The sequence below is a fragment of the Onychomys torridus genome, chromosome 4 (assembly GCF_903995425.1).
Source record: "Onychomys torridus chromosome 4, mOncTor1.1, whole genome shotgun sequence".
NCBI classification, from domain to species: domain Eukaryota; kingdom Metazoa; phylum Chordata; class Mammalia; order Rodentia; family Cricetidae; genus Onychomys; species Onychomys torridus.
In genome coordinates, this window is record NC_050446.1 from 114843442 (window position 1) to 114914159 (window position 70718).

Consider the following 70718-nt stretch of genomic DNA (forward strand, 5'->3'; position numbering starts at 1 on the left):
TCTATGGGAAGAGAGGGTAGAACAATTCTAAGAGCCCGAGGGTGACTCCAGGGAAACTCCAGCAGGCCCAGGCACAACAGGACTGACACACATCGGAGTTTGCAGAGACTGGATGGCATGCACAAGACCTGCACAGGTTCACATCAGACAAAGCAGACACAGCCCTATCCCTAACCAGGAAGATATTTGCAATTGACACCCACTAGGAGAGGGAAAATCAGTTTTCTGTAATGGAATGACACTGGCTAGATCAACTGCGTGCTAGTGCAGGCCCCATGCTCAGAAGTAGTAGGCCAGTACAAAACAGATGCCAGGGTTTGTTTTTCATTTTGTGCATGGTTTCTTTTGTTTTTGGGGGGTCATATGTATTTTCTTTTTAGTTTGTTTTCGTTTTTCTTTTTTCTTTCTTTCTTTTTTTAAATAACGTTTTTTTCTTTTCTTTTTCTGAGAACATGAAGCTGAATGGGTAAGGAGGTGGGGAAGATTTGGGAGGAGGGAAAGAATATAATCAAAATATATAAGAAAATTTGAAATAAAAAATGGAAAAAGTATAAAACATTAATTCCGAGGTGAATTAAATACCATCTCCTTACCAATACAGTTCTGGAAAACTCTTACTTAATACCTAAAGTTTGTTTTTCTACAGTTTCATTGTAAATTCTTCAAGTCAGTAACATAAATTAGAAATCTGGGTTTTAATGTAAAACACACAAACTTATCAAATTCATTAAACATTGCCAGTGGAGGAAAGTTTGGAAGTGATACAGTGATGTTCCTGTTTTTGTAACCTATGGTCATCAAAACTGTGATAAAAGCATGGAGCTGTAAAACAGTGTTAACACCTTGTTCTTAAATCTCTACCAAAAAAAAAGTGATTTTCAAAAGAAAAAAAAGGTTGGTTAAGCAAATATTTAAAACTTATTTTTCTCTCTAAGTGAATAGAAACGGCTGTAGGCATTCTTCCCATCATCATCCTATCACACTTTTATACCTTTCACTCAAACAGCTGAAGCTCATTTGTTTGCTGTTTGTGCTTTGTGCCACAATACTAATGTTGGATGGAATTTTGTCATGTATCCCGTAATTCAATGGATAAAACATGAGGAACACATTAACAAAATGGCAATATATTTCATTCTATTAAGAGCTTACTTCTGAAAACATAATTAGAAGCAAGCTCCTTCCAGGTTGAAATTTTAGTGGTAAGTCTCTGATGGCTCACTTTAAATTGATTTTTTTCCAGTACTAAAATTGTACTTTATGAAGCTCTAAAATGTAGGACAACTCATGTAGGTCTGTTTTCCTAATTCAAGGTCAATATTTTGTGAACGCCTTAATAGTACATAAGATTTTTAAAAATAAATTCAAACAGTGAGCTACTCTTATAAACAATTATCAGGAACGTTTAGTATTCAAATATACTAGTCTGAGGCACTAAATTACAGATTAAGGTGTGTTTGTAATCAATTAAAATGCTGAAGAAAAAGGAGTGATTTAGGGTTCCTTGTCCCATGTGACTTCATTTTAACCAGTCACATCTGTGGAGATCCTGTTTACAAATAAGGTCATTTTCTGGTGTCTGGGTTGGTGTGGCATTTGGGGCATCATCATTTACCCCACCATAAGGCTACTGCAACAGTCCAGGCAGAGGCACTGGTGTTGGGCAGGTGTCTGTAGAGAATGAAGACCCAGTTGACAATTTTCCTGAGAGCTGGTCTTGGGGTGTCAGTGAAGCAGAGCACCCCAGGATTGTAGTGGACAGCTGTTCTGTTTATGTCCTTGAAGCACCTCTGCACCTGGAGATGCAGCAGGTAACTGCTCTACCTGCCTATGACCTTGAAGTACATGCCCTTGGGGCGTGGGCTCTCAATGACCCTTAAGACTCTGACGGAGGCAACTCCAAGGGGGGCGATGTTTATTTCAGCTCACAGTTCCAGGGTCCAGTCTATCATTGGGGGAAGTCAAGGCTGGAACTTGAAGCAGCTGGTCACATGACATCTCCAGTCAAGAGCAGAGAGGGAACAAATGCATGCAGGCTTAGCACCCAACTCACTTTCTCCACTCTTGTACAGTCTAGGACACAAGCCAGGGAATGGTGCTGCTGGGCTGGGTCTCTCCACATCAGTTAGTATAGTTGAGATAGTTCCCCACAGACATACTCACAGGCCAGTCTGATCTACGCAGTCATTGAGATTGTCTTCCCAGGGGATCCTAGGCTGTGCCAAGCTGACAATTAAAAGTAAGCATCCTAGGACCCCAACATTTGGCTGACTGGAGTAGCTTTGTCCTCAGATGGTGAGGGCTGGACTGGGAGCAGGTGAGCAGGAATGCCCTTTTAGATGAGAGGCAAGGCATGTCCGGGAGCCTGGAGCCTGGAGTGCAGGGAAGGGGCCAGGCTGGAGGAGGGAACTGGAGTCTCTTCAGTCAAGGCTGCTATGTAAAGCCATGGATCTAAGCGTGATCTACACCCAGGAAGTGAGTGTGGCTAGTGCAGAGGGCTAGGATGGCCATGGGATGATGCTCATCTGAGGGTCCTGTGCTTATGTGGGTTTTGAGGAATTCTGTCCCCAGGCCCCTGAGAGGCAGGGGAGTTGTGAACACAGCCCGGACATTTGCTTGCTTTTCTTTCAAATGAAAGTAAAAAGAGAGCTGGGATGTAGCTCAGTTAGAGTTCTTGCCCAGCACGCATTAAGCCCCGAATTCTATGCCTAGCACATGTAAACGGGGCATAGTGTTGCATGCTTGTAATCCCAGGACTCAGGATATGGAGGCAGGAAGATTAGACATTCAAGGTCATCTTTTCCTACACAGCCTGGGGTACGTGAGATCCTGTCTCAGAAAAGGAAAAGACAGAGTCTGGATTTGGGAACTTTGGGCAAAGTGGTGGCTGCATTCATCCTGTTTAAGTCTGAAGGGCTTTTGGCCATTCCCTGCCAGGCTCCTGGGCTTCTGGAGACCTCTCTCATCCTCAGCTCTCTGTTCCCCTTTGCCTGGAGCTGACATGACCCAGGCAGCTTGTGGTGAGGACTGGTTAGAGGACAAAGGCCCGAGTGTGTGCAGTGTGGGGTCTGACATCAGCCGGCTGCCATAGCCAGGACCCCTTGTCTGTGCCAGGGACAGATGCAGAGGCTGAGGCCATGTAGGCAGCCATAGCCAGAACCCAGGGTGCAGAATTGCACTTCTTAAAGAAGGGAGCCTGTGATGATGCCCAGAGGGCAGTTGGGCATCCCTGGTACTCAGGGCAACTCTGGGTGCCATGGCTTGCCATGGGACATGGAGACAGCCAGCATACTTGTTCCTGAGGCTGCCTGTGTATTTCTAGAACATGCTGGGATCACAGGGGCCCATAGGTGGGAGTCCTGGTTCCCAAGAGTCCGGTTCATTTCTGTCTGCAGAGGGGGAAGGCTGAGGTGTCAGGGATGCCATTCTTCCTTAGTCTGCTGCCGCAGCTACGTGTTACACACTATACAGTGTGAGCCTTAGGTACTGAGACTGCCCACTGCAGACATGACATTCATGCTTCCAGCATCTACAGAGTGAGCTCTCTTGCCAAAGCCCCTCAAAAGGGGAGGACATCGCCTGTGACATGGAATAAATGGCATACTGACTAGGAAGATAGTAAAGTAAGTCAGGACCTGCATTTGACCCCGGCACCTGTGAGAAGCCAGGTGTGGTGGCACATTTGTGACCCCAGCACTGGGGGGGGGGCAGGGACAGGAGGATCCCTGGGGCTCAGTCTAGCCAAATTAGTGAGTTCCAGGTTTAGTGAGAGACCCTGTCTCAAAAAACGCCATGTGTGACCTTTAATCCCAGCACTTGGGAGGCAGGGGCAGCATCAGGTAGATCTCTGTGAGTTCAAGGCCAGCCTGGTCTACAGAGTGTGTTCCAGATGAGTCAGGGCTACATAGTGAGACCCTGCCTCATAAACAAACAAACAAACAAACAAACAAACAAACAAATAAATAAAAGATGGCAACTTGACGTTGACCTCTAGCCTCAATAGCCACATTCAGTGACGTGCACACCTGTAAACCCCCAATCTGTGGCTTACTAGTTCTGTATCTAAGGGCTGGATACCCCAAACTCCAGTGTCTGAGCCAGGACTTGAGATAGTAACAGTTTCCAATTCTTGGCTGGTTGGAAGTCGGGCTCAGGGCTCTTGTCACATACACAGATGGTGATTTTTTTTTCCTTTTTAAAGTCATTGCTGGGTTAGGAGAAGCCTTTGTGGGCTGGGCCCAGAATGAACAGAGGCAAGGGTGCAACTTGGAAGCAGGGCTGCTGATAGTGGTGATGGCATGGAGTTGCTGAGTCTGGACTAAACTGGGTATATGTGGGAGTTCTGGTAACCATTGTAGACCTGGTTCTGGACTCTGTTCAGAGGCATTCACAGACCACCCCCATAACTCCCTTCACAGGTAAGATTCTCTGCTCCCAGCCTGCTGGAATCTGGGGTGTCTCCATGAATAGCCGTTTTGAGACTAGAGACCTGGTCCAAAGGTTAAGAGTTCAAATGGGTCTCCCAGAGGACCAGAGTTTGGGTCTCACAACCACTTGTAGGTCCAGGGGATCTGAGGCTCTCCGCTGGCCTCCACAGGCACTGCACCCACATGGCATAGACTCACACAGACACACCATACAAGTGAAGATTAAAACAACAAAAGGCAAACAGCATTTGGGTTTCTTTTCCAGGCCTCTAAATGACTTGTAAGTGAACATGACTGTCTCTTTTTCTTTCTGGCTTCAGTAGGTTTTGGGGTTTATATGTGCTGCTATGCACAGCCCCAGTTCTCCCGTGTTCCCTCATGTTTGGGGTGCTGTTGTGTGAATCTGCTACAAATCAATTTAAACAAAAAAGCAAAAAAAAAAAAAAAAAAAAAAAAAAAAAGGTTTTTTTTTTTTTTTTCCTTCTCCAGCAGAGGGCTATTTAGGTGCTTCTCAGGTTTGGCCAATATAAGTAAGGCAGTTTGACTGTCTGTCTTCCTGTGTGTGTGTGTGTGTGTGTGTGTGCGCGCGCACGCATATGTATGTATGTGTTAAATTTCTCTAGGCTAGAATGGCAAATTTTTTGACAGGAGGCTCCAGAGTCAGTGCTTTTATATTTGCAATTCTATGGTCTGTCTTAACTGCTGAGATACTGTGTGTGGTGTGGCCTTAGGAAGCAACACCTGAATGCAGCCTGGGTGAGATCAGGCCCCAGACCACACTGTGTGACCCCAATAAAGACTCCTGCAGAGAAGCCTGGTGTAGTGGTGCACACCTTTAATCCCAGCATTCAGAGGCAGAGGCAGGCAGATCTCTATGAGTTCGAGGCCAGCCTGGTCTCCAAAGTGAGTTCCAGGACAGGCAGGGCTACGCAGAGAAACCCTGTCTCAAAAAAAAAAAAAAAAAAAAAAAAAAAAAAAGACTGTAGTGGATAGCCATCCCAGCATTGGCCTGGAAGTTACAACCCCCATTGAGGCTTCGGTAATGGTCACGCCCACAAGGCAGGGCGGAGGAGGACTCGGAAGACGGAGGATCGAGAGGAGGTCTCTCTCTTGGTTCCGGGACCCTGGACGCTGGAGGTAGACCAAGCAGAGTTCTCCAGAGAACACCACCGGACTGCGCTATACCTTTGCCAGACCCTGCAACCTACCCCTTCATTTGTAAGTTACCCCACAAAATAAACCTCCCTTTTAACTATGTGGAGTGGCCTTAATAATTTCACCAATGAAAGACCCCTGCAGGGTTCTAGAATTGGCTTCTCTACTATGTTTATAGAGTCCCACATTGCCATGTTGTCCGTGGACCATATTAATGACTACCTCATGTCCCTTTGTAGAGCTGCATGCTTCTTGGAGGCCGGAAGACCACAGACATCCCTCTGGAGGGTTACCTGTTGTCCCCCATCCAGAGGATCTGCAAATACCCACTCCTGTTCAAGGTGAGACTCCTTGGTCCTGTCCCCAGGCAAAAGTGGCAGGCCCTGCTGGGCCCACCAACAAGAGAAGCTGTTAATTTTAAGGAGCTGTGGCATCTAGTGGCAGAGCTGGCCCTGCGCCAGGTTGGACCCACACCAGCCCCTGCCTCTTTCTCTGCTGTTCTCTGGGCTTCCACGACTCACATCACCTCTATTGAGGCAGCAGATGGCTGTGGGCATCTGGACTCACACCCTGTCAAGTTTAAAGTCAGTAGGAGGCAGTGAGCTTCTCTCTTGGAGTTCTGATGGACAGCCCGAGAGTCATTCCGGCTGTGGCCAGCCATCTGGGGCTAAGGGAATAGTATATTCCAAATGGTTTGGATTTGAGTTATGTGGTTTGACATTAACCAATCACAGGAAACTTTGGATTGGACCGCTGATCATCTTTCAACCTGCTTAGACCATTGCTTTTCTTTTGAGCCTGTCCCTAGCCACTGGGTAGTGCTATGCCCTGATTGGCCAAGATGGGCCCTGTCTTAGGGTTTCAATTGCTGTGATGAAACACCATGACCAAAAAACAAGTTGGGGAGAAAAGAGTTTATTTGAGTTACAGTTCCACATTGCTGTTCATCACCAAAGGAAGCCAGGACAGGAACTCAAACAAGGCAGGAGTTAATGCAGGGGCCAAGCTGCTTACTGGCTTGCTCTCCATGGCTTGCTAAGCCTGCTTTTGTATAGAACCCAGGACCACCAGCCCAGGGATGGCACCACCCACAATGGGCTGGGCCCTCCCCTATTGATCACTAATTGAGAAAATGCCTTACAGCTGGATCTCATGGGGGCATTTCCTCAGCTGAGGTTCTGTAGCTTGTGATGACTGTAGCTTGTGTCAAGTTGAGAAATAAAAACAGCCTGTACAAGCACCCACATTCTGCTCTGCTCCAATGACAGTGTGCAGGGCTGGACTGTGTTCTGATTGGCTGAGATTTGGGTCAGGTGCTCTGCTCCTGAGCCAATTACTCTTTACTCAGACTTGAACCTTAAGCCAGTTACTGGAACCCGTATGCCACGCTCCCAGTAGGGGCAGACAGACTGGCACCCAAACCTGGCCTCTTTCTGGAGGGCATGGAATGACTTGGCACAACCGTCCATGCACCTGCTGTCACTTTCCCTGCTAGCCGCCTTGGTCTGGCCTTGGCTGAGCAGTCCAGTGTAGACCTGACCCTAGACAGCTCCATCCTTGGCTTCAAAACCGACAGCTGGGCAGGTCTCAAGCTTTGTGGATGGCTCTGTCCCCATCTGCTGCTCAGTCCTGCTTTCCCAGCCCTTACAAATGATGGCTGTTGGCAGGTGCCGACCCTGGCTCTGTCCTGAGGCCTGTCTAATGGCTGGTTCTTAAGCTCCCTGCTGCAGGCTAATCTCACTGCTGGTGCCTCATTCATGAACCCGCTCACAGGGAACACCTATCTCCTTGTTCCATGAACTGGAGGGAGGGTAAGGAAGGTGCTCGGGAAATCTTGACCTTTACTTTGTGCTAGAGAAGGTGGGTGACCTTGAGCATCTGAGCCAACAAGACCCTGGAGCTGACAGCAGCGCTGGGGTTATGATTCTTGTGTGTGTGTTGGGGTATGATGTGAGTGTACAACAGAGGTCAACGTTGGGTATTTTCTTCAGGAGTTGCTTACCTGTTTTTGAGATAGAGTGTCTTTCTGGGACCTGGGGTGCTCTGTTGGGCTAGACTAGCTCGCTATTGCACCCCAGGCACCTGCCTGCCTGTCTCTGCTTCCTCAGTGCTGTGTGATTACAATCATGTGTCACCATGCCTAGCTTTTATGTGAGTGCTGAGGCTTGAACTCAGGTCCTTGTGCTTGCACAGTAGGTCTGAGCTGTCTCCCCAGCCCAGGACACCATGTTCTAACACAAGAAGCTGTGGCAGTGGGGCTCAGCTCTCCCTGTGCTTCCTCCAGCCCTTGGCTGCTTGTACCTGTGAGGGAGTCCTGAAGAAGCACAGCTGTGTCCTCCTGGGCAGTGGACAGTCTGGGCTTAGGAGCTGCTAGTGGAGCTGGACACCACGAGAAGACACCCTCTGTTTTTGCATTCATACTAGTTGCTAGTGCTCAGGCAGACATACACTGTGGGGTTTAGAGAGAGGATTGGTTTGTCCAGGGCTCGCTGGCCAGATCCAGCAAGAAAAATCTGCTCGTACAACTCGTGAACTAAGAATGGGGCATGCGTTTTCGCGAAGCTTTCAAACCAAGCAAAACCACCACCCAAACCCCAGACAAACCAGAGCCTGGCTGTGTGCTCTCTGACCCTGTCAGGAGTCTTGCTGGTCCTGCTTTAGAGCTGGGCTTCGCAGCCGTGGCTGCCTGTGTCTGACTTTGCAGCTGTGGCTGCCTGTGTCTGACTTTGCAGCCGTGGCCGCCTGTGTCTGACTGTGGCCGCCTGTGTCTGACTCTCAGCCACGGCCGCCTGTGTCTGACTTACAGCTGTGCAGTTTCTTAGCCCTGGCTTTGGAGTCAGTCATGCGGCTTCTTATGCCTCAGTTTCTCCTTTGTGATACAGAACTAGAGACGGTAGTGATTCTGGATTTGTTAGGAAGTGAGCGCACCCCCTCTGCAGCTTCATCGGGAGGGCAGGTGAGGCCATCAGGACAGAGGAAGGAAATATGGCTGCCCCAGACTACTAGCCGCTCATTTTAGAGTCTTAACCCTGGCTCCCAAAGTGGCGTATCTGTTAAAGAAGCATGTTTGGGAGCTAAGTCACCACGGGGCTTGAGGCTGATGTCTGCAGTTCTTGTCAGTTCCCTAAATGGGGCCTGAGAACATTGGTGCCTTCCTGGTTGGTGCTCAGTGGCTAGTCTACTGTTCTGGGTTCTAAGCCTCGAACATCTGTCTCTTGAAGGAAAACTCCACCTGCAGCCCCAGAGCTGAGTTGAACTGTTAACCCCTTGGTTTCTGGGTCTTGACCAAGTCTGGGGTCATAGGAGCTTATAGAGAAGCGGATTCTGTGATCCGTGCCAGTAACTCGGGAGGAAAGACCCATGTGGCCTCGAAGCCTGGCAGACCTCAGGCCTGTTCCCTTTTTCTCTAGGGCCTGGGGTTTAGTCCCACAGGGCTCCTGCCCCAGGAAGATAGAGGCAGCTGGGTAAACTGCTGGCTGCCTCTGCAGGAAGCACCCACAGGAAGTGGGGAGGTCTGGCCTTGCCCTCTTGACAGCTGTTCACACTGCTTCTCTCTCCTCCCTCTCCAGCTGTGTGTATCAGGAGCCTGGGGGCTGCTGGGGACAGCCAGCAGGGCCTGAGATTCCTGTGTGACATGCATGGTCCCTGACAGACAACTGCTCAGTGTCCCTGCCTTGGCATCTGCCCCCCAACCCCGACACCACCTGCCACTGGAACATTTGTGTCAGCAAGCGGGGGAGGGGGGCGCTGAGAGACTTTTACATGCTGGGGGGGGGGGTGTTCTGTTCCCAGCTGACTGCCTGAGGTCAGCAATGAGGATGGGAACAGAAACCAAGCATAAAGGCCAGGCTGGTAACTGGCCAAAGCTGCAGGGGGAAGTGCAGACTTTGGGGTGTCTCAGGTCACAGGGGAGTGTTGGCCCATAAGTCTCCTCCATGTCTCACATACCACACCTGGTGAGTGGCTGGAATCTTTTGTTTGAGACCAGCCGGAGGTCAGGTGGTAGAGTGCTGGCCTAACATTCAGGAAGCCCTTAGCACTGTATAAACTGAGCATGGTGGCACCTGCCTTTAATCCCAGCTCTCCAGATACAGAGGCAGGAGGATCCGGAGTTTAAGGTTCCTCAACTACATAGTGATCTTGAGGCTAGCTTGAGCAACATGAGGCCATGTTTCTAGAAAACACAGTCTGGCCTTGATAATGTCCCTGCCCATGTCTGAGTGGGGTGAGCTGATGGCAGCTGGGTCCTGGGTCGAGAACTGGCTGGATGCTTTTGATCCTCTGTCCTGTGCCTTCTGAAGGAGAGGCCTGTTCGTTTATTTATCTTTCAGTCCTGGGGATCGAACCCAGGGTGAGCTTTGAGCACGTTTGGAAAATGGTTACCACTGAGCCGCACTTATGCCCCAAGAGGTGCCCCCCCCCGCCCCATTTCACTGAGAGAGCTGGGGTAGCACTTGTGTCTGTGGCCACCTCTGTCACCTGCCCATCTCCTTGTCATGTCCAGTGTCTTTCCTACCGTACTCTCTTTGTGCCTGCTCTTCTGTCTGTCTATCTGCCACGCTGTTCCCTCAGCGTGTCCCTTGACCTCCCAGTTCCAAGTTCATCTCCCAATGCCCAGCTTCTCACAGTTCTCACTGCTGGCCATTGTAACAGAGACTCGAGTCCCTTCACTCTTTGGTCTCTATTGTCTGTGTTAGGCTGGGGTACCCAGTGGACTAGATGTTTTTAATTTTTTTTCTGTTTTCTTGTATATTCAGATTCTGACTTCAAGGACACCCAGATGATACCCAGAAATGAATAAATGAATGAGTGAGTGAGTGAAGAAATGAACATCTTAGTTATCTTTTTTTGTCAATGGAATGAAATATCTGACAGAATCGGCTTAAGGGAGGAAGGGGTTGTTATGGCTCATGGCTTTAGGGTGAAGTCCATCAGGACAGTGGGGTAGCTAGTCTGTGTGTGTGTGTGTTTTAGGGTACAGTCCATCAGGACAGTGGGGTAGCTGGTCTCTGTGTGTGTGTTTTAGGGTACAGTCCATCAGCACAGTGGGATAGCTGGTCTTTGTGTGTGTGTGTAGTCAGGAAGCAGATAAAAGCGAAGCTGGTGTTCAGCTACCGTTCTCCTTTCTGTTCTGTGGGATGACACCACCTGTATTCTAGGCTGGCCCTCCCTGTTAAACCTCTCTGGAAACACCTTCATAGACACCAGAGATGTATCTTCTAGGTGACCCCAAGTCCAGTAATGTCTCTATGAAGACTGACACTCTCATGACTGTGCCAGCACCGGTGAGCCTTGCTTGCCAGCCTCTCAGCATGCTGGTTGACATGGACCTGGACTGACTTCCCTCTTTCCTGCTCTTTCCCATGCTAGGAGCTGGCCAAGAGGACCCCTGGCAAGCACCCTGACCACCCTGTGGTGCAGAGTGCCCTGCAGGCCATGAAGACAGTTTGCTCCAACATCAATGAGACCAAGAGGCAAATGGAGAAGCTGGAGGCGCTGGAGCGGCTGCAGTCTCACATAGAGGGCTGGGAGGTATGTGGTTAGGCGGGAGGGCCCTGGGCTGAGGGGGCTGGCCCCCACTTGCAGTGCAGATCACAGCCTGGTGCTTTTGTTTGGCCTGCCCTGTGTTTGCTTAGTGGTTTAGTTGATTTTCAATGAAACGTAAAAGCTCAGATTTCAAATTTCTGTAGGCAGATTGGTGTCTCACAGCAGCCGCCACTGAGACTCCCATTTCCTTAGCCCCGCCCCTGTGGGTCACACCCCCTTAGCAAGTGTGCTGTGCTTCTCCTACCTGCTGCCTGCAGGCCTTTGAGCTTCTGCTGCCAGCATCACATATCTGAATCCATCTCTTTTCCCGTTGCTATGACAATACCTGCCGAGAACCACTGAAGGGAGAAAGGTTTATTGTGCTCACAGTTGGAGGGTGCGGTCCACTGTGGTAGAGAAGTCATGGGCAGGAGCATCCCATGGCTGGTCACACCCACGGGAAGCAAGGAGAGATGCTACAGCTCCTTCTTCTCTGTCCTCAGCCTGGGACACCAGCTCAGGAGGTGATGCCACCCACATGTAGGGCGGATCCTCACACCTTAGTAAACATAATCTGGAAACTCTCTCACAGACTTGCTGGAAGTCTAGAAGGGGATTCTGGACCCTATCAGGTTGACACTGTCCGCCTTCCACACCACCCCAGGTCAGGACTTCTGGCCTGTCACGTCCTTGCTAGGGGAGTGACTCTGGGCCCTGTTTTTAACTTCTCTGACCCTGGTGTCCCGTTCTTCACCCGCATCAGTAACAGGTGGTGTCTCCCTGCCTCAGGATTGTTAGTGGGAAGGATAACCCCAGAGTGCATGTAACCGACTTTCTGATCACACTCATTTGTGTGTGTGCCCAGTGTGCCACAGCATATGTATAGAAGTCAGAGGACAACTTGTGGGAGTCGACTCATTTCCTTCCACTGTGTGGGACCTGGGTATTGAACTCAGATCATCAGGCTTGGCAGTAAAGCCCCTTTACCACTGAGTCATCCCTTCAGCCAGTAACCGAATGACTTTCTTAACCCTCGCCTCTTACTTCCCTTATTGAAAGTTTCCTGTGTCTATAGGAAGACAATGGAAAAATACAACTGACCAGGAAGGGCCAGCTCAGCTGGAGTGAGAGATAAAGGGCTGAGACGAAAGGTCCTGGACAGACGTTGTCTGGACCACCCTCCCCTCCCCCGCCAGGCCCTGGGTGGCCCTGGATGTCTGGGATTTAGTATTCTTTTTTTTTTTTTTTTTTGAGCTGGGGATCGAACCCAGGGCCTTGCGCTTGCTAGGCGAGCGCTCTACCACTGAGCTAAATCCCCAACCCGATTTAGTATTCTTTTCTTGTACTCTCACCCTGGGTTGAGGGCCCAGCTGCAGAGAAGACTGGGCCTTTGTTCAGAGAATGCGGGTGACATGTCCCCTGCACTTTTCCTTTACTGGCCATCTTTTCCGTGAGAGCCTACCTCCCAGACTCGCTTGAAGATGGAACTTTGGAATGGGCTTTAAGATTTGGCCGTGATCAAGTTGGAAGGTGGGAGAGAAAAGGTTCCCACTTGTGTGGGAGAGGGGCCGCCACAGGTGGGTCTGGTTTTCTGTAGCAGCAGCAGAGTGTGCCCCCTCCCCCCAGCTTCCTGGGCAGGGAGGTTTGGTCGCTGGTCTGAGTGAGTAGGTTGGTGTGGCATCTGGCTCCTTTGGCTGTGGGGGCTGCACATGGCTTTGCCTGAAGCACAGACTACATGACAGCCTTGCCACTGTGTCACAGGCTACTGTCCTGAGCTCTCTGGAGCATCTAGACACACCCTGGCATATACTGGCTGCCATGGGGCCGTGGGGTGGGGGCAGCACCAAGCGGCTTACATTGCAGCTCATGGGCAGTGCATGGGTGGATGTGTGGCTGGTAGCCATCTCAGCTGGGTAGGTGGCTGTGATCCAACGGGGCTGTTTCCTTCCTGTGCCTTGGGCATGTCTGCCACCAGTGTCCTTTCCTAGCCCTGATGGCTGTCCTTTACCTGTGGAAAGAGTTGAAGAAGAGAGGAGAGAGGCTGGAAGGTGGTGACGCAGCCCCTGCTGCTCGGCATGCTTGACCATGCTTGGCGCTGGAGAAGCTGGGAAATGTAGTTCATTGGTCAGGCAGCCAGTGCCTGCAAAGCTCCCTCCCCAACATGCGCTGAGGGGAGCAAGGACTTGGGCTGCCTCAGCGGGTGTTCTGTACTTGCCATGGTTCTGTCCAGCTCTCTCTCCTCAGCTCTTTGGATCTGTGTGTCCAGGCCCAGCCCTCGCAGGACTCCACACAGACCCACTAGGTGCCAGCTCTGAGGACTCCTGATAGCGGGCATTTCCTAGTTCCTGTGTTTGCCCTTCCCAAACACCGTTCCTTAATTCTCTGCCCCAAATCTGACACTGCTCAGTCAGCCTCATGCACACCCTCTGTGTTGGCTGCACCAACATGGGCACTCATCCCACAGCCCTGTTGATGCCAGAGGCTATCCCTCTCTGTGCCTGCAGCCTATGGACCTAGCACTCCCATCGCCCTGCCCTGACGGTGCCCACATGGCATCTGTTGATCGCCTGCTGCACTCTGGGGAAGGTTGCTAGGTGCTGGAAACCTCACCGCACGTGCTTGATAGAAATGGCCTTGTCCTTTCGGAAGTGCTGCTCTTGTAGGGAAGACTTGGCAAGCCAGACTGCAAATAGATGACAGGCAAAGGACACTCAGACAAAACCAACCCCGTGGAACCAGATGCTGACCCCCTGGGCCTGCCATTAGCCATGGGAATTGGTGTGTTGGCTCCCTGCACCCCTAAGTGTCTCCTTAGTCAAAGGACATGCAGTCCACTGATGGCGCTGGCCCACACAGCCATCCATCAGATTGTGTTGACGTTCTGTCTGCTGAGAGATTTGCTGTGGGGGCCGAGAGGGATTTCGGGGTGTGGAGGAAGGGGTGCTCGATGGCTGGTGTTGTCAGTTTGACAGGGTCTGGAGTCACCTAGGAGACAGGCCTCCAGGTTTATCTGTGAGGGAGTGCTTAGCCTCTGGGCATGCCTTTGAGGGTCATCTTGGTTAGATTAATGCATGTGGGAAGGTCTATCTGAGCTGTGGCAGGGCCATTCTCTGACTGGGGTCCTGGACTATACAGATGGGGAAAGAGAGCTAAACAGCAGCATGTATTCATGGCTCCCTGTGTAGTTGGTTGTGTGTGTGGTTTTGTTTTTTTTTTTTTTACTCTTTAGGGGCTTGCCACCCAGCTCCCAAACAAACACATGGAGATCTATCTTTCTTATGAATGCCCGGCTTTAGCTTGGCTTTCTTTTTTGCTAGCTTTTCTTAAATTATCCTGTCTACCATTTGCCTCTGGACTTTTACCTTTCTATATTTCTGTATATCTTTTCTTTCCTTCTTATTCCATGGCTGGTTGGGTGGTTGTGTGGTTGGGTGGTTGGCTGGTTGTGTGGTTGGGTGGTCGCCCCCCATCTTCCTCTCCTCCTTTTCTTGCTCCTGCCTCTTCTCTTTTCTCCTTCTATTTATTCTCTCTGCCTGCCAGCCCCGTCTGTCCCTTCCTGCCAAGCTATTGGCTGTTCGGCTTTTCATTAGACCACCAGGTGTTTTAGACAGGCACAGTAACACAGCTTCACAGAGTCAAACAAATGCAACATGAAAGAATGCAACACGTCTTTGCAGCATTAAGCAGTGTTTCACAGCATAAACAAATTAACACATCTTCAGCTGATATTCCACAACATCTCTGCTTCCTGGTTGTGGATGTGATGCAACCAGCTGCTTCAGGCTCCTGCTGTCATGACCACCTTGCCATGATGGACTGTGGCCTTGAACTATGAAGCAGAAATCGGCCCTTTCTCCCTGGAGTCGCTTTTGTCCTGTGCAAAGGCGCGAAAACAGGTGTGTTCTTGCTGCTCATTCCTGCCCTCCTTCCCCAGGGCTCTAACCTCACAGACATCTGCACCCAGCTCCTCCTTCAGGGCACTCTGCTGAAGATCTCTGCAGGCAACATCCAGGAGAGAGCCTTCTTCCTCTTTGACAACCTGCTTGTCTACTGTAAGTGGAAATCCAGGTGAGCTGCTGGGCTTGGGCGGGGCTGCCCAGGTGATCTGCTGGGGCAGGCCTGTGCTAAATGCCCCTTTCTCCAGGTGACACCTAGGGCCTGTCACATCTCTCTCTGGGCTTTGCTTTTTCTTCTGAGTATTTAGGGAGTTATTCTAAACCAATGTATACTATAAGCTGAATATACTAATTTAAATGTTCTAGTAACTACATTAAAGAAAAATAAAAAGAAACAGGTGAACTGGAGTTTAGTAGTGAATTCAACCTAAGATGCTCACATGTTATATTTAATTATAATTATATGTAACTATAAACAAGTTTTGAAAAGTAAGAAGGAAGTGTTTTGCCATATGTTTTAATAGTCAGTCTTTGAAGTGGTTTGTGTATTAGTTTTATGCCCCAGTGGGTCCCAGGCTTGTTTCCCCTGTGATCTGGGAACACTGCATCAAACAGCTCTGGACGATTGTGGGAGCTCACCAGCATCCTGAGAGTCTGAGGTCCTGGGGCGCAGAGAGGGAAGGGAGAAAGCTCTTACTGCTGGGCTGGGGGGGGGGGGGAAGAACAGCTCATCAGCATCTTCACATCCCTCACCGAGTCCCTTGTCCTCTACGGGGCCCAGGAGTGAGTGGACAGGTGACATACTTGTACGTGGTTGGAGTGTCAAATGGGGTGTGTGGAGCAGCAGGAAGAAGGATGGAGAGTCAGCTGGAGGCTTGGCTGGTGGGTGGATAGTGAGGAAGGAGGGGAGGGAAGGAATGTGGCCGGTGTGAACGGCTGAGGGTGGAGAGGATGAGGGAGGAAGATGGTGGTGAGGATGTGTTGGGCCCGGAGATGAAGGAGGAGGAGGGGATGTTGAATAAAGGAGGGGGTGGGTGAGGAACCTCTTGAGCCTGGGGATGAGGGAGGGGCTAGAAGAGGGAGGTTGGAGGGGATGAAGAAATGGATGAGGAATTTGTTGAGCCTGGAGATGAGGGTGTAGACAAGGCTGGAGGTGAAAAGGGAAGTGAGCAGAGAAAAGGAGTGCAGGAATGGTGGCTGAATGGTTAGAGCTTAGGAGGTGGCTGGCTGGAGTGTGCACTGGGAAGTTGGCAGGTATGGGTGTTGAGCTGGTGGTGGCTGTGGAGGCAGGTGCAGGTTTGTGGGAATAGATGATGCAGTGGGGTCTGAGCCTCAGGTTTGCTGGTGGCTGGATGGTTCACTAGTAGGGTAGATATGGGGAGGCCAAGGCTTGGTGGGTGATGGTTAACTGGGCCGCATGTGTGTTGAAGGTGTGGTTGCATTGATGGTTGCCAAGGTCATTGACTGTGGTGTTGAGGGGGCATGGCTGTCTCACCAAATGCACCCTGGATGAGTGATGGGGAGAAGGTGATGGACAGAGGATGCCTGCCTGTGGTATTGTTGCTCAGTAGGCCTTAGGTAATCTTAGCAGTCAGTGTCCCCTGCTTCAATTCTGTTTCCTGTTAAGTTGTCCCAAGAGTGAAACAGTAGCCTTCCAGAGGCTTCTCCATGCCTTTATCTGGCCAAGGCCGGCATGGACTCACAGCGTTGTGGCTTTGTTGTCCTAGAGTGTCAGTTTCCAGCCTTGATCCGAGAGCGGGAACAGCGAGAGAGTGGGTGCCTGGCGGGTCCTGGGCTGCTGAGGAGGGTGATGGGTTCTTCCTGGGCGAGGACTGTGCCTAGGGCAGGGATCTTGGTCCCTTGCTGAAGAGTTGGAGCTACACATGCAGGTGTTTTGATGGGTGGGGACCTCTGTGACTGTGTTGGGACCTGGTGGGGGCAGTCAGTTGCACCACATTCCCCATGTGGTTTACTGGTCACCCAGAGCATCTGGAAACAGCTTGTTCTTTCCCCTGCAGCTAAGATGCCTGCCCAAGCTTTTGTCTGATGGTCACTGAATGGGAATCTGGGGGAAGTCCTCAGGGTTCCCGTTAGGCATGGTGGAGAGCCCCTCAGGACAGTAACCAAGGTGGTTCACAGAAAGACAGCACAGGGTTTGAGGTGCCAGACCAGGGATAAGTGGGCTCTGAGCTGTGTCTCTGCGCTGAGCTATTGGAATCCACCAGGCTGGGAACTTGAGGGTGGGGCATGCTTGAGACAAATTACTCCAGTGACCTGAGCCTTAGTGGGTTCTCTCTCCTGCTGCACAGGATGTGACATTGCCACCCAAGGCCTTAGATGTGGCCATCCTTGCAAATTCCACATGTGTTTCTAACCCCTACCACCTCCTCATTTGACCCAGCATCAAATTGGGCCTCAGTTTCTCCCATGTACATCCTGCTGAGCTGAAATCCTTGCTGTTATATGCATCGTAGACACCTCACATTTGCCATGGTTCCATCACCCTCTGAGCCCATTCCACTTTGCTTCCCAGCCCTTTGTAGCAGTAGACGGACTCTGTACTCACCCAGTGAGGAATCACACCCTTGCTGCCACCCCTGAACCCCTCATTGCCACTCTCCATTCAGGAGGTCATCATGGTCCTTCAAGCCTGCCCTTTACATACACCTTCCAGACCACCTGCCTCTCTTCCCCACCTCACACCACCCAAGTCACTGTCCCCAGTACAGTGTCTTCACCTGTTTTCTAGAGAAAGTGGGGACTTTAGGTAGTACTTCCCCATCTTAAATATCAAGCCAGAATGTATTAAAATGCCAGGGAGCCAGATAAGCTCCTGGCTTTGGCCTTTGCGTGGGCAAAGGCTCAACATCTGAAACTGCTCAGGGCTGAGGTGGGGTTGGGTACTGGGGCAGGGGCAGGGGCAGGGGCAGGGAGTTAGCCTGACTGGGCCGAGTTGATCTGTACTCTTGTGGTTAGAATCGAGAGCTGTGGTTAGCACTGGGTATATGTCATTAAGAGGTGTGTATGGTCCAAGGGGGCCGTGTCCTTGGAAGTGAATGTTGTCTAAAGTTCAACCTCAGGGCTGGGCATACAGGGATGGGATCACACTGTGGTCTGTGGTCATAGCCCAGATCAGGATATGGAACCAAAAGTTTTGGGATAAAATCTTGCTAGCACCTACATTATTCTTGCAGCATAAGTTCTGTGGGCCTCAGCTTTTCCTTTGTAAAATGGAGATAATTGTGGCTTTTTTAGTGAGGAGCATGGGGCATGTGTCCGAGGCCGTGAAACACTTACTTGCTGTTGCTTTTGTTATCTGGGTGGGGTGGGGTTCTGAGGAAACATGAGTAGAGTAAAGGATGGGGCCCAGTGTAGATGGTGGGGGGCGGGTCTGTTTGTGTGCAGTGTGGAGGGGTAGGATAAGGCTTTGGAGCTTGGCTCTGAATTAAGGTACCACCAGTTATCTTGGGACTTAACCTGGGTCCCTTCCCAGTCCTTCTGAGCAGTCTGGTAGGTGTGTGTGTGTGTGACATTGACCAGAGGTCAGGAAGTGCTCTATGGCTATGCTAGAGTGAAGGTAGCGGGCGTGAATGCCAGAACCCCAGACTGCCTCCTGTACCCCCATGGCAATCATGTCCCCATGCAGGCCTGAAGCTGGGCATGGAGCGGGACGCGTATGTCATGATTGCGGAGAAGGGGGAGAAGCTGTACCACATGATGATGAGCAAGAAGGTGAACTTGATCAAAGACCGCGGACGGAAGCTGAGCACCGTGCCCAAGTGCTTCCTTGGCAAGTGAGTGGCTTCTGCATCCTATCCTAGCTGGCCACCTTCCCTTCTCACCCTGCATCTGCTTTGCCCTGCCTTGCCCCACATGCCTTTTTCTTGCCTGGGATCTCCCTGCACAGCCACCTAATGCCCCTCAGGCCTGTGGAGCAGGCTCAGATGAGGGTCAAGGCTGGCAGGGTTCTTCTGCAGGTGTCTGCTGTGTTTGCTCGTGACCCACTGTGTAGTCTGCTTCTTGTAATGAAGTATGTGATGGAAGCTGGGATCTTCCCGACTCCTCAGGCTGGCCGCACTCTGCCCATCTCTGTCTGTTCTGTATGTCCAAGGCAGAGGAGGCTGGGGCTGTGATTAGAAGATGAGAGAGATAAGTTAGGGAGGGTCTGAGGCAGGCTGGAGCCTGGTGGCTCGCACAGTAAAGAGGAGACTGGAAATAGTGTCGATTGTCCTGGTAGGAAAAGCCTAAATTGGAGACTAAGGTTTGGCCAGGTGTTTAGATGGGCTTGGAGCCAGGAGATCTGCTTTGTGGGCCACTGTGTGCACAGAGGAGTCTGGGCCAGCAGTGCTGGGGAAGGGACAAGCAAAGACCTCTGTGGACAGTGCTCAGAGAGATGGGTGTCCCTGGGTAGGGGGTAGTTCCTGTAAGCCAGGATGACAGGGGTGGGGACAGTGGAGGGAAGGGACCCGACTGTCGGGAACCTGGTTCTAGATGTATGAAAACACAGAACCCTGCTCTGTGTCCATTGGAGCCTGTGGAGGTAGGAGATAGCCCCGGGTCGGCCCTGAGGCATGGTGTTAAACAGGCCAGGCCCGGTTTTGGGAGAACCAGGAATTTTGGATTGTTCCATCCATTGTCCTTGGAGGTCAGCAGTCTAGGCTCTGCCTCTCTCGGGCTCTGTGGAAAGGAGAGGGCTGGGCCCAGGAGTCTTGTGGGAGCTAGCTTGAAAGGTTATGGAGGCCCCTGGTTGTTTCCATTTCTAATCCCTGATTCCACTGCAAAGGAGCCTTTTCTCTAGCAGCCAGCCCCCCCCCACCCCACCCCAAGGGGGTCCCAGAGAGCCTTCTTGCCAGCCCAGCCGGATGGGATAACCTGGCTGTGATTACCGCTTCTGAGACCTGGCTCCTCAGGAAGGATTAGGGGAGATTTCTCTTGTTGCCCATTTGAACCCCGGCCAGCATCACAGCTCAGGTGACCACGGGGCCTGGAGGACCTGACTTCCCCTTAAGAGAACATGCTTCTTCAGGCTTGCCTTCCCTCTGCACCCACCTGGGCCTCCAACACTCCTTCCCCACCAATGTGCAGCTCCTGACATCTCCAGGAGCCCCCGTCCCCTCTGTAAGATGAATAGGTGGCTGGGACACAGATCTCCCCAGCCCTTAATCAGATCTGTGGTATTCACATTTGGGCATGGCTTTTAATCTCACCATGAGGCAGGTCACTGCCGTTGTCCCCATTTTAAAGGTGAAGAACCTGAGGCATAGAGAGGGGAAACGTTTGTGCAAAGTCACACTGCCATGTGTAGAGATGGGATTTGTACTCGGGACGGGGTGACTCCAGAGCTGGTGTTCTCTCTCCCAGCCTCCATGTTTGGTTCATTTTAATCTCTCTCCAGCATTTGTTACTTTCTCTCCATCATTGCTTTCTCCATATCTGTCTGCTAGTGGACAGGGACTCCCTGGTTGTGGTGTGTCTGGTTTATCATCATGACCTTTTAGGTCTGAGCTTTGAGTCAGACTGGGGCCGTGTCTTCCTCCCCTGTCTTCCTGCTGGATGACTTTGGGCATGGGGTTAATGTCTCGGTCTCAATCAATGATAATTAAGGAAGAAGAAAGGCTGGAGGACCCAGTAGGAATGCAGCAGCCCTGGCATGGTGCTGGCCAGAACACAGAACACATGTGGACCATGTGTACATCATGTGACAGGGACAGGTGTGAAGAAGCGGCCATTTGTGCCCCACTCAGAAACTAATAGACTTCACATTTCAGTGATAAAAATCTGTGTACTGGGGGTTGGGGATTTAGTTCAGTGGTAGAGCGCTTGCCTAGCACAAGGCCCTGGGTTCGGTCCTCAGCTCCAAAAAAATTCTGTGTACTGTGGGAAGCACAGTGTGTGTGTGTGTGTGTGTGTGTGTGTGTGTGTGTGTGTGTGTCCTCAGATTAGCTGGAGAGACAAAAATTTCTCCCTCCCTCCCTTTCTGGTTGCCAGCAAGCATCAGGGAACGGACAAACATCTGCCCACAGGGAAACGACCGTCCCTACAGGAGCAGGTCAGTAGACAAATGGACAGATTAAAGAAGGAAGCCACCAGGCCCGTGAACACTGCAAGGCACTTGTGGAGTGATGTAAATGGAGAATGGTGGAGTGATTTAGTGGTGGGTAAGGTGGACCTCTTCTGGGAGGCTACGTTTTAACCAAGATCTGAGTGACGAGCAGGAGTCAGCCGCAAGCCCCAGGAACAGCAGGCCTGGCTAGGGCATGGCAGATGCAGGAGTCTGGTGACCTGTGTGAACTGTGGTGCTGGGGTGGCAGGAGTCCTGGGTTGGCAAGGGATGGCATGAGGCCCAGGAGTTAGCAGAGCCGCATCTGGTGGCACTGGGTCAGGGGCCAGATTTTAGTTGAGGTGCTCAGGGAGGCTCAGTAGCTGAGAGAAATGAGTTGTGGGGCTCAGGACCTCAGTTCTGACAGTCAGACGGTTTGGGGAGGTTTCTTGGAAGGCAAAAGCGTTTGCTGGTACCCTCGGCAGTAGTTAGATGCCGTGTTAGTGACATCTACACATTGGGAGTTTTGAGACGGGAGGCTTTGCTGGAGCAGCCCAGTGTGCACAGCTGCATGCAACAGAGACCAGACTGGGTACTGTGGCATACACCTGCGACCCTGGCCCTCGTGAGGCTGAGGTTCGAGCAGTGAGCAAGGCAGGCCTGGGTGCCATAGCAAGATCTGTCTCAGAAACTAACCAACCAGCCACAGAAGATCCAGAAAGACTTGCCAGGGACTGGGGGACAGCTCAGTGGTAAAACACTTGCTGTGCCAGCATGAGGACCTGAGCTCAGAGACACAGCACCCACGTGAAAATCTGTGATCCCAGGGCTGGGGAGATGGGTAGAGACAGGTGGAATCCATGGGGCGTGCTGACAAGCCAGTGTAGCTTCCTCCCAGAGCCTCCATGTAAGGTGGGCTTCCCTGGCTGCCTTTACATTTTGTTTTTCCTGGGACGGGACCCGAGGCAGGGACAGAAGTGTGGGACAAGTGTTCCACCACCGAGTTCCATCTCGAGCCTGCCCTGGCCCCTCCCCAGTGTCCCACCTAGGAGCTCTCCACACTTCCTGTCAGAGCCATGCTTTCTGGTGTTCTGTGTCTGTGTTGTCACCCCAGAACCACCTGTCCCCATGAGGTTTTCAGTGCCCTGGCCGTGGAGTCTTGGTGTCTTGATTTTTCTCTCTCCTTCTCCCTCCCTCCCTCCTTCCCTCCTTCTCTCTCTCTTTTTCCCTCCCTCCCTCCTTCCCCTCCCCCTCTCTTCAAAATAGTGTCCCTCTGTGTAGCCCTGGCTGTCCTGGAACCCGCTTTTGTAGACTGGCCTTGAATTCATAAAAATTCACCCTCTGCCTCCCAAGTGCTGGGATTAAAGATGTGCGCCACCACCGCCTGACAGAATTTTTTTTTTTGAACTTTTATTTTGATTTTATTGGTTCTTGAGTCTGAATTCAAATGGCTATATGTCAGGGCATTGGCCTTGAGTGGAGCAGCCCTGCACCAGTGTTTGCTGAGTGAATGTTTCTGTTCTAGTCAATGGGCCTAGCAGCAGCTTAAAGTGAAAGGGTTAAAGTCATGGAAAAGATGCTCTTAGGCTCCTGGCAGCCAAACTGAGTGGGTCAGTCTGTTGTGAAGTTTGTGGTTGTGACTGGAAAGACAAGGACAGGATGACATGACTGTTGTCCAAGGGACCTCATCCAGCCTGTTGGTGGTCTGTGAGGTCAGGCCCTGGGAACGCTTCACCACAGCCCCGCCTCCTCACTTACCCCCATTTGCTGCTCTGTGCCAGTCCTAGGAGGTAGGGGCAGAGGGGGCATCCTCCTCCCGGGCCCCTGTGGCCTCTGCCTGTGCCTGGTGGCCTCCTGGGCCCCTGTGGCCTCTGCCTGTGCCCAGAGGCCTCCTGGGCCTCTGTGATATCTGCCTGTTTGTTCCCTACTGGTTTTCCCTGGGCCGTCCAGCCTGCTGGCCTCACTTCCTTTTTCTTTTTTAGATAGTGGTGGGGATTTACTTAGAGTCCTTGTTTAGACTCACAGCTGACCATGCCTAATCCTCAACATACTTCAGCATTCCAACCAGGGCTATAGAACTTCCGTATTGTCCGCTTGAGGCTGAGATTGTTGTGGTTTGGCTGTTCAGGTTCCACGACCCAAAAGGCTAGCAAGGTGGGGTGCACACTTCACTGGGACACCCCTGTACACTCCAGGCTTGGGCTCTGCTCTGCGCTTAGAGCCCCCCTGCAGCTTAGCCACGCGTCTTTGAACGCTTGTGTGTTGGCACCAAAACAAGGCAGAGGAACAGAGGGCCTTGCTCACCCCTCCTTAGAGGTTCCTCAGCCATGGATGGACCTTTGCTGTGGAAGCATCCGGCCCAGGATGCTCATGGTCCCCAGTGTGGCAGTCCACCCCAGGATGAACCTCTGCATGCAGGCAAGGCTGCCTCAAGAGGCATGGCTGCACAAGGAGGTCCCTTGGGCCGGAGAGTGTCTGTAGCCCACGGCCTCCTCTGCAGCTTCTGGTGGGGCAGCTGGCCTCTTCCTCATGTCTGTTGAGGATTGTCTAACTGGAACAGGCTCCAGAAACCAACATGCTATCCCCGACCCCCTATACTGCCACTCATGTCCACCGCGCCCCATCCCCATGCTGCCATTCAGTATCCATCACGCCCCTCCCCCAGTGCTGCCACTGATCGTCCACTTTTTCACCAGGGACCGTGACTACCACCTGAAGACCTACAAGTCTGTGGTCCCTGGGAGCAAGTTGGTGGACTGGCTGTTGGCACAGGTGAGCATGAGTGGCCCCAGACTCTGTGTGGCTTGGACTTAGCCATGTCGCTGGGGACCGCAGCATAGCTGGGGACAGACCCAGCTCCCTTCTGGTCTCTGTGTCTACAGTGGGACCACACAGGGGGCCTCACAGAAAGGGAACCTGTAGTCACTGTCCATGGGTAGGGGCTTCCTTTCGTGTAGTGTGGCATCCTTAGATGTTCCTGGTGCTCAGTGATGCTGTTTACGCCCAGCTTGCTACCTTTCTGCCGGGCGCCCTTGATACTGAGTATGACAAACCTCTGCCCTCATGCAGTCTGCGTCTCTCGGGTGGCAGCCTGCCATGGGTTGCACTTAGCTGATTCAGTGCTGGCTCCCCTCATCGCATCCCCTTCTGTTCCATTTCAGGGGGACTGCCAGACACGGGAGGAGGCGGTGGCGCTCCACATGGGCCTGTGCAACAATGGTTTCATGCACCATGGTGAGTGCGGGACCCAGAACTTTGCTTAGAGCCTTGAGAGGCAGCTTTTCCTATGTGGTGTCTCAGCATGGATCGCTTGTGCTTCAGCCTCCCCTGCTCCCAGGTAGCATGGTGTCCCCCCACTTGCCTCCCATCACTGTTGCTGACCCCCCTGGGAGGAACTGTGTTCTCCCTTTTAGTCTCTGTCTCCTCCTCAGTGGGTGGCCACTGTGTGCTCCGCATGGTGCCGGGTTGTGGCATGGAGGGGCTCAAGGTCTGGCATATGTGCACATGGGCACCCCCTTGTGTATCAGACAGACTCAACATATCTCGTGCATGTTGATGAGCAAGCGCTGTGGTGGGATGCTCTCGCTTGGACACAGATACAGGCTGCAGAAGTGTGAGCTGGTGGCCAGAGACTGGTCCTGGTAGGCCTCAGGTCATCTCTCTGCCCAGGTGCTTTGCTCAAACTCAGAGTTAGTGAACTTGCTCTGCAAAGGGCCGGCCAGGAGACACTGGAGCAGCTGCCACAACACTGGAGCAAAAGGAGTGTGACTGGGTGCCAATAAAACTTTATTTAGGAAAATAGGCTGGGGTCGCAGCATCCTGAAGGTCATTTGCCTGTGCCTATGGCCTAGCTCTTGGCTCACCTTACCTGACTCCCCCTGGGCTCAGCTCCCTGTGGCCTCAATTTCTTTGGTTTCTCTAGGAGCCTTGCTGTCTCATCCCCTCTGCTGCCCATTGCCTCAGCTGAAGGGGCCAGGCCCGGCTGCTCATTGGGCCTGTTTCCTTCCCAGAGCCGTTTGTGCCCTCTGATAGCACTGGCCCTGCTGCCTGCCCTCTGCAGGAGGCTCTCATTTGTGGGTGAGGATAATTGTGCTCCACCCTGCCTTGTTCCCGGAAGGCAGCTGTCTGGGGATACTATTCAAGGAGGGGCACTGGGCAGCCCTGGTACCCTCAGGGCCTTTCAGGGAGGGAAATTGTAGGCTCTGCAGCTCCCCTGCACCCTGCCACGAATTCAAGTATCTGCTAAAATAGGAAAGGGCCAAAAGTTGGGGTGTGGCTGTGCAAAGGGCAGGGTTATGGAGGAGGGACAGCACCCCGAGCCACGTCTGAACTGAGCCTCAGAGCTGTGGGAGTCTTCAGGGAGGGACTGAAGCAGACAGGGAAGGTAGGCTCACTGTTGCAGCCTTAGAGTCATCCTAGGAACTTGGTCTTCTTATTCTGCTAGAGGAGAAACCCAAGTGCAAACAGGTTAAAGTATTAGATGGAGGGATTTGAACCCAGGTCTGGGTGCGGGAGACTGGTCCTGGTGGGCCTCAGGTCATCTCTCTGCCCAGGTGCTTTGCTCACCTCACCTGGGGCCTCACCTGGCTGTGCTGGTGACTCCAAAGTCTTTCCGCCGTGTATGCTGGGACCTCACTGCTCAGATACAGTTCTCTGACTCTCCGTCTGGCTCTGGAATCTTCTAACCCCATGTTTACAATGGAGGCTAAATAAGCAGGCTGCTTGGAGCCTGACTGCCCTGCTCTGATGAAAGTAGCAATTTGTATGTCTATTTGCTCGGAAGAGGTAATAGGGGTAGCCCAGGAACACACTCACCAGACTCAGAAACACTCACACACCTTGAAAAGAGTGGGGTCTGGAGGAGTCAGTGCTCAGGCTGTCTTGTCCCAGAGCCTCACAGGCCTTAGACAGTTGCTAATTCTGGGCCTTGATGTACCCTTCTTTTTTGTAAGATTTCTTGTTTTAAATGTGTACACACACACACACACACACACACACACACACACACACACATGCTCACAAGTATAGTTGCCCATGGAAGCTAGAAAGGGCATCAGATCTGCTGGGGCTGGGGTTGCAGGTGGTTGTGAGCTACCCAGCGTGGGTGCTGGGAACCTACCCGGGTGTTAGTGTGCCTGGGTGCACTCACTCATGTGCGCTTGTGAGGCCGGAGGTGGACATTGCACGTCTTCCCCAGTCACTTTGCTCTTTCATTTCTGAGACAGGGTCTCCCTCTGAACCCAGAGACCCCCAATAGGGTAAACCAGCTGACCAGCAAACTCTGAAGATCTGCCGGTTTCTGTCCCCCCAGAACTGGGGTTACAGACTTGGCCACACCTGGCATTTATGTGGTTACTGCGGATCTGAACTCAGGTCTTGATGCTTGCATGGCAGGACTTTGCCCACTGAGCCTGCCAGATAGCTAGCCCTTCCTGCGGGTTCACACGTGTTAGCGTTGGTGCGCAATTTGGCTTCAGTACAGTCCTCCATCCGCCAAGCCACACTTGTCCAGGGCTTGCTTCTAGCCTGTGGCTGCCGGCTGGCAAAGGCTGCCGAGACACTGCCGTCTGACCGTGTGCTGTGTGTCTGTGGCTTGCAGTTCTCGAGAAGAGTGAGTTCAAGGATGAGTCTCAGTACTTCTGCTTCCATGCCGATGAGGAGATGGGGGGGACCAGCAGCAAGAACAAACCGCTTCACAATGACTTCAGGCTGCTGGAGAACATTCTGGCAAAGCGGTTGCTGGTAGGTGCACAGTGGGGCTGCTGTCCCTTTCCTCCCGACCCTCCTGTGGCCTGGGAGCTGGGCAGCTTCAGTCAGTGGCCAGAGCAGGACATGCAGCTCTGAGCATGAGTCTCAGGCCGGGGAAGAGAGGTCACTGTGCCAGCCAAGAATGTACTCCTCACAAAGCACTGGGGTTGCAGGTGCTCCTGCCCTTTCATCTGCCTTATACCCATAGCTTCACAGTACCTCCTGAGTCACCTACAGTACTGTAGGTCTCAGGGGAGTGTGTCCTGTCCACATTCAGGAGTCTTGAGTGTCTGCAGTTGGGAGTATTCACCAGCCAGCTCAGGAATGTTGGCATCCTAGCCCACCTTAGGGCTGCCTCGGGGCCACCTCACATGCTGCGCCTGCTGTCTGGAGCACTTTCCCCATCTATGAAGTCCTCAGATGTCACTTCCCTGGCGTTCTTCTTGCTCTGTTCTTTTTCTCTATCCTGAGCACGGTCCCCATCACAGTGTAGACAGTCCCCTCCGCACACAGTCAGAAGTACAAGCAGGGCAGACTCAGTAGAGTTCCCAGTGCCCGTGGGGTTCCTACTGGGGGATTGTGGGTGCATATGTATCCACACCCCAACTCCCAGGACCCCAGCTCATCCTCTGGCCACCCTGCCCTGGGGAATCCCCCAGTTAGTTCCCTTTTACCCCGCTCTCCTGGCACGTGGGATCTCTTTCCTCCGTGTCAAAGGGGTACTGAGCACTTGTGAGGGTATCAGAGAGACTGTCCCTGGGCTGCAGGGAGGGGAGGTGGGGGGTGGGAGGGTAGGAGAAGCAAGCCGACAGGTGATCAGTACTGGTCTGTGGGAGGAGGGCGTGGCACACCCTCACTCGACATAGGTGCGTTTTGTTCATACTGTGCCTCACGACATTCTGATTTCGCTCTGTTCCACTGTAGCCCAGGCTGCACCCCTCTCCTGTAGACTTGGGGCCCCAGCTGCAGGGCTGCACCCCTCTCCTGTAGACTTGGGGCCCCAGCTGCAGGGTCATGGTCTGTGGGGAGCCCCAGCTGCAGGATAGTAGTCCGTGGGGAGCAGGGTGGTGTTGCTCCCACCCGGCTGCCTCAAGTGCGTCTCGGCCTTGGACTTTCAGATCCCGCCGCAGGAAGATGATTATGGCTTCGATCTTGAGGAAAAGAACAAGGCTGTGGTGGTGAAGTCTGTACCGAGGGGCTCACTGGCCGAGGTGAGACCCACAGGGGGCCACTCAGGTGGGGCAGTATTCCTGCTGGGTGTGTCTCCATGTCGCTTGAGGAGGGCCAGCTCAGCAGGTTCTGGGATGCTGGCTGATGCCTTTCCTCTTCTTGCTAATATGGGGAAACTGAGTCAGAGACTTCTTGTCTGATATGCAGGGTACTTGAGAATGAGACTGTCTTCGTAGCATGGTCCACCAGCACCACCTACTGGGCTTCTGGGGTTGTGCAGGGACAGCAGAAGTCTTCCCTGGCAGGGTTTCCTTACTGTCTCCCAATTCCAGCTCAAGGCACGTCATGGCCTAGAAGGAGGGAGGGGGCTAGACATTTGGGTCCTGTTGATGTTCATTCCACATTCTTGGTCACGTTGTCATGGTCACAAATGGCCACCCCACTGACCTTTGTGCCCTCACAGCAAAGGCTGGCCTGACCATTTCTTCCCAAGGGAACTGCCACCCACCCTTGCCTCCTTGGGCTTTGAGCCCAGAGCCTGGCTCCCATCCTTCTCACCGCTCATCCAGAAGGAAGGAATGAGTTTCCCGGAGCTTCTGGAACATTCCAGCTTCCTCAGCGAAGCAGGAGGTCAGTGATCCGTGTGCTCGTCCCTCCAGATGGCTGGCCTGCAGGTGGGGAGGAAGATCTACTCCATCAACGAGGACCTGGTGTTCCTGCGGCCCTTCTCCGAGGTGGAGACCATCCTTAACCAATCCTTCAGTTCACACCGCCCGCTACACCTCCTGGTGGCCACCAAGGCCAAAGAGTGAGTGTGACCCCAAGGCTGACGCAGGTCTCCCTGGTCCCCTTGGTTGGATCTGTGACTTTTGTTCGTCTGATATCAGGTGTCCCAAGTGAACGTGTGTGAGTGGTGTCTCAGGCTTGGGGACACAGGCTCGTCAGGGTGGATACAGTGGCTACCTTCCACAGGTTCAGGTGAATCGGGGTGTGGACAGGTGACAGGTCCACAGGATGGGGTGAGGTGTGTGCTGAGTTGGTGGTGATCAGAAGAAGACAGAGTGTGCAGAGAGACGGTGGCCAGGGGGATGTCACCAAGGACTGTGATGGCCCTCTGAGATGACAGGGAGTTAAGAGGACTTCTGGGGTGTGAGGGCTCTGGGAGGAGGAAGCTTTCGGTGCAAAGACCCTCAGGCCACAGTGTTTATGGCAGGATGGAGGGACAGAGGCAGTGAGAGGTTGGAGTGGGGTGGGAGAGAGGAGAGGTGGGCAAGGCCATAGGCCAGGCCCTGTGGTTCCTTATGCCCGTGGCAAGGCCCCGTGGATGGCCACTGGAGATGGACGCCTCCCTGGGGCTGCAGATGGGAATGGGTGGCAGGCTGGCAGCTGCCCAGCTTGCATGGTCAGGGTGGACCATGTCTAGATGTAGGTGCAGTGGGTATTCTTCTATTTTAAGAATATGCATTTGGTACCATTGTTCCCTGTGATTGATGTAAATGTTGGCTATAAGCTGGGGAGAGTTTTTAGTGGTTCTCAACTGGGAGGTTGGATGACCCTTTCACGGGGGTCATCTAAGACCATCAGAAAACAGAGATTTACATTACAGTTCATAACCCTAGCAAAATGACAGTTATGAAGTAGCAGCGAAAATAATTTTATGGTCGGGGGTCAGCATAACATGAGGAACTGTATTAGAGGGTCGCAGCCTTAGGAAGGTTGAGAACTACTAGTTTAGACTATTTTCTGTAAGGAGGAGGAGAGTTAGGGAAAGGATGACAGGTGAGATTGTCTGCTAGGTGCCAGAGATGGAAGTCAACAGGGTTTACAGTTCTGAGAACAGGGTCGTGGGGGTTCTGCTCGCCTGGGAGGCAGAGAAGGGGTCATACTGTGTGGTAGGGGACATGGCCGAGACAGGGAAGCAGACGGCTACATAGCAAGATGAATGACTCCTGCCACCCCAGCTGGTGCCTCCCCCGATATCCACCCCAGCTGGTGCCTCCCCTGATATCCACCCCAGCTGGTGCCTCCCCTGATATCCACCCCAGCTGGTGCCTCCCCTGATATCCACCCCAGCTGGTGCCTCCCCTGATATCCACCCCAGCTGGTGCCTCCCCTGATATCCACCCCAGCTGGTGCCTCCCCTGATATCCACCCACTCCCAGCTGGTGCCTCCCCTGATATCCACCCCAGCTGGTGCCTCCCCTGATATCCACCCCAGCTGGTGCCTCCCCTGATATCCACCCCAGCTGGTGCCTCCCCTGATATCCACCCCCCCCCCGCTGGTGCCTCCCCTGATATCCACCCCATCTGGTGCCTCCCCTGATATCCACCCACTCCCAGCTGGTGCCTCCCCTGATATCCACCCACTCCCAGCTGGTGCCTCCCCTGATATCCACCCACTCCCAGCTGGTGCCTCCCCTGATATCCACCCCAGCTGGTGCCTCCCCTGATATCCACCCACCCCCAGCTGGTGCCTCCCCTGATATCCACCCCAGCTGGTGCCTCCCCTGATATCCACCCCAGCTGGTGCCTCCCCTGATATCACCCCCCAGATGGTGCCTCCCCTGATATCACCCCCAGCTGGTGCCTCCCCTGATAACCCCCCCCCAGCTGGTGCCTCCCCTGATATCCACCCCAGCTGGTGCCTCCCCTGATATCCACCCCCAGCTGGTGCCTCCCCCGATATCACCCCCAGCTGGTGCCTCCCCTGACATCTGCCATCTTCTCAGTTGGCGCTGTCCCTCTCTGATTTGGTGGATGGCCTTTGGCTCTTTACCATGAGCTTTGGGGACCTGGTTGACTGTGTTTCTAGGTGCTGATCCATTCAAGGCTGATCTCCAAGAGGCCTTGGAGACAGGAGAGGGTGGTGGTGCAAAGGGACTCTAGGGGAACAGCAACTACACTCCTTCTTCTCATGGCCTGTCCCTGCCCCTGTGCCTGCTAGGACCATCAAAGTCCCTGACCACCCAGAGGCCCTGTCCTTCCAGATCCGAGGAGCAGCCCCACTCTGTGTCTTTGCTGTGGGCAGAGGTGAGCTGGAGCCTGGTGTGCAGAGGCTGCATGTGTGCATGAGGAGACGGGTGTCCTGGCACCTGTCGCTCTGGCCAGGACCTGCAAAGGCCAGTTGCAGGAGGGGAGAAGGAACACTTGGAAGGCATGGGGAGTGCTGGGATGGAAACGGGGAAGGCAGGCGCTGCCATCAGATGAGCGGGATGTCCCCCAGCCAGGCAGGAATTCAAAAGGCACCGGGACTCTGAGTTTGGAGGCCCCACCAATCAATTCTGTGCCTACATAGAATCCATGGGTGACCAATCTGAAGCCCCCGTGGTCTGTGCTGCCTTTCTTTAGGGGCTGTTTAAGGTGCTGTTCTGTTGTCTATGAGGCCAAGGATATCCCTGGTGCTGGGCTTCCTGACATCCTCACACCCGGGAATCACCCTTTATTTATTTATTTTTTTGGAAGCTGAAGATCGAACCCAGGGCCTTGCGCTTGCTGGGCAAGTGCTCTACCACTGAGCTAAATCCCCAACCCGGGAATCACCCTTTAACATTTGCATTTTAAATGTTCTACTTTCTGCTTAGAGTTGTACTTACCACGTTTATTATTATTATTATTTTGTTTTTGTTTATGTTTTTTGAGACAGGATTTCTCTGTGTGGTTTTGGTGCCTATCCTGGATCTTGCTCTGTAGACCAGGCTGGGCTCGAAGTGCTGGGATTCATAGAATCGTTTAAAGAGATGTGTTGTGTACAGATGTCACAGATGAGGACACTGAGGCCCAGAGAAGTGAGGTAGCGTGTTGCAGGCTGCAGGGCGGAGACACAGTTAGAAGCCCAAGACTGGGGCCTGCACTGGCCAAGGTCCTCGAGGCCTGCATATCTCATCACTGGAGGCAGTTGGCCATTTCTTTCTATTTCTAGACTTGTTAGTTAGCTCACAGAAACCCAGGGTCAAGAGCTACTTTTGAGCCTTGTGGTAGAGTTGAGGGGATGGGCTTGAGTCAGGCAGCTCTATGTGACCCGGCTTTTCTGAACCTGTGCCCTGTGCGTAGCTTTGGTGTCTCTCTCTACTTGGCTTTGGTCCGTCACTATGAGGCCATGCAGGTTTCTGACAGATAGGCATATGAGATACAACCTTGGGCTAACTGCCCAGCTGTCCCCAAGTGGGGACACCAGCTCTGCCCTGCCCACTGCAGGTATCAGTGGCAGCTCTCTGGTTGGCAGGTGGGAGGAATCACAGCTTCTAGATGCAGCTGTTGGCAGGGGCAGCCTGAATGTGGCTCCTCTGCCTGGCTCTGGCCTCATGTGCTCCTTCCTGTTCCCCAGGCTCTGAGGCCATGGCTGCTGGGCTCTGTGCAGGCCAATGTATCCTGAAAGTCAATGGCAGCAGTGTGGCAAATGATGGTGCCCTCGAGGTCCTGGAGCACTTCCAAGCTTTCCGCAGCCACTGGGAGGAGGCCCTGGTGAGAACCCAGCCAGAAGGTGGGAGGCTGGGCACTGGCTTGAAGGCCCCTTATGAGCACTGAGCTGGGCCATGAGCCCTCCCAGCCTAGGTCTTCCTCCCTGAGCTGAGTGTGAAGGGCCCCTTTACAAGTGGAGTGTTGTAACTGCAGTGTGTAATAGACGCTGTGTACAACAAGCCACAGTGGCCATAGAAATGAGTCTTGTATGGTTGGGGGCCTGGGTTCTGGTAGACATCGACAGTCACTCTTATGGCCACACTCATTCTCTCAGCGAGTGTTTACTGAGTACTTCTCACGCACCAGACATGCTCCTTGGCCTTGAGGATGCAGGAGAGATGAGGGTATTGCCTGTGCCTGTAGTGTTTTCAAAACTGTACTCCCATGCTCCTATATGGAGCCTGTGTTCCAAACTGAGGACTGAGTGTGGCCAGTGTTCCAGAGAGATGTTTTGGAGGTCTCTTCAGAGGTGATCCCATGGACAGGAGTCAGATCCGTCCTGGCCCGTCCCTTCCCTTCTGAGCAGATGGAGGCTGGTCCTCTGATAGTGGCTCTTTGCAGGGTCTGTACCAGTGGGTCTACCATAGCCATGAGGATGCTCAGCAGGCACGGGCCAGTCAGGGTGCCCCTGATGAAGACTCCCAGGAGGATGACCAACCTGACTCAGGTAAGGGACTGGGATTGTGGGGAGCTTCAGTTTGGGGCAACCATAATGGTGGATCATCAGCGTCCCCAGGTCCATCCCGTTTGACCGCAGCCCTGTGTCAGTCCTCTTGGCTCTGTAACAGCTCAGTGTAGATCTTCAGGGAGAAGACCAAGAGTGAGCTGCAGCAGTAACCCTGGTAAAGACCAGTTGTAAGCCGGGTGGTGGTGGTGCACGTCTTTAATCCCAGCACTCAGAAGCAGAGCCAGGCGGATCTCTGTGAGGTTAGTAGGTCACACTGGAGGTCTCATAACCCAGGAGAGTTTCACTGGGCCATGTTTCTTTCTGGGACTCTAGCGGGAGTCCACTGACTTGTCTATTTCAGTGTCTAGAAACTTCCCACACTCCTCATCTCCTGATTCTCTTGTTAACTGATGGCCCAGCACAGTTGGCCCAAGTCCCGACCACTTGCTAACTTTCTGACTCTCCCAGCATCTGTCCATGAAGGACCCTGATGACACCATTCCCATTTACTCTTCATTGACTCAAGAGTTGGTTGCTTAATAACAGCCCAGTTCTCCCTTGCTGACGGTGTGACAGATTTATGGGTTATGGGACCAGAAGTATGTGTCTTCTATGGGCCACTGTCATATCATGACCTGCCACGGTCCCCTCTGGAGTCACCTTTGGCCCCTTATCAGTCAGTTCACTTCCTCTGCTGGCTGTTGACAGGCACCACAAACTTACTGTGGCCCAGACTGAAGTTGGCTTTCTCCCAAAACCTGCCTCTGGTCCATCTTTATCCTTCTGGATTCTCAGGCCTCTCTTTTGTCCCTGTTCCTGCAGTACCCTCTCCACCCACTCTGGCCCTCTTTCCTTCCACACCCAGGGGCTGACCAGTTCCCTCCTTCACTGGCCCTGGTTCTGTCTGCAACTGTTTTGTTTTTGTTTTTTCGAGACAGGGTTTCTCTGTGTAGTTTTGGTGCCTGTCCTGGAATTCCCTCTGTAGACCAGGCTGGCCTCCAACTCACAGAGATCCGCCTAGCTCTGCCTCCTGAGTGCTGGGATTAAAGGCATGTGCCACCACTGCCAGACTTGCAACTGGTTTTTACCAGAGCCTCAGCTTGCTCTGTCCTCTCCCTGGTTGACTTCCGCCACATGCCACACACAGTGTCCTCACAAATGAGAACAGAGCCTTCTGGTGGCCCTCTCCCTGCTCAGGGACAAGATGAAATCTGACCACAGCCTCCAAAGCCTGGGGTCTGGGCCAGCCTGGCTCCCGGTATCGCCTCCCTTCTCTTCCCTATTTCCTTCCTCTCTGCAGCTAGCTGAATAGACTTCTGCCCCAGCTTCTGGTGTGCACTGCCTGGCCGCTGCCCTCCCTTCCCTCAGAGGTCACCTCCTCAGAGGTCACCCCATGTGCCCTAAACACATAACTCCTTCGTGGAGCTGGAGCACAGAAAGGTGTGGGCTCAGCACGCTGGAATCTGAGTAGAGTCAGCAGGCTTCAGAGCTGGCCCCAACCAGCACCTCTCACATCTCCGCCTCTCAGTTGGCTTTTTACACAGTGGCCCTGGCAACTTTGAATCCGCTTAAGAAAGAGAATGTCTCCTCCCTTCTGTGGATCCAGTGAGGATCCAGACTGGCAGTTTCCTGTTGTCTGTGGGGTCAGCCTGCACTAGGAATGTGGCACTTGGGTCAACTCCAGGAGGGACTCCTCTGTGGGTGGGGCAATGGACCGGCAAGCAGGTGAAGCTACAGTGTGCTTGCTGGTGTGTGTCCCCACCATGGCCCATTCAAGGGGACTGTTCTCTGTGTAGTTTGCCCCTCTGGCCTCCAGCCCTGCCCCTGCTGTCCCTGGGTCCCCAGCTGAGCCTGCATGAGGATGGCCCTGTGGTCAGCCTGACGCTGGACAATGTGCACTTGGAAGACGGTGTGGTTTATGAGTATGTCAGCACAGCTGGAGCCAAATGTCACGTGCTGGAGAGGATCGTGGAGCCCCGCGGCTGCTTCCGCCTGGCTGCCAAGGTCTCACCCTGTTCCCCAGTCCCACCCCAGCCATCCCCATTCCACCCTGCCCCATGCCCAGTCCTACCCCTAGCCTGCCCCCCCAGGCCCTAACAGGCTCTTTTCTGCCCCAAGGTCTGGGTAACTGATTCCTTTGCCCTGGAGCCCTGGCATCTTTTCCTTTTCCCAGTACTCAACCAGCTGCAGAACTGGGGAAGATGGTTACTATCCTTTTAGCCTCACTTTACCTTTCTTCAAAATGGGTGCGTCACAGCACAACCTCTTAGGGTGGCGTGGTACCAAAAGGGTCCCTACGGGTAAGGACACTCTGCCCCCGTGGTACCCAGTCATGCTCAGTAGCTGTCTTATCTCCCACAGATCCTCGAGGCCTTTGCTGCAGATGACAGCATCTTTGTGCAGAACTGTGGGCGGCTCATGGCCATGAGTAGTGGCATTATCACCATGTCCCATTATGAGTTCCATAACATCTGTGACACCAAGCTGGAGAGCATCAGTCAGAGAATTGCCTGCTACCAGGAGGTGCTTGCTGCCCACACTCTACTTACGGCTTCTTCCAGGTTCACCCGAGTGAGACTAAACTTGATGGGCTCAGTCACGGGCAGGCCCTAGGTGAACTTGAGGCACACTTGTATCCAGGTGCCTAAGCAATTCCTGTGGGAATCTGATTGCCCATATCGGCTTCACTCTGAGGCTGGGGCTTCGCTGATGGTGACCAGATGGTGACAAGATTGTGACGAGATGGTGACCTTGTGACTCTAGCTGCAGCATCCCCTGTCCAAATGGACTCACAGGGTGCTCCTCGCTCTGCGCATGTCCCTTGCCTTGCCCTGCCCTGAGCTTTGTAGTAGAGGAGGTGACCGTGCCTGCACCTCCTAACTGAGGGTCAGGAGACATGGTTCCTAAGACGTTACGACAGTTAAAATAGAGAGAAGTGTAAATGTCAGTGCTCAGTGTCACAGACCCTGCCAGGCTGTCCCTGCGAGAGACACTCAGGGGACCCACTTCATCCACAGCTTTCCTGTTTTCTCACGTTGAGGATGGTGGTCTAGGCCAGGATAAAGTGGCTCCAGGGAACTCAAGGACCACTGACGCCACCTCACACGCCCTGTCCCCACCTCTCAGTTTGCAGCTCAGCTGAAGAGCAGGGTCAGCCCCCCCCCCACTTCAAGCAGGCACCCCTGGAGCCCCACCTGCTGTGTGGCCTGGACTTCTGCCCCACCAACTGTCACATCAACCTCATGGAAGTGTCCTACCTACCCCAAGACCACCCCTTCGGTGGGCAGGTCCTTCAGCATCCGCTTCGGACGCAAACCCTCCCTCATCGGCCTTGACCCAGAACAAGGTACTTGCGTGTGTCTATTAGGAATTGTATGAGATCTCACCTCACAGAGGAGGAAACAGGGAAATGTCCAGATGGTGTTAGTGGCTTCATAGTCATCGGGACCTAGGCTCCCATCTTGCTGGAGACCATCTTTACTTTGAGTCTTTCACCTTCAGGGTGCCTCTCGTGGTAGAACGTGGCTGCCAGAGTACCTGCCAGCACTCTAGGTAGGGAAGATCTCAGTGGTTAAAATGTCTTATCAACAAATGGCAACTCTCTTCTGAGAATGTCCTAATGTTCAGAGGTTCGGGCAGGGTGCTCTCCCTTGTGAGTCTGGGCCTGTTTCTGAATAAGCTCCCCCACCTTCACTGCAGGCCACCTGAACCCCATGGCCTACACTCAGCACTGTATTACCACCATGGCTGCCCCATCCTGGAAATGCTCATTTGCGGTAAACGGGGACTCTCAAGGCCAGGGTCTCAATGACAGCAGCTTCGGGTCAGCCACTGGTGGCCTCAGCCAGCAAGACTGGGGCCTGAGCTTTCTGCTCAAACAGGAAGACCGAGAGATCCAGGATGTGTACCTACAGCTCTTCACCAAGCTGGATGTGGCCCTCAAAGAGATGAAGCAGTACATCTCCCAGATCAACAGGTGAAGCCTGACCCCAGGGCAGATGGGGCTTCTCAGCCGTCCCTCTCTGCAGTCCAGACACCATTGTTCATTGACCATCCTGAGCACCACGGGTCCCAGGCAGCATGCCTGGGCTCTACCCACCAGGTGCCTGGAGCATCTGTAACAACAGAAAGTCTCTTCTTTCCCAGGGAGAGCCTGCTCTAAGGAAGTGAGGGGAAGAGGCAGTGTCCTCGTGAGGCTAAAGCTCCTGCCTCTGAGATGCTATGATCTAACAGTGCGGTAAAATGGGCCGCTACCAGGTGTCCCTGTTACTGTAGGACGTCGTGATGTACACAGCAGCTGCCAGCTCTAGGCAGCGGCACTTCCATGGTCACTTCTCAGGAGGCAGATGGAGAGAGGCTGGCTAAACTGCCCCTTGAGGTTGCTAAAGCCAGAGACAGGCAGTTCTGTATAGCACATATATAACAAAAAAATGTCCAGGCTCAGGATGCAGGGAAGAAGAGGAGGGGGAGAGACAAGCAGAGGAGGGGAGGAGGGAGGGGAGGAGGGACAGGTGGAAGAGGGGAGGAGGGATAGAAAGAGGAGGGGAGGAGGGATAGGAGGAGGGGGAGGAGGAGGGGAGGAGGGACAGGAGGAGAAAGTAGAGGGGTGGGTGGGTGGAGGAGGGACAGGAGCCATTGTAGATCAAGAGACCAGAAACAGTGTCCGGCCCAGTGTAGGGACTGTTCTCTGTCCACTACCTGGAAGGGACACTTGGACCCCGTGAGTGCCATTTGTGTGAGGCTGGACACCAGATGCTGCTGAGGGAACTAATTTTGTGTAGTGCAGTGAAAGCTTCGCAGTCAGGCTTAAGAAAGGCCCCTGCCTTGGTATGGCAGTTTGGGTGGGTGGTCTGTGCTGTGGGGCCCCTGGGCATGTAGGGTGTTCCCAGCATGCCTGGCCTCTGCTTGCTCAGGGCCATGGTGTCCTCCTCCAGTGGACAGCCCAGTCTGTCTCCACGCACTGCCCAATATCCCTGGTGGGCACATTTATTTAAAATTCTTACAGCCTTATAGTCACTTGCAAGGACTAGGTGATACCCTATGTCTTTTATATATTTCAACACCATCCTCACAGCAGCCAGCCACGTAGATCCTGAATTTACTCTGTTTTCCAGAGGAGGAAACAGAGGCTCAGAGGGAATAACTTGCCTCTAACCTGGGAAAGGTCCATGTGAGAGCATCAGCAGGGCCCCACCTAGCTGCAAAGCCTGTCCTGATAACTGATATTCATTGCAGCTGTCCGTCAGAGGCCAGACTGTCTGCCACCTGCTTTAATTAAGTAAAAGTTTTATTGTGAAATTACCTGCCAGTGGTTTGCTGCAGTGGCAGAGCTGGGGGCTGTGCCCGAGGACTCTGACCTGCAGACTCTGGGTTTCTCTTTTACTTTTTTTGTTCTTTAGAGACAAAGTCTCACGGAGCTGAGGCTGGCCTAGAACTTGCTATGTAGCTGAGAGTAGTCTTGAGCTCTTGACCCTGTATATATTCTTCCAGAGTGCTGGGATTACAGGTGTGAAGTTTCCAGGCCTGGTCCCAAGTCGCCAGCCTGTGGAGGTGTTGATAGCCAGGTCCAGCAGGAGGCAGCACTGAGCGCCCATGGAGTTGCTGGTGGGACTTCCAGGGGAGAGAGAAGTGCTGCTGGGCGGCTCTCCTCCCCGCCCCCTGTGGAGTCAGAGAGGAGGTGAAGCTGAGCCCCTGTGTGGCAGTGTTAGCTGGCCTGTGTCCTCACCTTCAAGGCCTTTCCCTTGCCCTGGCAGGCTCCTGTCTACCATCACAGAGCCAGTGGTAGAGCACTTGCCTAGCAAGCACACGGCCCTGGGGTTCTATTGATCCTCAGCTCAAAAAAAAAAAAAAAAAGAAAGAAACAAAGAAAGAAACAAAGAAAGAAACAAAGAAACAAAGAAAGTGTGCTTCAAGGTATCAGAGGATGAGCAGGAAGACTCCGGCCATGACACCAGGAGCTACCGTAACTCCTACAGGTGTGTGTGTGACCTGAAGGAGGCAGCTGGACAGTTGAGGCTTCTGACTTGTGGGAAAGTCAAGACTGTGACATTTCTCAGGATGCAGGGGTATCAGTCTCTGGGGCTAACAGTATGTGTTTGGTGGGTGGAGGTGCAGGGTCAGGGCGATTTGAGCCTCTCAGAGAACATTCTAGAATGCCTGCTTGGCTCCCTTGCCCTGAGCTGAGGTTTCCGAGCCTGACACATAGACATCGTCCATGTTCCATATACGCCTTTTCTCACCCAAGTGACCAACTGCTTGGTATTGCCCAGGATCTCCATCCATCTGTCATGCCGGTTGAGGGCAGGGCCTGGGAGGTGAGGCATGGGGAGAGCATTCTTAAGACTGGTCTTGAATATGCAGCTTAGACTGCTAGTGTTCATGTGGCCGAGGCTGGGAGGGCCCATGGCTAGTGGCAGGACAGATGGGTTTGGACATAGCCTTGGGAAGGACTACATGGGTGTTTCTTCAGGGAGCAGATAATTGGGCAGTGGGATAGTGAGATTCAGAGTGAATCTGTCTGCTTTTGAAGAGTTTATTTTTGGGAAACTGGCTTTTGGTATCTGAATTGTGCATTTAAAATTCTCCACTGGCCGCTTGTGGGTGTGGCAGGTCCTGAGCGTCGGGGTTGAGGTTGGAGGTGTTGCTGGCACAGGACCATTCACCCAGAGGCTCCTGCATCTCCCGCAGACACAGAGCTGCAGCTGCACTGCCGGGACACTGTCTTCTGTCAGGCCCTGGTGGCCGCTGTGTGCACCTTCTCAGAGCAGCTCCTGGCCGCCCTTGACTACCGATCCAACAACAATGGCGAGCATGAAGAGAGCAGCCGAGATGCCAGTTGCAAGTGGCTGGAGCAGGTGGTGACCACCGGCATCCTGCTGCACTGGCAGTCTCTGCTGGCACCAGCCACCGTGGTACGAGAGGTACACTATTACAGGTTCTTTCAGCTCCTGTTTATCCAGGGCTGCTTGTGGTAGTGATTTCCTGAGTGTTTACTGCTAGAGTCGGGAGTATGTGGATGAACAATAGTCTCTATGCTCTGTGGCAGTGGTTCTCAACCTGTGGGTTGCAACCCCCCTGACAAACTTCTGTCTCCAAAAATATTTACATTACGATTCAGAGCAGTAGCAAAACTACAGTTATGAAGTAGCCGCACACTTAACTTTATGGTTGGGGGTCACCACCACACAAAGAACTGTGTGCATTTGGAAGGGTGAGAACCACTGCTCTGTGGTGTCCTGAGGAAGGGAGGCAGACAGACAAAGAGAAATAGCACCCACCTATGGCTCTGAGCCACAAGCAGGCGCCTTGGGACAGATGGAGTCCAGAGGGGAGGGAATGTTACTTGCGTCTAGTACATGTGTAGTGGGCAGAGGTGCTGGCTTAACATCCATCCCACAGCAGCTTCAGTACAAGTGGCTCCAGAGACTACCATGGGTGGCCAGTGCAGCCTCGGATCGCCCCCTGCTGGCTCCTGCTGAGCACTGCTTCTGGTCTCCAGGATCTGCCTCTGGCCCAGAAAGCGCCCCCCACCCTCACCCCATACCGGCCCTCACTGAACTCCTCTCAGGGTGGAACAGGAGACCCAGCTCTTTGGATGATGTCACCAGCACTGAGCTCACTTCCTAGCAGTAGACTGAGAGGAGAGGGGAAGACATCAAGCAGGGAGGGAACTCGGAAAAGCCACAAGGCCTTGGGAGTTTCCCTCTGAAGGGAATGGTCAAAGCCAGACTTTCTGGGGAGGCAGCTTTTGAGCACTGGCCTCTGCCAGCCAGAATGATGGGCTGAGGAAGAACACGCGGAAAGAATAGCATGTGCAAAGGCCCTGAGCAGGGGCCTGTGTGGCCAGAGGAAGCAGGCAGGGGGCTGGGTAAGCAAGCTTGGTTGGGTGGTCTGCAGGTAAAAAGCAGCTCAGAAGCTGCAGGGCAGGGGACTTATGTAGCCTGGGCTAAGTTTTAAAAGGAAGCGTGTGACTCTGGGGGTGGGGGAAGGAGGCTGGATGGAGAAAGAACCCTCTGGGATGGCCTGGTGAAAACTGGCCTGCTGAGAAGTGACCGGAAGTGGGTGTTAGCTGGGAGGCTGGAGGGAGGCCGACTGTGTCCTGGTGGCTGGCCTGTCAGGCCTGGTCATGCTGCTGGGTGGAGTTAGGGGACCAGGATATGGAAAGCCTTGAGGAAGGTGGGCAGAGCAGGTCTGAGAGGTCAAGAAAGGAAGTGCAGGTGTTCATGGAGTTAGCTGGGTTTCGGAAGGTGCTTGGTGTGGCTTTACTGGGGCCACACAGCGAATCAGAGTAGAGATAAGTTCTGACCCAGATGGGTCGGTCACAGGACAGGCGGTGGGATGGATGTCCCATGATGTCACACACAGAGTCACACTCAGGACATCCACAGCCCAGCTAGCCTCATAGGTGAGAAGCATGGCATCTCCATGGAGGCCCAGGACAGGGTGGCATCTGAGCCCTCACCATATCCTCTCCCTGCAGAAGGAGGAACGGACCATGCTGGAGGACATCTGGGTGACTCTGTCAGAACTGGACAATGTCACCTTCTCCTTTAAGCAGCTGGATGAGATGTCTGTGGCCAGTGAGTGAGCTCTCCCTTCCTGCCCTGAGAGTCAGGCTGCTCAGAGGTGCCCTGGCTCTCCCCTGCTGCTAGGCTAGCAGCTCAAGTTGACCCGTTTCCAGTGCTTCAAACCTCACCTGTGTCTCAGAGTCAGCCTTTGGGGAGCATGTGGAAAAGGAGGGGTGTGTTAGCTGCTTCTCTTGTTGCTACAGCAAAGTACCTTGGGAAGTCTTTAGTTGACAGCAGCTACCTGTCTTGGAGGCTGGGCTCAGGGAGAAGTGGTGATTGATTAGTGATGCCTGCATTGGATAGGTACAGGCTCTGAGTCACATCTCGTCAGCCATATCTTCCTTATGGCTGCTGATAAGCTACAGGACCCACTTTTGAACAGATTTTGCCTGGTAGGGGAGCTCTGAGTAACTTCCAGGCAAGGAAGTCACAGGACAGGGTTGGGGAGGCTCAAGACACTGCATCCAGCTCTCCTCTGGGACAGAATCAGTGTCAGAGCCATGAGGAAACCAGTGGGGAAGCAGGGCCTGTGGAAACAGGTGAAGGGAGTGGCATCCCGGGCTGCTCTGGAGGCCATGTGGGGCTGCTCAAAGCTAAGCATGGTGGGGGAGATTGAGGCTGCCTCTCTGGGATGTCGGGGTAAGGAGGCCTCAGATATCATTCTGTGGAAACACAGAAGTCCCAACATGCCACCCTGAGGCTGGGAAGACTGGAGGGTCTAAGGCTATCCCTTTGAGCCAAGAGTGCTGGAGGTATAAGGTTAGCCCTCTTGAGTGCCATTCTGGCCCCTGAGGAAGGAGGCCTATGCTGCTCTGGTGCAGCTATGCCCAGCCTCCCCTCTGGCCTCTTTAGTGAGCCAGCCCCCTTTGCCTCACTCGACAGACACCAGCGTCTTCTACCACATCGAGGGCAGCAGGCAGGCCCTGAAGGTAGTCTTCTACCTCAACGGCTTCCACTTCTCCAGGCTGCCCTCTTGCTTGGAGGGCGGGATCAGCCTCAGGCTGCACACTGTGCTCTTCACAAAAGGTGAGTGGCCAGCCTGGGGTCCTGGGGAGGGAGGCGGGCAAGGCCACTGAGCACCCCAGGGCACCCACTCTGCCTTGCCTTCCCTCATAGCTCTGGAGAATGTGGAAGGGCCGCCACCCCCCGGCAGTCAGGCTACAGAAGACCTACAGCAGGAGATCAACACTCAGTCCCTGGAGAAGGTGCAGCAGTACTACAGAAAGCTCAGGTAGCTGCTGCAGGCTGGCAGGGGTGGGCGTGGGGGGTGGCGGGGGGGGTCTGGGAAGGGAGCCTGCGGAGGAGGACACATCCTGCCAAGCCATGGGCAAGGCTAACTCCCTCTGGAACACATACAGCACTGCACAGAGGCTGCTGCTAACCCATTGTACAACTGAGTATGCTGAGGCCCATACATCCTGCCCCAGGTCACACAGCCAGATGAGCCTAGTCTCTTTGGTCTATTCCTCCCTGTTGCTAAGGGGGTCCTTGGGCTCCTAGCACTGGGTCCTGCTCTGAGGAGAACTTCCAGAGAGAAGTAGAGAGGGCAGGAGACAGAACTTTGTCCAGGAAAGCAGCTAAGATCTGACTCCAGCCACCTCCAGCCACTCCCACAGCCACACTCCAACACACCCACAATCTCACCTTCCCCAGACCCCGTACCAGACTCCCAACCATGGCCCTTCTTGAGTTCTGTCTCATAGCCCTCTCTGCAATATCAAGAGGCAGGGAATGGGGGACCTGGGTTTCCCTGGAGGGGACACTCTCTTCCCAGGTCTGCTATGACCATTTGCAAATTGGAAAATGAAGCTTCCATGCATTTGCTAGGCAATAAGACCCAGGCACAATTTACAACTTAATTGTTGCTGCCATCTGTCTGTCCTGTGTCTGTCTGATTAGCCATCCTTTGCTCCGAGTGCTCATGGAGACTTTCTGTGGGCCCTGCACTGCCCTGGCACTTGGGAAGCAGTCCTGTTCTTTATGAACATGTGTTCTGTCAAGGCTGGGCTGCCAAATGCAGCCCATCCCTTGTGTATAAATAAAGTTTTATTCACACACAGCCAAGACAATTTCTTCCTAAATCCTTTGTGGCTCTTTTGCTGTGTACGGCAGATGACAAGGACTCTGGTTAAAAGGGCCAGTGCTGTCTGGTTGGCCCATCTAGAAGGACTGAGAGGGAGAGAGAGAAAACACAGGCTTGTAAACCTGGAGCAGTTTTGTGCCAGTTGAAGATGTGCAGAAAGGAGAAACCAGGGATGGATGGGGAAGTTGTCCAGGGCAGTCAGGCAGAGGTGGCATTGATGCCAGAGAACCTTTCTTGCTTCCACCTGGAGGTGACAGTTGGTACATACAGTCCGCAGTCACTTCCTTCTGAGAGCCCGGGGAAGACGCAGGGCTGTAGCCAGAGGGCTGGGACCCCGGGCTGGGGCATGGCCAGAGTGTGTGTGTGCGCCCACATGTGATCCTTAGCCCCGTCTGTCTGTTTCCTTCAGGGCATTTGACCTGGAACGGTCCAACCTCCCTACAGATGCCGGCACCACAGCTGTGAAGATCGACCAGGTGTGCTGCTGTTCCTAGAAGCTTGGGCAGAATGGGGACACTCGGGGCAGGGTTACTCCGGGCTGAGTCAGCCCTGAACAGAATCAGACTCAGAAGCCCCCCCAAACCCCACAGCCCCTGCCAGCTTGCTTCCATTGCCCAGGACAGAGGTTCTCAACCTGTGGGTCACAACCCCTTTGGGGTCAAATGATCCTTTCACAGGGGTCACCTAAAGACCTAAAGATATTTGCATGCTGGTTCATATCAGTAGCAAAATTACAGTTACGAAATAGCAACAAATAATAATTTTATGGTTGGGGTCAGCACAACATGAAGAACTGTATTAAAGGGTCACAGCATTAGGAAGGTTGGGAACCGCTGTCCTAGGACTTCCTTGGGTGACATGCTCTTGCTGGCCTCTTGCTTGGGGGCTCTCTCATGAGCACTTTGTCATATTTCTTGAGCTGAGACTGTCAGGCCAAGTGTGGATTCACACAGTATTCCTTTTGCTTCAGCTTGTTGCCAGGCATGTAGAAATCAAAAATTCTCCATTAAAACGGGAGGCTTTGTCGCTTCTTGGCCTTTCGGGGAGAGCAAGTGTCATGTCTGTTCTCGCCAGTTTAGCGCCTTGTCGGTCCCCCATCTAAGGACAACGATAAAATAAAAGCTTCCGTATAGAGAAGCCAGCAGAGAACTGGAATGGTCCGAGATCTAGCTGAGGGTCAGTTCCATTGCATCATGGTGGGCCTGAGTGTTTTCTGCCTCTTACCCACAATTCATCTCTCCGGCCTGGTTGCCCAGGCCCAGGCAGGCCTTGAACTTAGAACAGATTGTGAGGAACTGGTCTTGGGGCTCAAGCTGTGAGCTCTGAGGGGCGTGGACACCATCTCTGGGGAATTTGTAGTCTGTTGGCTCCAGACCAGAGCATCCTCATGCATATGGTCGAGGAAGACTGGGCCTAAGAAAGGGCTTGTCCTCTGGAGAGGCCACTTGGGCTAGTTGTGACAGGTTTAGGGAGCACAAAAGAGTTTACCAACTTAGACTTGGCAGGGGAAGAGCCAGCTTGGAAAGTCAGAATTGAAACAGTAAACCCTAAACACCAACGTAAGGGCAGTGGGAGCTACAGATGGTTCTTGAGCTCCAAAAGCAACACGGGGGAGACAGCTGTGTAACAGCTGGATTACAAGGATGACAGGGAAGGTCGGTGAAAGTCTTGGGGCTGTGGGCTTCCTGGACACCTGTGACATCTCCTGCAGCTGATATGTCCCATCAATGCCCTGGATGAACTCTATCATCTCATGAAGTCCTTCGTGCACCCCAAAGCTGGTACTGCTGGGAGCTAGGCGCCGGTCTCATCCCCATCTCCTCGGAGCTCTGCTACCGCCTGGGGGCATGCCAGATCACCATGTGTGGCACTGGCATGCAGCGGTGAGCCTGAGCCAAGGCCAGATGGGGCGGGGGTGGGTGCTGGGTAGGCTCTGGATATTTGGGGGCTCACACACAGAGGTGGGAGGGCTGGGTTCAAATCTGGGTGCTTCCATGCCCGTATTATGGGCCTTGGCTTACCTGTTGGTGAATGTAGTGACTGAGGTCAGGGAGCCTGGGAGGGTTGTGCACTGTTCTGATTCCCGCCCACTCAGAGGGGAGAAACTCACCATGAGTGGGTCGTCTTGCCATTGTCCAGGGGAACTGCTGTCTCCTTGTAACTATGAAGCCAGTGTGAAGCTATCCCAGAGTTCTCAACTGGGGTGATTTTGCTCTTCTGGGGATACCAGCAATGTCTGGAGACATTTGTGGTCCATTTGACTGTGGGGAGGAACAGAGTGGGGTAAACAGCAGGTGGAGGCCAGAGAAACTGCTGAGTGTCTTACAGTACAGAGTATGGCACACTGTCTCAGGGGAAGCCTGATGTGTTAGAATTAGGGAAACCGAGGTACAGGGCACAGGGAGACTGGATAGAGAAGATTGAGGATCCAAAAGGTCTGTCTCCCAGCCCGGTCTCTGGAGCAGACATAAGGCACACACCTCTGTCTCCTCTCTGACCCCTAAGAGAGCCTCCAAGGGCCTCCCTCAGTCAAGTGTTTGCAGCAGCCTCTACCTGGACTCTTGTAGAAGCTCCAGGAGCCCCTGGTTTATGGTACTGCCTTAGGGGGTGTGGGTAGCATGCACACCCAGGAGGTGATGGCTGCCAGGGGGACTGGATGGGAGGATCCAGGAACCTCCCTGTGAGGCAGTGTACACCTGGGGATAGAGTGGGAGGAAGGGACGCCGTGGTGGACAGGAAATGGTGGACAGGAAGCGGTGGACAGGAAATGGTGGACAGGAAGCGGTGGACAGGAAGTGGTGGACAGGAAGTAGTGGACAGGAAGTGGTCATTATCTCACCTCTTCCTTCACCCACTGCAGGAGTACCCTGAGTGTGTCCCTGGAACAGGCAGCCATCCTGGCGTGGAGTCACAGGCTGCTGCCCCAGTGTGTCATGCAGGCCACAGACATCATGCACAAGCAGGTATTGTGGGCATTGTGGCCAAGGATCCTGAGCTCAGCCCCATGGCATGTGGTTCATCTTGGGACTGGTCCTCCTCAGCCCCAGATACCTTGCTCCATCTCATTTATTTGGAGCTGTTCACGTTTATTGCCCCACCCTGCTCCCTGCTTCCCCCTGGGCCCTGAGCTCCACAGGCCCAGGCCTGACAGCAGTTTTCCTTCTAGGGTCCCTGAGTGGAGATTTTGGCCAAAACCCTTTGAATCAAGGACCCAATGCCTCAAGGTGCACCACGGTGAGTGGCCACCCACCTTCTCCAGCCCCCATCCTCTTTGCAGGAAGGCCAAGGCCTGCTTGGCATAAGGCTCCAGGTCTCGCCCCAAACAGAGCCCCACTGTTCCATTGGGCCGCTTCTCACTGTGGAAGGCTGCAACCATGGCCTCACCTGCTACCCAGCCTCTGAGCGACTGTTGGGCTCCCTCCCCGACCCCTCATGGTGGCTCTGCCGGTCCTGTGGCCACAGACTACTGTCATCTTCAGCAGCCTGCTCCTGTGCCCCCCCCCAGGGGTCGTGACTCTTTAGTCCCTGCCAGCTCTGCCACCAGTGGCTGCCCAGGAGTTCTGAATAACTCCTTGTCTTGAAATAGTGGCTCAGACAGTGTCTCTTAGTGAGAGTGACCCACGGAACCCCAGTGTGTTCCTGATCAGGGCTTGGTGTACTATTGTCTCCCCTGAGGCCCGTTCATGTCCTTTCGCCTGCCATGTTTTCTTGCTCCCAGCTCATCTTCATGCTTTTATGGCACCTGGCTTGTTCAGGAACGGTGCCGTCCACCCTCTTGTAAATCCTATGCCCATCAGCAGGCGAGCAGAGGTCCAGAGATGTTCAGCAAGAGCTGGAATGGTGACCCCAGACAACATAGGCCTAGACATTTAACTCTTCACCACTGTGTCATTGTCCAGGTCACCACAGTGACCTCCTGTCTGGCCTCCCTGCCCCTGTAATCATCCCTGCCCATGGCTGCCTCTCCTTAAAGCCCAGCACACCTTCACCGAAGGCATACCTCAGTGTTCCTGTTCTGCAACCCTTCCGAAACCAAGGGACCATCAGGCGACAAGCAGACAGGCCCCAGATCTGTGAGATGGTGAGAAGCTTATTGTCCAGTGTCTGTACCCTATAAGCATCCAAATACACGTGCCATTTGGAAACACCTTGCTTGCCTCTAGAATAGTGGTTCTCAACCTTCTAATGTTGCAATCCTTAATACACTTCATGTTGTGGTGACCCCAATCATAAAATTATCTTCATTGCTACTTCGTAACTATAATTTTGTTACTGTTCTGAAGCGCAATTGTAAATATCTAATATGTGACTCCCAAAGGGGTCACGACCCACAAGTTGAGAATCACTGCTCTAGAGGGACAGCATCTGTCTCTGAAAAGGGGACACAGGGACCAGGGCAGCTTCAGTAATTATCTATCACTCTCTGAATTTTTTTTTGGTGTGAATTACTTGTCCTGGTAGATAAAGGGGAAGTAGCCACATGTGGCGGCCACTGGGCCCTTCCTCATGCTCTCTGCCTCCACCTGCCAGCCTCTACCGCCTCTGCCAGCCTCCAGTGGATGGAGACCTCTGAACACCAACATGCACCCTGTTCGGCCACTGCCTCTGCAGCTGCAATGTGAGAGGACATGGAGGGGCCACAGGTGACCTGAGGCTTCTGCCACAGCTGTGTTGAGACCAGCTGACCCTGCTGTCACGTCCAGGACAAGCCTCTGTGCACACACGGACTGGCTGATCACCCCTGGGCTGGCAGGCTCTCCATACTTCTGCCTAAAGCCTGAGGGCTGCTAGGGCCCCCAGAGCTCATGAATGTAACTGGGGCCTGGATGCTTACACTCACCCAAGTCCCCTACACAGGGAAAGGTCACATGGTCCGGTAGCTGGAGGCCTGCAGACCAGCTCCTCAGATGGCAAAGCTGCACTTTGAACCTGGGCTTCCTCCCAGGTCCACATTCCTGGAGATGGTGCCTGTTTCCTGTCCCGGCTGAAGCTTCCGGACATGCCCCCCACCCCTTACTAACCTGCTCAGCAGACTCGAGACAGCCTAGCCTCTGCCAGGAGAGGACACTGGGCAGAGCAGCTGTCACCTCGTGACCACTTGAGAGCCTTGTTGGCTTCCAACATGACCCACCACCCTCGGAATTTGAACTGCTAGCTCTGGGCACCAGATTGGCTCTGAAGTTAATTTATATGGCACAACAACTCTGTGTTTATATTTTGTATTTTTTTCTTATCGTTATTGTTAGTGTTGTCAAGAGTTTCTCCTTTCCCTGAGTTTTATGATTATGTCTTTGACACTTTAAAGTTCAGAGAAAAGTATATTGCCTAATGGGACCAACATAAAGTAGTATCAGCAACTTTATTCAGTTCTACTAAAAAACAAAAGAAACTAAATTATTTTAAAAAGTTTAAGATGCTGTTATTTCCATTTTAAAGTCTTAAAGTCATGAGATGTGGCTCACAGGGTCCGCTGCCTCCTTCCCCCACCCCAGCATCTGGCCCATGTTGGGCTGATGGCTGGAGCAGGCTTTGAGAGGTGGCCAGACCGAGCACTGGCTTTGGGCTGGGCTGGGCCATCATTTTCACCTCAGAGCAGGGCATTTGGGCTGTCTACCTTCTGGATAGGGGGCTGTTTGTCTGCTCCCCAACTTCTGGACATCTAGAGAGAAGTGCTAGCATGGAGGAGGGAGAGGATCCTGTCTCCTCTGGCTGGCTGTGAGGCTCGGGTGGGGCGTGTGGTCTCCTCGGTCCCCAGGAACCACGTTTCTCTTGCTGCAGAGTCAGCTTTGTTGATGTGTTTTGTTTGTCCAGAGAATCGAGGCCCCATGTTAACCCTGCTGAGGGGGATGAGGAAGGGCCCCGAGGGCCAGGGCTTCATGCCTGGCTTATTTTAAATGTACAGATTCTTTTTGTTAAATTCATGATAGATTTTTTATTATTATTAAAAGTCAATATATAATATAAATAAGGCGTGGTCTGCTTATTTGGTGGTGAGTGGCGTGGGATGGGGTCCAGCTCAGACAACTAAGCCAAGACAATTGGATTCTGGAGGTCAGTGGCCTTGAGCCAACAACGTGAACCACTGTGCATCGGTTCCCTGCTAAGGAACAGAGATGGCTGCTGTGCAACAAACAACGGGTTTATACTGCATTCCAACCTTCCTTTGGAGTCTAGGCTCTTGAATTCATTGTTGACAGTAGAGAAATGTAATTGGTGTTTTTCTAGAAGTTTCCTTCCCTGTCCTGGGTGTTTTCCATGGGTCAGAGCAAGTCCACAGAGTATCGATGAACTTTTTATCTGTCCCAGTATCTGAGACATTGGATCTGAGCAAAAGTGGAGTTGAAGGTCCTCACTTATGGCCTGGAGAGATGGCTTAGTGTAGGTGGAAGTTTCCCTGTATCCTACCTGGCCCCTTGGTCCTGCAGCTGCTTATAAAATAATCACTCAGAGGCCTACTATTAATTGTAAATTATATGGCCTATGAGTCAGGCTTCTTGCTATTTAGCTCTTAGAAGTTAACCCATTTCTATTAATCTATGTGTTGCCACGTGGCTGTGGCATTACTGGTCTGCTGGCATCTTGTTGCTCCTTCGGCAGCAGGCTGGCATCTCCCTGACTTCTTTCTTCTCTCATTGTCTCTCTTGGATCCCCCCTTCCCCCTCTATCCTGCCCTACCATAGGCCAATGCAGCTTTATTTATTAGCCAATGGGAGCAACACATATTCACAGCATACAGAAAGACATCCCACAGCACTTCCCCTTTTCTGTCTAATCAAAAGGAGAAGGTTTTAGTTTTAACATAGTAAAATTACATATAATGGAATAGTTACTAAGCAAGAATTACAGTTACAATATCTAGTCTTTTTATTTGGCAAATTTAAAGAAAATTGTCTATCATCTATCCTATATTTGTGAGCCTAAAGTTTCATGGCTAATTCATCTTTTATAAAATTGTAACTCTCTGGTCTTCAACTACATCAAAGACCCCAGAAGGAGATAATGCTTAGCAATGAGCACTGACTGCTCTTCCAGAGCACCCATGTGACAGCTCACAACCATCTGTAACTCCAGTTCTAGGGGATCTGACACCCTCTTTTGGCCTCTGTGGACACGAGGCACACATGTGGTACACAGATGTACATTGCAGGCAAGACACTCATACAAATAAATCTTAAAAAAAATGCAGTGAGGCAGTGTGGCCAAGCTGGTCACAAACATGCCAATCACAACAGAGTCCACATAAGCCAACCAGAACATCCCTGCTGCACACAGGCCTGGGCCTAGGTGGGTCCCACACTGCGTGTGTGTATTTTATCTGTTTAGGCTGAGGGGGTCTTCATGAGTTGCCAGGATTTGTAGGCTCAGCCAAGCCAGTCACTCCTTGCAGGCCTTGGCCAGGCCTGAATGTCCCCTCCTCCCCTCCCTCTTCCTGTTTTTCCTTTCTTCCTCCTCTTCTCTTTCCCTTTCTTCCCTCACTTCCCACACATTGGAAACTGTTCTCCTCTGTCCATTTCTCATTTCAGAGCCCCTCAGAGTCTCCACGTGTCCTTGGTCTACTCTGAAGGCCACTGGGTCCTGCGCTTCTCAGGTCCAGTTTCTGATGACCCCATAGTGTGTAACTCTCTGAGGGCTTCTGTGAGGTTTCAGGCCATGTGATAGCGTCGTGTGGATTACTTGAAGCTGGCACCTGGGTTTCAGGAAAGTCACAAAGTTGTCCCTTGTGTGCCATTGGAGTTGCCAGGGAGTCTAAGGTGTACACAGGAATCCGGCCCTGGGATCTGCAGACAGAAGTCTCCAGAAGTGAGACAGGGAGACCAGAGTGTGTGTGACTTTGAGCTAGTCACACCCATTCCTGGATCTGATTGGGAAGAGCCAGCTGGGAACATAAATTGCACACCTGACGTGGCTGGGTGCAGCTGCCTGCGTTTCTGTCTTGTGGGGCTGTCAGCAGGCTGGGAGGGCCTGTCCTTAGATGTAGCACAAATCTTAGAGTTCTTATTAATAAAAAACAAACCTGGAGCCAGGTATTGGGAAGATCAGAGAAGCAGAACAAGCCACAGCCACCTCACCTTGCCAATTCCTCAGCTGATCCTGTGCCTCTGAGTCCTCATCCAGAATGAATCTCAGCTGAACCGTGCTGCTCAAAAGCCTAAAAGCTTAACTAGGCTCTAGTTCCTTGTCCTCACACCTTAAATACCTTTCTGCTTCCTGCCATCATTTCCTGGGATTAAAAGCTTTTCTTACCACGCCTGGCTGTTTCCAATGTGGCTTTGAACTCACAGAGATCCAGACGGATCTCTGCCTCTGGAATGCTAGGATTAAAGGCGTGTGTGCCACCATTTTCTGGCCTCTATATCTAGTGGCTGCTCTGTTCTCTGGCCCCAGATAAGTTTATTAGGGTGCACAATATTTTGGGGAACACAATGTCACCACACTTAGAGGTCAACACTCTTCCCTGTCGCCCTGTCTCTCTGACCTGGCAGCCCCTGTGCTTGCTGGGAGGGATGTCACCACCTCTCTCAGAGGCTCGGGTCCCATTTTTAAACAATGTAGACGCCACACTGCCCTCAGGACAGCCTGGCCCTGAAGTAACTTTCTGAAGGCATGTAGAGCCCAGCCTGTCCAGCAGGGGCACCAAGGACCGTGGACTGCCCAGGGGTTACGGTTGCTTAGTGGGTCCCTCCTAGGGATTTCAGACCCAGAGCCTAGACACACACCCTATCTGCCTTTTCTGGTTTTCTTTGCCCTGTGGTGGGTCTTTGGGCACGATTCTGTTTTCCGTTCTCTTCTCTCCTTTGCCCTCCATCTTTCTCCTGTCTGTGTCTATGAAAACACAAGGACCTTTGTCGACTATAGAGGTGCTTGTGAGGGGTGTGACGGCTAATACACATTTACTGTCTTCTCCAATGCCCACTCCTGCTGGAATCACTTAGAACTGTGGCCACCAGGTGGCAGTGTGGGCCAGGCTGTCTTAAGTCAGGGTCCCCTGGCTGCTCCAGTATTAGAGGCAGGCATTGGGGAAGTGGGGGAACAGGGTGTTGGGAATGACTTGAAGGTAGAGATTCCCCACGTGGCATGTGGTTCAGTATGTCCCTGTCTCTCTTTGCACTGCCCTCCACGTGTGATAGGAGACCTAGCCAGTCTCTCAGAGAAACTGTCACTCTCTAATCAGCCCAACTGTCCAACTAATTGGAAGGACCAGTTGTGACATTCAGAATCATACACAGACACTGTGTGTCAGGCATACTGCTCAGTGGCTTGAAGGACACTTGCCACCCCTGCAAGGCCCCACCCTACAGAGGAAAAAAATGAGCTCGGCTGTCTCAAGGGACAGATGGTCACATGAGCTTGAATGGCACATTGATAAATACTTGGTGCAGCTCCAAGTCAGAGGCAGGGGCATTACATATGACAAACGGGAGGTGCTCAAACCATTAGGTTTCATGGACTCTCTTCCAGATACGCCATGGGAGAAGCTGGCTTTAATCCTTGAACCAGAACCAGAGAGGAAAATGGAAGAAAGAATTGAGTGGGTCACTCTGTAAAAGAAAGTGGCTTTTTTTTCTTTTCTTTTCTTTTTTTTTTTTTTTTTTTGGCCCGGTGTGGTAGTGAACACCTTTAATCCCAGCACTCAGGAGGCAGAGGCAGGCCAATCTCTTTGAGTTCAAGGCCAGCCTGGTCTACAAAGCATGTTCTGGGAAAGCCAGGGCTACACAGAGAAATCCTGTCTCAAAAAAATCACAAAGGTGGCGGGGGTGGAGGGGTGGGGGGGTGGGGTGTTGTTGTTGTTGTTATTTTGATCCCTGCCTTGCACACCTCCTATGGTGAGTGATTTTTAATCTTAGGATCAACTTGATTGGATCTGGGATCCACTAAGAGACTGCCTTTGGGTGGCTCTGTGAGAGTATCCCAGAAGGGCTGAGATGAGGGGAGGGAGGTCATCCCCCAGAACGGATGGTGCCTTCCAGAGTGCCCTGGATATAAAGAGCTGTCTCTCCCGTCTGCACATCCACAGTTCAGTTTCTCTGGGACCCCCAAAGTCTTTCCACAGTGGTCTCACCCAGAGACAGAAGCCAGTCACAGAGTCCTCCCCCTTTGTCAGTGGCTGGTGGAGATTGAACCACTTTGACCAATAAAATGCTGTGCTGGGGAAATTCTGGAAGGTTCTTTGCTCTCTGGAGGCTTCTGAAGAGCCTGTTTTCTCTCCCAGACCCCCTTCCCTCCTGCTCTGACCATAACCTGGCCACTCCTTCCCATCTCCGCTGCCAACCCCCAGCCAGTCACCATCATGGCTTGCCTGGAACATTCCAGAATCCTCATGTTCTTCCAGCCCCACTGTTCCCCCTATGTGGAGCCAGTGACTACATCATCATGACCTTCTCATGCTCAGAAACTCCTGGATACTTCACTGCCGTGGAAGTTTAGAACTCCACCCACAATGCCATGCGCACTCTCCCCTGTAATCCTCATGCCCCAACCCCACTCTGCCCTCAGTTCAGGGCCTTTGCACAAGCTACTCTCTGTAGACAATCCCAAGAATCTGGAGGCTCCTCTCTGTAGATCTCTGTCTCACATCCCCTTGTCAGCAAGGGTCACTGAGGCTATGTGACCATACTTCTCTGTCCCCACCAAGAATTTGTCTTTCTCTGTTTCTCCCAGGGCCCTCTGGACATGGTGACTGAGTATGTGAAAGAATGGATTTCTGACTGTGAGGGTCACCACAGTGGGGCTGGCAGGGCTGGCAGGGCACTCCCCAAGGCCTGACCCTCCCATCTCCAGCTCTTCCTCCAAGGAGGGCCCTGCCACCACCACACACCCTCTGCCCCAGCTCTACTGTCCCCATAGCTGAGGCCCAGAAGGATGAGTTGAAGGGCCCAAGGGGACCCTCTATTCCCAGTAAACAAATGAGGTAGATCCAGGGTCCTGCTGGGGCCTAGGAGACACAGGGTGTGCTGGGCATGGTATCTGTGGGTGGACATATCCCCTCAGCAAATGCTCGTGATTGTCCTACAGGGGCCCCATGGGGAGGAAGATGCGGACAGTGACAGAACTCGGCCCAGGCCGCCACAGTTAAGAAGCCTCAGAATCAAGAGCTAAGTGCCTGGCGTCTGGGTCCAGAGCCTTGATCCTGTCCGAGCTCTGCCGGCCAGAGCAGAATGGATGGTACAAGGTGACCCAGGACCCCTTGTATTTAAACATGAAGACAAGCAGAGCTGGGCTGTGGAGACTGAGAGTGCCTGACATGCCTCACTTCTCCCTGGCACTGTTCAGGAAATGAGAACCAGGCAGGCTCAGGAAACGTGCCCCCAGGTGCTCAGCAGGTCAAGGAGGGGTGACAGAGGGCTGGCCTCTGCCTGAAGCCCATGAGCTCTGCCCTGAACTCCCCAAGCCTGGGTTTCTGGGTTAGCTGCTTGACTTCTGTGCCTCAGTTTCCCCTGCAGTGCTCTCCTTGTGAGGCTGGTGCAGGCTGGAGGAGGAGGATAAATCATGTGACGGGCACAGTTTGGGTGACTGTCATGGGGATGCTGTGACCAACGCTCTTTCCTCATGGCTGGAGGTTCACCCTGTCGCTGCAGGGATCATTCAGGGTTAACTGAAGTGGGAGAGGGAGGCCCACCCGTCAGGCTTGGCCCTGGGGAGGTCTTCCAGGTATTCACAAGTAGAACTGATTATCTGCTCTCTACCCAGAACCCCCAGGGAAGCACAATGAGGCCGCTCATCCCTTTGGAGATGGATTGGTGGGTTTGCTTTGTGTACGGTCTGCTGTACTTAGGCCAAAGAGAGTATGAAGGAGGCCAGGCTGAGAACACAGGAGCTGGAATGTGCTGGGCCACATAGAACCAGGGCCAGTGGGCATCACCTCCCCTCAGCATGGGCACTCAGGATCACAGTCACGGGAAGTATGATGCTGTCCTCCCCATGTGGCACCCTCAGGCTGGGTGTGATGACTTGAGTTTGAGCCTGACGTGAAGTAGAAGGTCCTGGGTTCAAATTTCACCCTTGCTCTTGGCTGGCTGCAGGGAAGGCAAGGAGTTGGCCAACCGAGAGTGGAGGTGAGTTCTGAGAGGAGCTGTGACTTTCAGCAAGCTGAGGCCCAGCCCGACAGACCGACAATGTCACAGGCTCAAGACGCTCCTGCCACAGATGCTCCTGGGGCCTGGCCACCGTCGACATCGAGAGCTTCAGGAAGAGAACTTGGCAGTTGCCCAAGAGCCTATTGGCACATGGTGGCTGGTTTTGGCTCTGTTGTGCACAGGGTGGCACTGGCCACTCTGCTCTCCTTCCCAGAGCATGGGATCACCAGGACAGCTTGGGAGCCCCATACCTTCCAGCTGCTTCTTCCAGGGGTGACGTCTTGGGCCTTTCCTTTGTGAGAAGGGAGAGAAAACTGGCCCTTTTGATGAGAGGGAAACATTGTTCTGTTTGTACAGCAGCTCCAGAAGATTCTGTCTGGTGCAGGAAGAGGGGGCTCTGTGTGCATCACAGCAGTTAGTGAACAACGGTCTCAATGGGGACACATGTGCAAGTGTGTGGTGAACTTGTGTGTGTGAGTGTGTGTGTGTGTGTGTGTGTGTGTGTGTGTGTGTACGCGCTTGCACACATGCATGGCTGCATCCTGGGTGTCTGTGCATATTCCCGTCAGCGCTGCATTTACAAGCTTCCATAGCTCACTCCAGCTCCTCCGTACCCCCTGGCCCTCAGAGGTGTGATGTTTCTGACTGTGGGTGTGGTGCAGCCGGCTGTCTCAGGCTCCCATCTGAGGTTCCCACAGCGATGGAGAGGAACCCCTGGGACTGTGAGCTAACATAAACCCTCTCTCCCCTAAGTTGCTTGCCATCAGGTTTGATCATAGCAAAAGGATCACAGAAAGGAAGCTAGAGCAAAGGTCAACTCCACAGGGCCAGAACAAAGCAGTGTCCGGCCCACAGGACAACCAGTATCCACCAAGGGGCTGGATGTAGGAACAACTGCTCACTCTGTGGGTGGGGAGATGGCCCCCCTGGCCACGCAAACACAAGGACCCCGTGTGGATCCCCAGTACTTCTGTAAAAAATCCACAGGCGCTACAGTGGGTGGAGACTGGTGGATCCCCTCAGCTAGTCTGACTGAACTGGTGAGCTCCACGTTCGAACACCAAGCCTGACTCAAAAAATAAGGTGGAAACTGATAAAGGTGGATATTTGACATCGATTTCTGGCTTCCACATGCTCAGACACACACATGCATCTGCATGTATGTGTGCATAGACATGTAACAAGTACTCATAAACATGTGCATTTACTACATATATATATATATATATATATATATATATATATATATATATATATATATATATATATATATATATATACCCCATACAAACAGATATACACAACACACACACACACACACACACACACACACACACACACACACACATGCATAGAAAGCTCACTCTGGTCCTATGAGTAGACTCAGTTCAAAACTTGCCTACCTCGAATCACTTCCTTCTCAAAGCTTCCCTCATCTGAGAGCTGATAGAGAATTTATTTATTCTGATGAATATGTATTACTTCTTTCCAGACAAGATATGCAAGTCTTAATGAGGAATGTCTAGAGACACAATGTTTAAATCCAGGGACATCACCCCAATAATGAAACTGTAAGGTGATGATGAGGGTGGTGGGGGTAGTTAGGGCACAGGGGCCTCTGGGGAGGCGTGGAAATACAGGACAGCTAAGGCCTCCCTGGATCCAGGGGAGGGAGTGCTTGATCCTGGGTTGGCGAGGAGTTAGCCATGCCCCCCTCTTTGTGGTTAAACATCCATGAAGCTGCTGTTAGATTGTTGCTATATGAGAAGCCGAATTTCCAGGACCTTGGCCCACATGTGTGCAGTGTGTATGGGCGGAAGGGTGTATGTCCTTCAAAGATCTGACATCATTATACTATTACTCTGGTGTGGGTTCGACACCTCTCTGTGGGCTTTTCCAGAGGATCATGGGAAGAATACCCTAAAATGGATATCCAAGGGTCACCTTACTCCACGAATATGCCTCCCACTTAATAAATATTCATGAAACCATTCCTAGACTCTGTAACCCTGAACCTTGGGGCAGGCCCCTCTCAGTCTCTCTTTGGAGTATTTTCTTTGATTCGTAAACTCTGCTCCAACTGTCTACATCTCTTGACTGACTTCTTTCCTTCAAGAAGACAAGAACCAAGAGATCCTTTTAACACTCCTGGGGCAGCACAGGGGTGGTGACATCTGCTCAGCCACCTCCCCTGAGACTGCCACTGGGCAAGTCATCTCTGTAGCTGGGACTGCTACACATCATACACACAGCCCTGTGATGGGCCCAGGTCTGTTACTCTGTAAATGCCAGGTCTTGACCCAGTAAACTGTGGGGATATGGAAATGAGCAAGGGGCCTACCTGTCATGGAGGGGATATTCTTGGATTAGAGCTAAAGAGAATTCAGAAAGAGTAGTCATAAGGACGATGGACTTCACACACAGAAGTGCTTGCGGCTCATCCGGGAAAGCTGGCTGCTGGTCCAGGTCAGCTGGTTCGCAGATCCATAGACGTGTGCAGGCCCCAGTGGGGTCATTCCCCAGCTCAGACACATTGTTCCTTCTCCCATGGCCGCTTTCTGCAAACCAGGACACCTCTCAGAGCCCCACTGCTCTCTTCTACTCCCCCCCACCCCAATCCAGAACCACACAAGTGCCTTTCCTGTGGCTTGCAGAGAAAGTAGAATTGGCCAGCTCTTGGAGATGAGTTGGAAATATATGTGTGATGTGTGCATGTGTGGGCATGTGTGTGTGTGTGTGTGTGTGTGTATGTATGTGTGTGTGTGTGCATGCGTGCAAGCATCATGTGGAGCTCAGAAGACAACTTGGAGGAATTGGTTCTTTCTCTCCACTGTGAGGGTCCCAGGGCTGAACGCACACTTGAGGCTTAGCAGCGGGTGCCTTTATCCACTGAGCCATCTTTCTAGCCCCAAGTATTCTATTTTGCCCAAAGGCTACCTCCATTTTCCTTCCTTCCGTGTCTAGCCATGCCTAACTTTCTGACTTCTCTTCTCTTGGAACTTATTACCCAGGGTCAGCAGGGCCTAAGGACCTGTGTCTGTTACTGCTCATTTGCATATTGAAAGATGATGTATTTCATTGCAAATGATCGTCCTTTTATTTCCTTCTCATGATCCACTTAGGGCACCCTAATGAGCTTTTAAGTGGGTGCGCCACGCTATAGGTTAATTATTTAAGGCTTTCAATTCAGGGCAGTGGAGACTTGTTAAGTACACTTCTCTGGGAGGTGGTAGTGTCAGACAAGGTGGAGAGTCTCTGGCTGGCGTCCACCAGGATTCATGTCCGCTTGGGGTTGAGCTGGAACTGAAGGGTGAGTGTAGCTACTGGGTCAGTACTGATGTCCACTGTACGGCCCACATGGCCCTCTGATAGGGATCTGTGCTGCCACTGAGTCACAGTGGCTGTTGGGGAGAAGTTGCCTCCATGGGTAGGCCAGCAGGGCAAGGCTGAATTTGCAATCAGGCCTGGACTGGATGGTTGGATCCCCTATACTCATGGCTGCTGAGTGTTGGTTTCCAGAACTGCATTGGCTTATAGCAGAACTCTGCTGGTAGAGGTGACAGGCTTACCTTTGAGTACAATGTAGAAGAGACAGAGGGAGGGCAACCTGTGGCCAGTGGCAACACAGGTGGACGGCTCCAGAAGAGCACTCTAGAGCAATGGCTACCTGCTTTCAATCCACCATCTAGCCACCATCCTTATGTTTCTTGGTCTTTTCTATTGCTGTGAAGAGACGCTATGACCATGGCAATTCTTATAAAGCAGTGGTTCTCAACCTATGGGTTGTGACCCCTTTGGGATTGACCAACCCTTGCACAGATGTCACCTAAGACCATCGGGAAATACAGATTTTTACATTATGATTCATAACAGTAGCAAAATTACAGTCATGAAGTAGCAACAAAAACAATTTTATGGTTGGGGGGGTCAGCACAACATGAGGAACAATTATTAAAGGATCAAAGTATTAGAAGGGTTGAGAACCACTGTGATAAAGGAAAAGCATTTAATTGAGGTCTTGCTTACAGTTTCAGAGGGTTAGTCCATTGTCATCATGGCAGGGAGCATGGCAGCATGCAGGCAGACATGGCACTGGAGAAGTAGCAAGAGTTCTACATCTGGATCAGCAAGAAGCAGGGAGAGAGAGACATTGGACCTGGACACCCCAAAGCCCACCCCCAGTGACACACTTCCTCTAACAAGGCCACACCTCCTAATCCTTCTAATACTTTCAAGTAGTGCCATTCCCTGATGACCAGGCATTCAAATACATAAGCCTATGGAAGTTATTCTTAGTTAAACCACCATACTAAGTGTCTGCTTGATCTAAGAGATTGTGTGTTCAAATGTGGTGGTTTAGGGTATCAGCCCCTTATCTGGCCTCTAGCTAGCCTGTAGTTAGAGTTTTCCTGCCTGGCCCATAGTCAGGACAAATCTCTCTTACCTGCCAGGGTCACAGTTGCTCAAACCCAACCAAGAAAGCACACAGAAACTTACATTGTTTACAAACTGTATGGCCATGGCAGGCTGCTTATTATCTACCTTTTCTATCTTAAATTAACCCATTTCTGTTAGTCTATACGTTGCCACATGGCTTGTGGCTTACCAGTGTCTTTACATGTTGCTTTCCATGGCGGCGGCTGGTGGTGTCTCCTCCAGCCTTCTACTTCCCAGAATTCTCTTCTCTCTTGTCCCACCTATACTTCCTGCCTGGCCACTGGCCAATCAGAACTTTATTTACACAGAGCGATATCCACAGTACTTCCCCTTTCCTTTTTTTTTTTTAAAGGAAGGTTTTAACTTTTACATAGTAAAATTACATATAACAAAACAATTATCAAGCAAGAATTACAGTTACAATATTAAAGAAGATATCCTATCTATCTTATATTTGTGAGTCTAAGGTTTTATATCTAACTTATCTTTTATCATAACTGAGAAAATTATAATTATCTAGTCTTCAACCACATCAAAGACCTCAGAAGGATATAATATTACCTGAGAACCGGGAGAAGGATGCAAGCAACTTTCGGGAGTCTTGCAGGGTAGACAGAGACAGCTGGCAGCCTGGACAATCACCTAATGTTCCTTTGTAAAGTTGGGGCATCTGTCTTCAGCCCACAGGGCTAGAGTCTCTTGGTCACTTTTCTCAATGTCCTGTAGAATATCTGGCAGTTTCCTCTGTGAAGCAGGAACCTGAAGGACCATTTTGTCAAGCAAAGTTCAGTGGTCACCTTTCTATGGGTCCTGCATGTCTAGTTGATCGAGCAGTCCAGGCAAGAACAGTTTCTTGCCCAAATGGCTATTTTTGCCAAGGTGAAGATAAACTCCATATGAAATATCTTCAATGCCCATCCTCCTCTCTGAAGTAAATCGGTGCTGCCAGGAGCAGACATGTCTCACTGTCCAGAAAGTCTAAATTTTAAAAATATTTTAAATGCCATATTCTGTAGACCTTTGAAGTGTTTGAGGATTACCTATCTATCTGAAATATCGCTCTGTATATCTAGAAGACTTAACTAACATGGCTACAAGTATGATTATCATAGATGACTAATTATTAATCTATTTTTAATTATCCATTTCAATTTAAAATGAGCTGTACAAACATAATACCTTAAACAAGAGTAGAAATATACACACAGTATAACAAAATTAACTTTAAGTTTGTATCAATAGACTAAAATCTATACCAATGTAAAACATTTTAAACAAGTTGTTGCTCTTTAGAAGTAAGTTCCTTAATCTACCCTTTTATCCTATTATATCTATATCCTATCCCCTTTTCTTCTTTAGAAAGAGATCGCATTTATAATCAACCCAATTTAAATAAAAATATTGGTTTTTCTCTGTCCCACACCAGAGGGCTCTTCTGATTTGGGACACACAAATCTCTTACCTTTTCTTTTAGCAATGTGCTTAGGTTTAGAAAAGGAGGGAGCCAATTCCATCTCCAAAGCCAGCTGGGAATTTAGGCGTAGTTTCTCTTACTACTTCCTCCTGGAGGGGGGCGCTGTATCTTATGGGAACACAAAGAAAATTTTAGGATTATGGAGTAGTCCGTGAGGGTAAACTTCTGAGCCAGTTGCCTTGAAACCATTCTGGATATTGGATCATCTGGGCCATGGTGTCATCTGAGACCTTTCAGGTGGTCTTGGCTGATCAAACCTGATGTATCTTAATCTGGAACAAATCCATAGCCTCTGGCTTTCTGTGGAAACAAAAGCAGAGACTCTTTTCCAAAGCAACATATCCTTATATCCAAATTTTGAAGTCAAGGTACCTTTAACATTTACATATTTGTTTAACTCAACAGCTTTTACAATCAAATCTTTTTTTGTAGTTAAAAATCCCAAAGACAACATAAACCAGATTCTCTGTGTAATATTCATCTTTGTAAGACAGAAATGCCTATGGCTGTTGGCTCCACCCACCTCAGCTTTCCAACATGGCGGTGGTACAGTTTACCGCCAGCTCTGGCTCTGGGTCTGGTGCCATGTGTACCATCAACTCTCAGAAGCAGTTCTATCAAAGCAGTGCATAGCCCAGAAACTTTTTTTTTTAAACTAGCAAAGGCTAAATCTACCATGCAGCAGAGTAAAGTGTTGCTTATAGATTCCTCATTCCCGCCACACTGTAGGTCAGACGCACACGCCAGGAACCCACCATAGTAGCTCAAACCGTCAAGCTGCCGCTAACTTGAGAGAGACAACTAGGAAGCTGTTTTTAGCTCCATCTTAGAATCTTTTTTTCAGGTTTTAGGTGGAAAGTCTTGCCAACACGTTGGGCGCCATTTGTAGTTAGAGTTTTCCTGCCTGGCCCATAGTCAGGACAAATCTCTCTTACCTGCCAGGGTCACAGTTGCTCAGACCCAACCAAGAAAGCACACAGAAACTTACATTGTTTACAAACTGTATGGCCATGGCAGGCTGCTTGTTATCTACTTCTTCTATCTTAAATTAACCCATTTCTGTTAGTCTATCCGTTGCCACATGGCTTGTGGCTTACCAGTGTCTTTACATGTTGCTTTCCATGGCGGCGGCTGGTGGTGTCTCCTCCAGCCTTCTACTTCCCAGAATTCTCTTCTCTCTTGTCCCGCCTATACTTCCTGCCTGGCCACTGGCCAATCAGAACTTTATTTACACAGAGCGATATCCACAGCACTAGCCACATCCTGTCAAGCCCAAGACATTGCCTATGAGGACAAAGACAGCTAATGATGCCTAGGGGACCAGCCTCCAGCAGCACAGGGGCCAAAAGGAATCCTCGGTGCCGGCACATACTAGACTTTTCTATCTGAGGGGGTTAGGGAAAAATACACTCACATACTCTCTTGATGGTTTCCTTCAGACCTTTTCTTTATTCTTCTTTTGTATTCTCTACTCTTCATTTTCCTGGTGATTTCCTTCTCTCATTCTTGATGTTTTCCTTCTAACTCTCATTCTTGATTTTTTCATTCATTAAACTCCATCTTTATTCTTTTTCTTACAGCTATATACCCCAGCAAAATCTTTCAGGCAATATGAAAATTACAGTGTGGTTACATTCTGTTTTGTAAGTCAATAATTACAATGAATACAAAACAAACAGTCAAAACCAGCATGCTTTCCATATCCCTTATATAATTAAATGTTTTACATATTACAGGTGAAAAACAAATTATCCCAAGAACCCACATACATTCATGTCCAAGCAACTTGTTATAGATTAATCATGGGAGCAAGTCAAGTATTCTTCTTAGCCAGGTCTTTTACCGGCAGGCTGCAGTTTTGCAATTACAAAGAAAGGGCCAATTATTTTACTACTTATCTTGAAAGGTAATCTTACAAAGAATTTTAAAGGAATCACTAACCTAAACTTTTATATATGAAAAAGAATCAATCAGCTCTACTTTAAAACTTTGGGGTGCATATCCACTCATCAATAGTTTCTTATATTAGGAGACTGAGGCAAAAAATGGGCACTTTATCAAGGAAAGTGCATCAGCTAGCAACAATTGGGCTATTGGTGAAATTATTAAGGCCACTCCATGTAGTTAAAAGGGAGGTTTATTTTGTAGGGTAACTTACAAATGAAGGGGTAGGTTGCAGGGTCTGGCAAAGGTATAGGGTAGTCCGGCGGTGTTCTCTGGAGAACTCTGCTCGGTCCACTTCCAGCGTCCCGCGTCCCGGAACCAAGAGAGCCACCTCCTCTTGCTCCTCGGTCTTCCGCTCCCTCCTCTGCCCCGCCTTGTGGGCGTGATCATTACTGAAGCCTCAATGGAGTTGGAACTTCCAGGCCAATGCTGGGATGGCTATCCACTACATTGGGCTACTTTGTATTTTTAACCCTAACCTAATGAATCTATAAGTTGTGTGTCCTTGTGAACTTTAGATTGTTTTATGGGATTTTTCATTTCAAAGCTATTATCAAAACATCTGATCTAACCTGAAGTTATTTTTAAGGCTTTGTTTCAGCTAATGATGCACACTGAAACCTATGACTCCATTGTTCAGCATTAAGAGAATTAAAACCTACCCTGACTCCTGGGGAATGTGGTGGTATTGTGTTCCCTGAAATATTGTGCAGGCTAATAAACTTCTCTAGGGTCAGAGAACAAGACGGCCACAATATTAAACATGAGGATAGGTAGTGGTAGCACGCACCTTTAATCCTAGCATTCCAGAGGCAGAATTCCATCTGTTCAAGGACACAGCCAAGCTTGGTGACTCATGCCTTTAATTCCAGAAAGTGAGCCTTTAATCCCAGGGAGTGATGGTAGAAAACAGAAAGATATATAAGACGTGGGGACCAGAAACTAGAAGCATTTGGCTGGTTAAGTTTTCAGGCTTTTGAGCAGCACAGTTCAGCTGAGATTCATTTGGATGAGGACTCAGAAGCTTGTAGGCTGAGGAAACAAGACCAGCTGAGGAATTGGTGAGGTGAGGTAGCTATGGCTTTGTTCTGTCTCTCTGATCTTCCAGCATTTACCCCAATACCTGGCTCAGGTTTGATTTTGTTAATAAGACTCTTTAAGATTCATGCTATAGGGGACTCAATTGTTTTCCTTAATTATTAACCTAAACTGTGATCTCTGCAGCTCCTTAGGTAAAACTCATAGGTCCTTGCTGTGTGACATTTCCTTGTATTTATTTTTATTCATCAAAACTCTGTGTAAGCTAACATTATTATTATCAGTTAGACAGTACAGCTTAGGGAAGAATCATCCTCATAACAATTCACAGGTAAAAATGTCCAGTAGAACGGGACATTTCCATGAGATAAACACACTACGTTACAGGCAGTGGGGATCTCCCCACTCCCATTTACACCATGTCAGATACCAGAGGAAGATGGCAGGGGCAAACATGTAAAGGCACAGCAGAAGCAAAAGACATTCCAAGATCTGTGATCTTGGGGCCTTGCCTGTCCAAGATTGATCCATCAGAGTTTCCTCATGGTGGGCTGACACCTTGAACTTCAGTTACCACCTGCTGCTCCTCTGACACGGCCACCCGCATGTTTCAGTGAGGCTAAACTGAGGAAAAGACTTTATTTCAAATTTAAATAAAAGGGAGGGAAAAATAAAAAATAAAAGGGAGGGACTAGAAAGATGGTTTGGCAATTAAGAGCTCTTACTTTTTGTGCAGAGGACCCAGGATTGGTTCTCTGAACCCACATAGTAGCTCACAACTGCCTATAGCTCCAATTCTGGGGAACCTGATGCCCTCTTCTGGCCTCTATAGGTACTACAAGCATATAGTGCACACACAACTCAAGAAGGCACATATACACATAAATAAAATGAGCGAATGAATAAATGAGCTGGACAGATGGCTCAGTGGCTAAGAGCAGTGGCTGTTCTTCCAGAGGACCTGAGTTCAATTCCCAACATTAACATGCAGCTCACAACTATCTATAACTCCCAGTCTGTGGTGGTTTGATTAGGCATGGCCCCCATAGCCTCATGTGTTTGAATGCTTGGTCCCTGTAGGGAGTGGCACTATTAGGAGATGTGGCCTTGTTGGAGGAAGTGTGTCATTGTGGAGTCAGGCTTTGGGGTCTTATAATCTCAAGTCTGGCGACTCAAGATGTAGAACTCTCAGCTCCTTCTCCAACAAAATGTTTGCCTGCATGCTGCCATGTCCCGCCATGATGATAATGGACTAAATTTCTGAAACTGTAAGCCGCCCCAATTACATGTTTTCCTTTATAAGAGTTGCCATGGTCATGATGTCTCTTCACAGCAATAGAAACCCTAATGAGACACAGTCTCAGGAGATCCACTACCTATTCTCAGCAAGCACCAGGCATGCACATGGCACACCGACATACATGCAGGCAAAACACCAACACATACGAAAAACTACAATGAAAAAAAATAAAAATAAAGAAAAAGGGAATGCATCATCTGCCTGTCTTAGCCTCACAGTATGTGTATTCATACAAAGAATATTTACTAAGTACACACCCCACAACGCACACTAGAAATCATGTGAATGTAGAAAAGGAACCAGGAGCCAAGTTGAAGCAGCCTCCTCCTTTCTCCCTTGTAAGGAACCCTGTCCTCTCTGCCAGCCCCACTCACCTGTCACCGGCCACAGACACATGCAACAAGGACAGGTACAGTGTCTGGCTTGGACCAGGGGTGGGGGTGGGGGCTGGTTGATGACAAAGACTGTGCACTGAAATAGCTGCAATAGTTTGGAGTTAATAGTGGGGAAGGCTGGGAGCCTGTGTGGGAATGCTGAAGGACGGCGCAGGCTGTGGGACTGAGGAATGTGTTTATCTAGGGCACTTGCTAGGGATCCTGATTTCAGTTTCTAAACATCACATTTAATTATGTGTGTGTGTGTTTGTGAGTGCACACATTGCCTGAATGTGGAAGTCAGTTCTCCCCTTCCACCCTGTGGGTCTCAGGCATCAAACTCAGGTTGTTAGGCTTGGCAGCAAGTCCCTTTACCCGCTAAGTCATCCAGATGGCCCAGATATTCTGAATTTAGTGGTTAGTTCATGAAGGGGAGAGTGTTTCTGTCCACTTGGTTGGTGGCCCACTCAGTCAAGATTACAGTGTCCCTCATATCATGCAAAGGAAGAAGTTCAAAGGTGTAGGATATGGGGTGCATCCAACAACTTGCTTCCAACCTGCTCTGTACTCCCATAGAGATGCCCATTGCTGAACCTCACCACACTCCATCTAACTTGTGTGCTTGGCTTGTGGAGAGGCAGTGGCTTGTGGAGACTGACTTTACATCCAGTCACTCAGTACTGCCACTCCAGAGGTGTAATTTTGCCAGTCAACACACTCACTGACACCTCATGGGCAGCTGTGGCATCATCCTCTCTGACCAGCTTAGAAGGTCTAAATGCTCTGTGCCCACCCATCGGTGCCAGTGGTTCAAGCTCACACTCCCTCTGCCGACTTTCCTGCTCTGTATCTTACTACTGTGAGCACCACACTGGCCCACTGGGTCAGCAACGTGTGGCTGTTGAGACCTAACGAGCAAAGACGCACACACATAGAGTGTCTTATTGCGACAAAGGTGAACCCTTATCTATGTGATTGGGCAGCTATGGCTAGACTGAGCGCGTAAATGGAGTTGCATGGAGCACAGCTATGCTCCCCAGTCTGGAAATTGCTTATGACTGTCCTCATACAATGCAGAGGGGGGCTTGCAAGCCACGCTTTCAGAGACATTAGTGACACTTCTAGAAAAAACGGTATTAACCCCTATATTCCAGCAGGTAGGGCAACTGGACCTTATGCGTCTGAGTCGGGGGCAGGGCTGGTTGAGGATGTGGCGTGTCTGAGGGGCTGCTATGGTGTTGATGGGAACAGCAGAAGCAGGAAGAGGCAGACAGGAAATGTGAATCCTGCCTGCCTCCTCCAGCTCCACAGTCTTCTTCAAGGCCTTCTTGTCGGCAAAGCACAGGAAGTCTGGGTAAAGCCCAGCAAGAGGTCTCTGTGGAAGCGTACTGTGATTGCAGAGACCCTGATCTTTACCATACATGGTGGAAGCTTCCGGCTGAGAGGTATTAGTTTAAACACTAATAAATGCATCAACTGCCTTCCCCCTATTCAGTCCTACTCTAGGGGATCAGAGATGGAGGACTGAGTGTGTGTCTGTTAAGGTGTCTTACTTAGGTTCTAGGGCAGGACTCAACTTTCCCATCTGTGCAATGGCCATGCAACAATAATAATAGAGGTCGTGATCTGATACCTGACATCTGAACCTAGCACAGAGCTTCTAGTCACCAGGGCAGCATGCTTAGGGTACTGAAAGGCTTCAACATCTGGGACAGCTTGTTAAAAGGTCCTGTGCATCTGCACACTGTGCGTATGTGCGTGCGCAGCCTGGGGTCTGAGCCTGTTATCTGGCTAATGCTACCATCTCCCTCCCCAGACACCACTGTGGAAGCTATCACTGTCTGAGCCCACTCAGTCAGCTTTCTGGAAGTCTGGGGCCCAGTATAGCTTGGTCCCCACAAGTTCCTAGAGTGAGGCCCAGGGACCTGGCACCCTGAAGATGCCCAACAAAGATTCCATCTGGGACTGTCTTTAGTCCTCAATCTTTCCAAGGTTTCATTATCCCCAAGAGGAAGTGAGGGAGCAGAGGTGGGGGAAGGGGACATCACCTACTCAGTGTCACAGACTGGACACAGCTGGTTTCAAAGCCAGCCTGATACATGCTCATGCTTCAACCCCTAGCCCTGTGCCTGTGGCCTCTTGTCTCCAGGTGGCTGTCTTTTCTTTTTTCTTTTTTTGGTTTTTCGAGACATGGATTTTCTCTGTGTAGCTTTGCGCCTTTCCTGGAACTCGCTTTGGAGACCAGGCTGGCCTCGAACTCACAGAGATCCGCCTGCCTCTGCCTCCCAAGTGCTGGGATTAAAGGCATGAGCCCCCACCGCCCGGCCCAGGTGGCTTTCTTTAAGTCACTTTTTTGCCAGTTCAGGGAGGCCAGCCCCTCTCCCAGACAGCACAGTGGCTCCCAATGGCAATCTACTATCCTCTTCACATCGATAACAGCCCAAAAGAGATAAATCTAGCAATATGTGTGTGATCAGCAGTTTCATTGTCCCCCCGAAGACACAAATTTATGAGGCATCCACATTCGGGGGTCATCATTGCCAATAGTTTATAGTATTGAGCCCTCCTTTATTTTCCTGGTAAATCTAATTTATATGGATGAGCAGATCGAGCTGTGCTCTTCCAGGCTTTGGAAGGCTGTGAATCATTCACAAGGCTTTAGGAAACTTGGGGAGATTAAGGTTTTGCATAATGCAAATCAGGAGGGAAAGATGTTTGCTCTGCCTCCGCTGTGGATGCAATTAGCACAGTGAACACCAAAAGAGATTCATTTTCCTGGGACGCAGCAAGGTCCTCTTGGTATGCAGGAGAGCACAGTTATTTGCAGCACAAGAGCCCAGAGTTGAGGCTAGCCAAGCTCCACTGGCTGTTTGATTTGCAACTTTAAAGAATTTAAGGATGAATAAAACATCGAGTTAATTTTCAAAAGGCTGTTGTCAAATGGCCTAAGATCTGAGCATTTGCTGGCCTCAAAAGTCAAGACAGCACTTGAGTTGTGTTCCCAGCCCTGGTGATGGAATCCTGTATGCACCTGGAATTCTCTTCCACCTAGCTTTGGCCCCTCCAGGACCGTAAGTCCTAGCTTCTTTTCTGGAAGTTCCACGTGTGCACCCCAGCCGCCCCGCCCTGCCTCCTTTGCTTCTCGGTCACTCGATGGTGCAGTAAACATTAACTGATCATCTCCTGTGAGCCAGGCATGTGATGCACTAGGAGGGTGGGGCAGAGCAGATGCCTCTTGCTGGAGCTGATGCTTTCTAGTGGGGAATGAGAGTGTTATATTAGGAGGTGCTCGGTGTGTGGAGGACAGAAGCCGTGATGGTCGGGGGAAAGGGTAGGAAAGGACAGGCGTGGGAAAGGATGGCTTGTAGCTTTAGACAGAGTGGTTGGGGACAAGTACACTGGACCCTCATGGAGGTGTGGGCAGATGTGGAGGAGTGATACAGGCAGAGGGAGCCAGTGCTGCAGCTGGAAAGATCCCCATTTCAGAGACACAATGGCCGGAACAGAGATGGCCAGAGTGGGTGAGTAGGGAGGCGAGAGATAAGTGTGCAGGGCCAAGGTTGTTTACAGTCCATGCATCCACGAAGCTACCCAAGCATCCATGCATGCATGCATGTGTCTACTGTCCACCCACTTCCCAATCATTCATTAATTGAACATGTATGTTCCCAGCTGGCCAGTGAACCAGGCCTCACTGTAGCAACCATGGGAGTCCAGCAGGAGCTATGGATGGTGAAGCTCTGTTCTGGGAACAGTCAGGAGCAGGAGGTGACAGCAAAGGCTGTTCCACCACAGCCGCTCCAGCTGCCAGGTGTGGCTGTGACCTCAGGTCACAGTGCCCGGGGAAGAGACTGTGATGGACATCTGCCTGGCCAGACCCCCATTTTCATGAGAAAGGCAGGCGGGACCTGACAAGGGCTGGGCCACCATCTGCTCTGGAGTGCTTTGTATGGAGAGCTACGTGTGTGCGCCACACATCCCATCCCAGGGAGGCACGGCCACAGAGAAGGCGGCTGGGGGGGGACTCTGAGGGTGGGCTGGGGTCTCTGTCTCCATTTGTGTGCAGCCCCCCCCAGGGGGCTCTGGGCTCGGCGCATCTCAGTACCGGGAACTCTGAGGACAGACATGGACACTGGCCTCTTGTCATGGTTGTAGACTTCTCTGTGCATGGAGAAAAGAGACAGGGATTGGGGCCGTGTCCCCCACACTACCCACCCCCTGCCTTCTCTTTCTGTCACTTACCCCCCCTCCCCCCCAGCAAAGTAGGTGTTTTTCTCTTGACCCTTGCCTGGACCCTGCTGTGACATGCAGATCCTGGAGGGGAGGCTGGGTCCATTTTA

The 70718-nt window shown here is 51.6% G+C and overlaps 1 protein-coding gene across 1 annotated transcript; it reads left to right on the forward strand.

Moving 5' to 3' along the window:
• Nucleotides 1-2445: 2445 nt before the first annotated feature.
• Nucleotides 2446-48384, forward strand: LOC118581908 (phosphatidylinositol 3,4,5-trisphosphate-dependent Rac exchanger 1 protein-like). Its single transcript, XM_036184307.1, is given in 30 exon segments — nucleotides 2446-2475; nucleotides 5822-5923; nucleotides 10953-11114; nucleotides 15043-15176; nucleotides 16295-16359; nucleotides 16747-16776; nucleotides 18651-18798; nucleotides 23687-23816; nucleotides 24206-24278; nucleotides 26644-26786; nucleotides 27911-28003; nucleotides 28622-28770; nucleotides 30907-30992; nucleotides 32287-32423; nucleotides 32982-33087; nucleotides 34904-35091; nucleotides 35449-35610; nucleotides 36214-36249; nucleotides 36252-36341; nucleotides 36343-36433; nucleotides 36787-37063; nucleotides 38841-38884; nucleotides 39775-39998; nucleotides 41567-41666; nucleotides 42537-42680; nucleotides 42771-42885; nucleotides 44147-44213; nucleotides 46598-46700; nucleotides 46904-46971; nucleotides 48268-48384. Coding segments are annotated over 30 exon segments (3414 nt in total).
• The last annotated feature ends 22334 nt before the right edge of the window (nucleotides 48385-70718 follow it).